The 72,089-nt window shown below is 43.8% G+C and overlaps 1 protein-coding gene across 1 annotated transcript; it reads right to left on the bottom strand.

Annotated features, from left to right (window-relative positions):
- Positions 1-16,083: 16,083 nt before the first annotated feature.
- LOC137355578 (spliceosome RNA helicase DDX39B-like) lies at positions 16,084-58,266 on the bottom strand. The gene is made up of 11 exons (XM_068020839.1): positions 58,188-58,266; positions 56,171-56,383; positions 52,403-52,530; positions 51,472-51,564; positions 45,748-45,931; positions 37,223-37,341; positions 31,197-31,328; positions 27,050-27,159; positions 26,768-26,912; positions 25,973-26,120; positions 16,084-16,384 (listed from the first exon to the last, which is right to left on the bottom strand). Exons 2-11 carry the CDS (start codon positions 56,376-56,378, stop codon positions 16,368-16,370), a joined length of 1,284 nt encoding a protein of 427 aa, XP_067876940.1. The 5' UTR covers positions 56,379-56,383; positions 58,188-58,266; the 3' UTR covers positions 16,084-16,367.
- Between the last annotated feature and the right edge of the window lie 13,823 nt (positions 58,267-72,089).

The raw sequence follows: 72,089 nt of genomic DNA, 5'->3' as shown, positions 1-72,089 counted from the left end.
TACCCTGCTCTGTGTATTACAGTGTGAGTAAACCTACTCTGTATATTAGTCAGAGTAACCCTGCTCTGTGCATTAGTGAGAGTATCCCTGCTCTGTGTATTACAGTGTGAGTAAACCTACTCTGTATATTAGTCAGAGTAACCCTGCTCTGTGCATTAGTGAGAGTATCCCTGCTCTGTGTATTACAGTGTGAGTAACCCTACTCTGCATATTAGTGAGAGTAACCCTGCTCTGTGTATTACAGTGTGAGTAACCCTGCTCTGTGTATTAGTAAGAGATTAACCCTGCTCTGTGTATTAGTGTGAGAGTAACCCTGCTCTCTATATTACCGTGTGAGAGTCACCCTGCTCTGTGTATGAGTGTGAGTGTAACCCTGCTCTGTGTATTACAGTGAGAGTAACAATACTCTGTATATTAGTGTGAGTAACCCTACTCTGTATGTTCGTAAGATAGTAATCCTGCTCTGTGTATTAGTGTGAGTAACGCTACTCTGTATATTAGTGAGAGTAACCCTGCTCTGAGTATTACAGTGAGAGTCACCCTGCTCTGTGTATTGGTAAGAGAGTAACCCTGCTCTGTGTATTGCAGTGTGAGTAACCCTACTCTGTATATTAGTGAGAGTAACCCTGCTCTGAGTATTAGTGAGAGTAACCCTGCTCTGTGTATTACAGTGTGAATAACCCTACTCTGCATATTAGTGAGAGTAACCCTGCTCTGTGTATTACAGTGTGAGTAACCCTGCTCTGTGCATTAGTGAGAGTAACCCTACTCTGTGTATTACAGTGTGAGTAAACCTACTCTGTATATTAGTCAGAGTAACCCTGCTCTGTGCATTAGTGAGAGTTACCCTGCTCTGTGTATTACAGTGTGAGTAAACCTACTCTGTATATTAGTCAGAGTAACCCTGCTCTGTGTATTCCAGTGTGAGTAAACCTACTCTGTATATTAGTCAGAGTAACCCTGCTCTGTGCATTAGTGAGAGTATCCCTGCTCTGTGTATTACAGTGTCAGGAACCCTACTCTGCATATTAGTGAGAGTAACCCTGCTCTGAGTATTACAGTGTGAGTAACCCTGCTCTGTGTGTTGGTAAGAGATTAACCCTGCTCTGTGTATTAGTGTGAGAGTAACCCTGCTCTGTATATTACCGTGTGAGAGTAACCCTGCTCTGTGTATTACAGTGAGAGTAACAATACTCTGTATATTCGTGTGAGTAACCCTACTCTGTATGTTCGTAAGATAGTAATCCTGCTCTGCGTATTACAGTGTGAGTAACGCTACTCTGTATATTAGTGAGAGTAACCCTGCTCTGAGTATTACAGTGAGAGTAACCCTGCTCTGTGTATTGGTAAGAGAGTAACCCTGCTCTGTGTATTGCAGTGTGAGTAACCCTACTCTGTATATTAGTGAGAGTAACCCTGCTCTGAGTATTACAATGAGAGTAACCCTGCTCTGTGTATTACAGTGTGAATAACCCTACTCTGCATATTAGTGAGAGTAACCCTGCTCTGTGTATTAGTGTGAGTAACCCTGCTCTGTGTATTAGTAAGAGATTAACCCTGCTGTGTATTAGTGTGAGAGTAACCCTGCTCTGTGTATTTCCGTGTGAGAGTAACCCTGCTCAGTGTATTACAGTGTGAGTAACCATCCTCTGTGTATTAGTGAGAGTAACCCTGCTCTGTGTATTACAGTGTGAGTAATCCGGCTCCGTGTATTCGTAAGAGAGTAACCCTGCTCTGAGTATTACAGTGAGAGTAACCCTGCTCTGTGTATGAGTGTGAATGTAACCCTACTCTGTGCATTAGTGTGAGAGTAACCCTGCTCTGTGCATTAGTGAGAGTAACCCTGCTCTGTGTATTACAGTGTGAGTAACCCTACTCTGTATATTAGTGAGAGTAACCCTGCTCTGAGTATTACAGTGAAAGTAGCCCTGCTCCGGGTATTCGTCAGAGAGTAACCCTGCTCTGTGTATTGGTAAGAGAGTAACCCTGCTCTGTGTATTGCAGTGAGAGTAACCCTGCTCTGTGTATGAGTGTGAGTATAACCTTGCTCTGTGTATTGGTAAGAGAGCAACCTGCTCTGTGTATTACAGTGTGAGAGTAACCCTGCTCCGGGTATTACTCAGAGAGGAACCCTGCTCTGTGTATTGGTAAGAGAGTAACCTGTTCTGTGTATTACAGTGAGAGTAACCCTGCTCTGTGTATGAGTGTGAGTGTAACCCCGCTCTGTGTATTAGTGAGAGAGTAATCCTGCTCTGTGCATTAGTGTGAGAGTAACCCTGCTATGTGCATTAAAGAGAGTAACCCTGCTCTGAGTATTACAGTGAGAGTACCCCTGCTCCGTGTATTAGTAAGAGAGTAACCCTGCTCTTTGTATTACAGTGTGAGTAACCCAACTCTGTGTATTAGTAAGAGAGTAACCCTGCTCTGTGTATTACAGTGAGAGTACCCCTGCTCCGTGTATTAGTCAGAGAGTAACCCTGCTCTGTGTATTGGTAAGAGAGTAACCTGCTCTGTGTATTACAGTGTGAGTAACCCTACTCTGTGTATTAGTAAGAGAGTAACCCTGCTCTGTGTATTACAGTGTGAGTAACCCTACTCTGTGTATTAGTCAGAGAGTAACCCTGCTCTGTGTATTACATTGAGAGTACCCCTGCTCCGTGTATTAGTCAGAGAGTAACCCTGCTCTGTGTATTGGTAAGAGAGTAACCTGCTCTGTGTATTACAGTGTGAGTAGCCCTACTCTGTGTATTAGTAAGAGAGTAACCCTGCTCTGTGTATTAGTAAGAGAGTAACCCTGCTCTGTGTATTACAGTGTGAGTAACCCTGCTCTGTATATTAGGAACAGAGTAACTGTGCTCTCTGTATTAGTGTGAGTGTAACCCCGCTCTGTGTATTAGTAAGAGAGTAACCCTGCTCTGTGTATTACAGTGAGAGTAACCCTGCTCTGTGTATTAGTGTGAGAGTAACCCTGCTCTGTGCATTAGTGAGAGTAACCCTGCTCTGTGTATTACAGTGTGAGTAAACCTGCTCTGTATATTAGTCAGAGTAACCCTGCTCTATGCATTAGTGAGAGTATCCCTGCTCTGTGTATTACAGTGTGAGTAAACCTACTCTGTATATTAGTCAGAGTAACCCTGCTCTGTGCATTAGTGAGAGTATCCCTGCTCTGTGTATTACAGTGTGAGTAAACCTACTCTGTATATTAGTCAGAGTAACCCTGCTCTGTGCATTAGTGAGAGTAACCCTGCTCTGTGTATTACAGTGTGAGTAAACCTACTCTGTATATTAGTCAGAGTAACCCTGCTCTGTGCATTAGTGAGAGTTACCCTGCTCTGTGTATTACAGTGTGAGTAAACCTACTCTGTATATTAGTCAGAGTAACCCTGCTCTGTGCATTAGTGAGAGTATCCCTGCTCTGTGTATTACAGTGTGAGTAAACCTACTCTGTATATTAGTCAGAGTAACCCTGCTCTGTGCATTAGTGAGAGTATCCCTGCTCTGTGTATTACAGTGTGAGTAACCCTACTCTGCATATTAGTGAGAGTAACCCTGCTCTGTGTATTACAGTGTGAGTAACCCTGCTCTGTGTATTAGTAAGAGATTAACCCTGCTCTGTGTATTAGTGTGAGAGTAACCCTGCTCTGTATATTACCGTGTGAGAGTCACCCTGCTCTGTGTATGAGTGTGAGTGTAACCCTGCTCTGTGTATTACAGTGAGAGTAACAATACTCTGTATATTAGTGTGAGTAACCCTACTCTGTATGTTCGTAAGATAGTAATCCTGCTCTGTGTATTAGTGTGAGTAACGCTACTCTGTATATTAGTGAGAGTAACCCTGCTCTGAGTATTACAGTGAGAGTCACCCTGCTCTGTGTATTGGTAAGAGAGTAACCCTGCTCTGTGTATTGCAGTGTGAGTAACCCTACTCTGTATATTAGTGAGAGTAACCCTGCTCTGAGTATTAGTGAGAGTAACCCTGCTCTGTGTATTACAGTGTGAATAACCCTACTCTGCATATTAGTGAGAGTAACCCTGCTCTGTGTATTACAGTGTGAGTAACCCTGCTCTGTGCATTAGTGAGAGTAACCCTACTCTGTGTATTACAGTGTGAGTAAACCTACTCTGTATATTAGTCAGAGTAACCCTGCTCTGTGCATTAGTGAGAGTTACCCTGCTCTGTGTATTACAGTGTGAGTAAACCTACTCTGTATATTAGTCAGAGTAACCCTGCTCTGTGTATTCCAGTGTGAGTAAACCTACTCTGTATATTAGTCAGAGTAACCCTGCTCTGTGCATTAGTGAGAGTATCCCTGCTCTGTGTATTACAGTGTCAGGAACCCTACTCTGCATATTAGTGAGAGTAACCCTGCTCTGAGTATTACAGTGTGAGTAACCCTGCTCTGTGTGTTGGTAAGAGATTAACCCTGCTCTGTGTATTAGTGTGAGAGTAACCCTGCTCTGTATATTACCGTGTGAGAGTAACCCTGCTCTGTGTATGAGTGTGAGTGTAACCCTGCTCTGTGTATTACAGTGAGAGTAACAATACTCTGTATATTCGTGTGAGTAACCCTACTCTGTATGTTCGTAAGATAGTAATCCTGCTCTGCGTATTACAGTGTGAGTAACGCTACTCTGTATATTAGTGAGAGTAACCCTGCTCTGAGTATTACAGTGAGAGTAACCCTGCTCTGTGTATTGGTAAGAGAGTAACCCTGCTCTGTGTATTGCAGTGTGAGTAACCCTACACTGTATATTAGTGAGAGTAACCCTGCTCTGAGTATTACAATGAGAGTAACCCTGCTCTGTGTATTACAGTGTGAATAACCCTACTCTGCATATTAGTGAGAGTAACCCTGCTCTGTGTATTAGTGTGAGTAACCCTGCTCTGTGTATTAGTAAGAGATTAACCCTGCTGTGTATTAGTGTGAGAGTAACCCTGCTCTGTGTATTTCCGTGTGAGTGTAACCCTGCTCAGTGTATTACAGTGTGAGTAACCATCCTCTGTGTATTAGTGAGAGTAACCCTGCTCTGTGTATTACAGTGTGAGTAATCCGGCTCCGTGTATTCGTAAGAGAGTAACCCTGCTCTGAGTATTACAGTGAGAGTAACCCTGCTCTGTGTATGAGTGTGAATGTAACCCTACTCTGTGCATTAGTGTGAGAGTAACCCTGCTCTGTGCATTAGTGAGAGTAACCCTGCTCTGTGTATTACAGTGTGAGTAACCCTACTCTGTATATTAGTGAGAGTAACCCTGCTCTGAGTATTACAGTGAAAGTAGCCCTGCTCCGGGTATTCGTCAGAGAGTAACCCTGCTCTGTGTATTGGTAAGAGAGTAACCCTGCTCTGTGTATTGCAGTGAGAGTAACCCTGCTCTGTGTATGAGTGTGAGTATAACCTTGCTCTGTGTATTGGTAAGAGAGCAACCTGCTCTGTGTATTACAGTGTGAGAGTAACCCTGCTCCGGGTATTACTCAGAGAGGAACCCTGCTCTGTGTATTGGTAAGAGAGTAACCTGTTCTGTGTATTACAGTGAGAGTAACCCTGCTCTGTGTATGAGTGTGAGTGTAACCCCGCTCTGTGTATTAGTGAGAGAGTAATCCTGCTCTGTGCATTAGTGTGAGAGTAACCCTGCTATGTGCATTAAAGAGAGTAACCCTGCTCTGAGTATTACAGTGAGAGTACCCCTGCTCCGTGTATTAGTAAGAGAGTAACCCTGCTCTTTGTATTACAGTGTGAGTAACCCAACTCTGTGTATTAGTAAGAGAGTAACCCTGCTCTGTGTATTACAGTGAGAGTACCCCTGCTCCGTGTATTAGTCAGAGAGTAACCCTGCTCTGTGTATTGGTAAGAGAGTAACCTGCTCTGTGTATTACAGTGTGAGTAACCCTACTCTGTGTATTAGTAAGAGAGTAACCCTGCTCTGTGTATTACAGTGTGAGTAACCCTACTCTGTGTATTAGTCAGAGAGTAACCCTGCTCTGTGTATTACATTGAGAGTACCCCTGCTCCGTGTATTAGTCAGAGAGTAACCCTGCTCTGTGTATTGGTAAGAGAGTAACCTGCTCTGTGTATTACAGTGTGAGTAGCCCTACTCTGTGTATTAGTAAGAGAGTAACCCTGCTCTGTGTATTAGTAAGAGAGTAACCCTGCTCTGTGTATTACAGTGTGAGTAACCCTGCTCTGTATATTAGGAACAGAGTAACTGTGCTCTCTGTATTAGTGTGAGTGTAACCCCGCTCTGTGTATTAGTAAGAGAGTAACCCTGCTCTGTGTATTACAGTGAGAGTAACCCTGCTCTGTGTATTAGTGTGAGAGTAACCCTGCTCTGTGCATTAGTGAGAGTAACCCTGCTCTGTGTATTACAGTGTGAGTAAACCTGCTCTGTATATTAGTCAGAGTAACCCTGCTCTATGCATTAGTGAGAGTAACCCTGCTCTGTGTATTACAGTGTGAGTAAACCTACTCTGTATATTAGTCAGAGTAACCCTGCTCTGTGCATTAGTGAGAGTATCCCTGCTCTGTGTATTACAGTGTGAGTAAACCTACTCTGTATATTAGTCAGAGTAACCCTGCTCTGTGCATTAGTGAGCGTAACCCTGCTCTGTGTATTACAGTGTGAGTAAACCTACTCTGTATATTAGTCAGAGTAACCCTGCTCTGTGCATTAGTGAGAGTTACCCTGCTCTGTGTATTACAGTGTGAGTAAACCTACTCTGTATATTAGTCAGAGTAACCCTGCTCTGTGCATTAGTGAGAGTATCCCTGCTCTGTGTATTACAGTGTGAGTAAACCTACTCTGTATATTAGTCAGAGTAACCCTGCTCTGTGCATTAGTGAGAGTATCCCTGCTCTGTGTATTACAGTGCGAGGAACCCTACTCTGCATATTAGTGAGAGTAACCCTGCTCTGTGTATTACAGTGTGAGTAACCCTGCTCTGTGTATTAGTAAGAGATTAACCCTGCTCTGTGTATTAGTGTGAGAGTAACCCTGCTCTGTATATTACCGTGTGAGAGTCACCCTGCTCTGTGTATGAGTGTGAGTGTAACCCTGCTCTGTGTATTACAGTGAGAGTAACAATACTCTGTATATTAGTGTGAGTAACCCTACTCTGTATGTTCGTAAGATAGTAATCCTGCTCTGTGTATTAGTGTGAGTAACGCTACTCTGTATATTAGTGAGAGTAACCCTGCTCTGAGTATTACAGTGAGAGTCACCCTGCTCTGTGTATTGGTAAGAGAGTAACCCTGCTCTGTGTATTGCAGTGTGAGTAACCCTACTCTGTATATTAGTGAGAGTAACCCTGCTCTGAGTATTAGTGAGAGTAACCCTGCTCTGTGTATTACAGTGTGAATAACCCTACTCTGCATATTAGTGAGAGTAACCCTGCTCTGTGTATTACAGTGTGAGTAACCCTGCTCTGTGTATTAGTAAGAGATTAACCCTGCTGTGTATTAGTGTGAGAGTAACCCTGCTCTGTGTATTTCCGTGTGAGAGTCACCCTGCTCTGTGTATTACAGTGTGAGTAATCCGGCTCTGTGTATTAGTAAGAGATTAACCCTGCTGTGTATTAGTGTGAGAGTAACCCTGCTCTGTGTATTTCCGTGTGAGAGTAACCCTGCTCTGTGTATTACAGTGAGAGTAACCCTGCTCTGTGTATTGGTAAGAGAGTAACCCTGCTCTGTGTATTGCAGTGTGAGTAACCCTACTCTGTATATTAGTGAGAGTAACCCTGCTCTGAGTATTACAATGAGAGTAACCCTGCTCTGTGTATTACAGTGTGAATAACCCTACTCTGCATATTAGTGAGAGTAACCCTGCTCTGTGTATTAGTGTGAGTAACCCTGCTCTGTGTATTAGTAAGAGATTAACCCTGCTGTGTATTAGTGTGAGAGTAACCCTGCTCTGTGTATTTCCGTGTGAGAGTAACCCTGCTCAGTGTATTACAGTGTGAGTAACCATCCTCTGTGTATTAGTGAGAGTAACCCTGCTCTGTGTATTACAGTGTGAGTAATCCGGCTCCGTGTATTCGTAAGAGAGTAACCCTGCTCTGAGTATTACAGTGAGAGTAACCCTGCTCTGTGTATGAGTGTGAATGTAACCCTACTCTGTGCATTAGTGTGAGAGTAACCCTGCTCTGTGCATTAGTGAGAGTAACCCTGCTCTGTGTATTACAGTGTGAGTAACCCTACTCTGTATATTAGTGAGAGTAACCCTGCTCTGAGTATTACAGTGAAAGTAGCCCTGCTCCGGGTATTCGTCAGAGAGTAACCCTGCTCTGTGTATTGGTAAGAGAGTAACCCTGCTCTGTGTATTGCAGTGAGAGTAACCCTGCTCTGTGTATGAGTGTGAGTATAACCTTGCTCTGTGTATTGGTAAGAGAGCAACCTGCTCTGTGTATTACAGTGTGAGAGTAACCCTGCTCCGGGTATTACTCAGAGAGGAACCCTGCTCTGTGTATTGGTAAGAGAGTAACCTGTTCTGTGTATTACAGTGAGAGTAACCCTGCTCTGTGTATGAGTGTGAGTGTAACCCCGCTCTGTGTATTAGTGAGAGAGTAATCCTGCTCTGTGCATTAGTGTGAGAGTAACCCTGCTATGTGCATTAAAGAGAGTAACCCTGCTCTGAGTATTACAGTGAGAGTACCCCTGCTCCGTGTATTAGTAAGAGAGTAACCCTGCTCTTTGTATTACAGTGTGAGTAACCCAACTCTGTGTATTAGTAAGAGAGTAACCCTGCTCTGTGTATTACAGTGAGAGTACCCCTGCTCCGTGTATTAGTCAGAGAGTAACCCTGCTCTGTGTATTGGTAAGAGAGTAACCTGCTCTGTGTATTACAGTGTGAGTAACCCTACTCTGTGTATTAGTAAGAGAGTAACCCTGCTCTGTGTATTACAGTGTGAGTAACCCTACTCTGTGTATTAGTCAGAGAGTAACCCTGCTCTGTGTATTACATTGAGAGTACCCCTGCTCCGTGTATTAGTCAGAGAGTAACCCTGCACTGTGTATTGGTAAGAGAGTAACCTGCTCTGTGTATTACAGTGTGAGTAGCCCTACTCTGTGTATTAGTAAGAGAGTAACCCTGCTCTGTGTATTACAGTGTGAGTAACCCTGCTCTGTATATTAGGAACAGAGTAACTGTGCTCTCTGTATTAGTGTGAGTGTAACCCCGCTCTGTGTATTAGTAAGAGAGTAACCCTGCTCTGTGTATTACAGTGAGAGTAACCCTGCTCTGTGTATTAGTGTGAGAGTAACCCTGCTCTGTGCATTAGTGAGAGTAACCCTGCTCTGTGTATTACAGTGTGAGTAAACCTACTCTGTATATTAGTCAGAGTAACCCTGCTCTGTGCATTAGTGAGAGTATCCCTGCTCTGTGTATTACAGTGTGAGTAAACCTACTCTGTATATTAGTCAGAGTAACCCTGCTCTGTGCATTAGTGAGCGTAACCCTGCTCTGTGTATTACAGTGTGAGTAAACCTACTCTGTATATTAGTCAGAGTAACCCTGCTCTGTGCATTAGTGAGAGTTACCCTGCTCTGTGTATTACAGTGTGAGTAAACCTACTCTGTATATTAGTCAGAGTAACCCTGCTCTGTGCATTAGTGAGAGTATCCCTGCTCTGTGTATTACAGTGTGAGTAAACCTACTCTGTATATTAGTCAGAGTAACCCTGCTCTGTGCATTAGTGAGAGTATCCCTGCTCTGTGTATTACAGTGCGAGGAACCCTAATCTGCATATTAGTGAGAGTAACCCTGCTCTGTGTATTACAGTGTGAGTAACCCTGCTCTGTGTATTAGTAAGAGATTAACCCTGCTCTGTGTATTAGTGTGAGAGTAACCCTGCTCTGTATATTACCGTGTGAGAGTCACCCTGCTCTGTGTATGAGTGTGAGTGTAACCCTGCTCTGTGTATTACAGTGAGAGTAACAATACTCTGTATATTAGTGTGAGTAACCCTACTCTGTATGTTCGTAAGATAGTAATCCTGCTCTGTGTATTAGTGTGAGTAACGCTACTCTGTATATTAGTGAGAGTAACCCTGCTCTGAGTATTACAGTGAGAGTCACCCTGCTCTGTGTATTGGTAAGAGAGTAACCCTGCTCTGTGTATTGCAGTGTGAGTAACCCTACTCTGTATATTAGTGAGAGTAACCCTGCTCTGAGTATTAGTGAGAGTAACCCTGCTCTGTGTATTACAGTGTGAATAACCCTACTCTGCATATTAGTGAGAGTAACCCTGCTCTGTGTATTACAGTGTGAGTAACCCTGCTCTGTGTATTAGTAAGAGATTAACCCTGCTGTGTATTAGTGTGAGAGTAACCCTGCTCTGTGTATTTCCGTGTGAGAGTAACCCTGCTCTGTGTATTACAGTGTGAGTAATCCGGCTCTGTGTATTAGTAAGAGATTAACCCTGCTGTGTATTAGTGTGAGAGTAACCCTGCTCTGTGTATTTCCGTGTGAGAGTAACCCTGCTCTGTGTATTACAGTGTGAGTAATCCGGCTCCGTGTATTCGTAAGAGAGTAACCCTGCTCTGAGTATAACAGTGAGAGTAACCCTGCTCTGTGTATGAGTGTGAATGTAACCCTACTCTGTGCATTAGTGTGAGAGTAACCCTGCTCTGTGTATTACAGTGTGAGTAACCCTACTCTGTATATTAGTGAGAGTAACCCTGCTCTGAGTATTACAGTGAAAGTAGCCCTGCTCCGGGTATTCGTCAGAGAGTAACCCTGCTCTGTGTATTGGTAAGAGAGTAACCCTGCTCTGTGTATTGCAGTGAGAGTAACCCTGCTCTGTGTATGAGTGTGAGTATAACCTTGCTCTGTGTATTGGTAAGAGAGCAACCTGCTCTGTGTATTACAGTGTGAGAGTAACCCTGCTCCGGGTATTACTCAGAGAGGAACCCTGCTCTGTGTATTGGTAAGAGAGTAACCCTGCTCTGTGTATTACAGTGAGAGTAACCCTGCTCTGTGTATGAGTGTGAGTGTAACCCCGCTCTGTGCATTAGTGTGAGAGTAACCCTGCTATGTGCATTAAAGAGAGTAACCCTGCTCTGAGTATTACAGTGAGAGTACCCCTGCTCCGTGTATTAGTAAGAGAGTAACCCTGCTCTTTGTATTACAGTGTGAGTAACCCAACTCTGTGTATTAGTAAGAGAGTAACCCTGCTCTGTGTATTACAGTGAGAGTACCCCTGCTCCGTGTATTAGTCAGAGAGTAACCCTGCTCTGTGTATTGGTAAGAGAGTAACCTGCTCTGTGTATTACAGTGTGAGTAACCCTACTCTGTGTATTAGTAAGAGAGTAACCCTGCTCTGTGTATTACAGTGTGAGTAACCCTACTCTGTGTATTAGTCAGAGAGTAACCCTGCTCTGTGTATTACATTGAGAGTACCCCTGCTCCGTGTATTAGTCAGAGAGTAACCCTGCTCTGTGTATTGGTAAGAGAGTAACCTGCTCTGTGTATTACAGTGTGAGTAGCCCTACTCTGTGTATTAGTAAGAGAGTAACCCTGCTCTGTGTATTAGTAAGAGAGTAACCCTGCTCTGTGTATTACAGTGTGAGTAACCCTGCTCTGTATATTAGGAACAGAGTAACTGTGCTCTCTGTATTAGTGTGAGTGTAACCCCGCTCTGTGTATTAGTAAGAGAGTAACCCTGCTCTGTGTATTACAGTGAGAGTAACCCTGCTCTGTGTATTAGTGTGAGAGTAACCCTGCTCTGTGCATTAGTGAGAGTAACCCTGCTCTGTGTATTACAGTGTGAGTAAAGCTGCTCTGTATATTAGTCAGAGTAACCATGCTCTATGCATTAGTGAGAGTATCCCTGCTCTGTGTATTACAGTGTGAGTAAACCTACTCTGTATATTAGTCAGAGTAACCCTGCTCTGTGCATTAGTGAGAGTAACCCTGCTCTGTGTATTACAGTGTGAGTAAACCTACTCTGTATATTAGTCAGAGTAACCCTGCTCTGTGCATTAGTGAGAGTTACCCTGCTCTGTGTATTAGTGTGAGTAACCCTACTCTGCATATTAGTAAGAGATTAACCCTGCTCTGTGTATTAGTGTGAGAGTAACCCTGCTCTGTATATTACCGTGAGAGTCACCCTGCTCTGTGTATGAGTGTGAGTGTAACCCTGCTCTGTGTATTAGTGAGAGTAACAATACTCTGTATATTAGTGTGAGTAACCCTACTCTATGTTCGTAAGAGAGTAACCCTGCTCTGTGTATTGCAGTGTGAGTAACCCTACTCTGTATATTAGTGAGAGTAACCCTGCTCTGTGTATTACAGTGTGAATAACCCTACTCTGCATATTAGTGAGAGTAACCCTGCTCTGTGTATTACAGTGTGAGTAACCCTGCTCTGTGTATTAGTAAGAGATTAACCCTGCTCTGTGTATTACAGTGAGAGTACCCCTGCTCCGTGTATTAGTCAGAGAGTAACCCTGCTCTGTGTATTGGTAAGAGAGTAACCTGCTCTGTGTATTACAGTGTGAGTAACCCTACTCTGTGTATTAGTAAGAGAGTAACCCTGCTCTGTGTATTACAGTGTGAGTAACCCTACTCTGTGTATTAGTCAGAGAGTAACCCTGCTCTGTGTATTGGTAAGAGAGTAACCTGCTCTGTGTATTACAGTGTGAGTAGCCCTACTCTGTGTATTAGTAAGAGAGTAACCCTGCTCTGTGTATTACAGTGTGAGTAACCCTGCTCTGTATATTAGGAACAGAGTAACTGTGCTCTCTGTATTAGTGTGAGTGTAACCCCGCTCTGTGTATTAGTAAGAGAGTAACCCTGCTCTGTGTATTACAGTGAGAGTAACCCTGCTCTGTGTATTAGTGTGAGAGTAACCCTGCTCTGTGCATTAGTGAGAGTAACCCTGCTCTGTGTATTACAGTGTGAGTAAACCTACTCTGTATATTAGTCAGAGTAACCCTGCTCTGTGCATTAGTGAGAGTATCCCTGCTCTGTGTATTACAGTGTGAGTAAACCTACTCTGTATATTAGTCAGAGTAACCCTGCTCTGTGCATTAGTGAGCGTAACCCTGCTCTGTGTATTACAGTGTGAGTAAACCTACTCTGTATATTAGTCAGAGTAACCCTGCTCTGTGCATTAGTGAGAGTTACCCTGCTCTGTGTATTACAGTGTGAGTAAACCTACTCTGTATATTAGTCAGAGTAACCCTGCTCTGTGCATTAGTGAGAGTATCCCTGCTCTGTGTATTACAGTGTGAGTAAACCTACTCTGTATATTAGTCAGAGTAACCCTGCTCTGTGCATTAGTGAGAGTATCCCTGCTCTGTGTATTACAGTGCGAGGAACCCTACTCTGCATATTAGTGAGAGTAACCCTGCTCTGTGTATTACAGTGTGAGTAACCCTGCTCTGTGTATTAGTAAGAGATTAACCCTGCTCTGTGTATTAGTGTGAGAGTAACCCTGCTCTGTGTATTACAGTGTGAGTAGCCCTACTCTGTGTATTAGTAAGAGAGTAACCCTGCTCTGTGTATTAGTAAGAGAGTAACCCTGCTCTGTGTATTACAGTGTGAGTAACCCTGCTCTGTATATTAGGAACAGAGTAACTGTGCTCTCTGTATTAGTGTGAGTGTAACCCCGCTCTGTGTATTAGTAAGAGAGTAACCCTGCTCTGTGTATTACAGTGAGAGTAACCCTGCTCTGTGTATTAGTGTGAGAGTAACCCTGCTCTGTGCATTAGTGAGAGTAACCCTGCTCTGTGTATTACAGTGTGAGTAAAGCTGCTCTGTATATTAGTCAGAGTAACCATGCTCTATGCATTAGTGAGAGTATCCCTGCTCTGTGTATTACAGTGTGAGTAAACCTACTCTGTATATTAGTCAGAGTAACCCTGCTCTGTGCATTAGTGAGAGTAACCCTGCTCTGTGTATTACAGTGTGAGTAAACCTACTCTGTATATTAGTCAGAGTAACCCTGCTCTGTGCATTAGTGAGAGTTACCCTGCTCTGTGTATTAGTGTGAGTAACCCTACTCTGCATATTAGTAAGAGATTAACCCTGCTCTGTGTATTAGTGTGAGAGTAACCCTGCTCTGTATATTACCGTGAGAGTCACCCTGCTCTGTGTATTAGTGAGAGTAACCCTACTCTGTATATTAGTGAGAGTAACCCTGCTCTGTGTATTAGTGTGAATAACCCTACTCTGCATATTAGTGAGAGTAACCCTGCTCTGTGTATTACAGTGTGAGTAACCCTGCTCTGTGTATTAGTAAGAGATTAACCCTGCTGTGTATTAGTGTGAGAGTAACCCTGCTCTGTGTATTTCCGTGTGAGAGTAACCCTGCTCTGTGTATTACAGTGAGTGTAATCCGGCTCTGTGTATTAGTAAGAGATTAACCCTGCTGTGTATTAGTGTGAGAGTAACCCTGCTCTGTGTATTTCCGTGTGAGAGTAACCCTGCTCTGTGTATTACAGTGAGAGTAATCCGGCTCCGTGTATTCGTAAGAGAGTAACCCTGCTCTGAGTATTACAGTGAGAGTAACCCTGCTCTGTGTATGAGTGTGAATGTAACCCTACTCTGTGCATTAGTGTGAGAGTAACCCTGCTCTGTGCATTAGTGAGAGTAACCCTGCTCTGTGTATTACAGTGTGAGTAACCCTACTCTGTATATTAGTGAGAGGAACCCTGCTCTGAGTATTACTGTGAAAGTAGCCCTGCTCCGGGTATTCGTCAGAGAGTAACCCTGCTCTGTGTATTGGTGTATTTTTTGGAACATGGACTCATTTTTTTTTTGATACCCCTTGCCTGTGCTTCAGCAGTGTTTTTGTCACTACCTCACAGTCTGTTTCTTTCCCTTTCTCATCTAATATTTCCTTTATTTATTTCAACAATAACTCTCCCATTATTCTCGATCCTCCTGTACTGCTCGATTTAACATCCCAAGGACAGGATAACACTGCTCTGTTAAATTGTAAGGATAACACCACTGTGCATATTAGCAGAGGGCTTTGCAATGCGTGCTTAGAAATCCTCTGTGCGGCACACAATTAAGCTTCCCATTGTGAGCTCCACATGTTGAAGATTCTGAACCCCTCAACTGAAATCTCAGCATTTCTACTCCTTGTCGCATATATATATATATAATCACGAGAGTCATTTATAGCACAGGAAGCAGCCATTTAGCCCATCGAGTTCATGCTGGCGCTCTGTCGAACAATCCAGTCAGTCCCATTCCCCTGCTCTATCTCAGTTGCCCAGAAGGTTTATCCCCTCCAAGAGTCCATCCAATCCTTTTGAAATCATTGTCTCTGCTTCCATCACCCTCGTAGACAGCGAGTTGCAGGTCATTACCACTCGCTGCATAAAAAGGTTCTTCCTCTCATCCCCTCTGCACTCTTGCCCAAAACCTCAATTTTGTGTCCCCTGGTCCTTGTACCATCAGTTAATGGGAACAGTATTTTTGTCTACGTTATCCAAACCTGTCAAATCTCCCTCAATTTCCTTTGCTCCAAGGAGAACAAACCCAGCTTCTCCAACCTAACCTTGTATCTAAAATCCTCCTTCCCTGTTACCATTCTGATAAATTTACTCTGCACCCTTTCAAGGACCCTCACATGCTTCCTAAAGTGTGGCGACCAGAACTGGATGCAATACTCAAGTTGTGGCCTAACCAGAGCTTTATACTGTTCAGCATATCTTTCTCGCTTCTGCATTCAATACCTCTATTTATGAAGCCCAAGATCCCATATGCTTTGCTGACCACTCTCTCAATATGTCCTGTTACCTTCAAAGATCAGTGCATATGCATCCCCATGTCCCTCTGTCCCTACACACTCTTTAGAACTGTGCCATTAAGTCTAAACGAACTTTCCCCTTCTGCCAAAACATCACCCCACACTTCTCTACTAAATTCCATTTGCTACATGTCTGCCCGTTCTGCTAGCCTGCCTATGTCCTATTGCAGTCAATTGGTACCATCCTCACTGTTTGCGACACCTCCAAGTTGAAATTCTAATATTCAAATCATTTATATATCAAAAAAGCAGTGGTCCTCGCACTGACTCTTGGGGAACACAACTGTCTATCGTGCACTGACCCCCTTCAAAGCAGACAAGTCTACTGGATATTTTATAACAGATTTATTAACCAACAGACCACCTTTAGGTAAAGACAGGCAGGAAAGAGCAATGTACAAACAAATTAAAACAGATCCAAGGTTGTATAAAAGCTTCATTTTGTCTACACAAAATTTTAATCCACTGAAACAGTTTTTTAAAAAAGCAGATGTCAACAAAAGGAATTTTAAAAGTAATCTTTCCATCTGTAGGTAAAAGGCATCTCTGATGCCCATCTAGTAACTGCAGCAAATCTCCAAGGAACAAGTTGGCAGCCTCACGAGGTGCTGGCTCTATCGGCTTTGTTCAACTACAAGACAAGAAAATGAACACTTTCAGCATCAAACTCTACTGAACAGAGACAAGAAAACCCAAATCATCCACTGAAAACCACAACTGAATCGAGAATCCAAACCCACCTGCACAAGCGGTTAGCCGGTTTGATCAACACTAACTTTATTTTATTTTTTATTTTATTTAGAGATACAGCACTGAGACAGGCCCTTCGGCCCACCGAGTCTGTGCCGACCAACAACCACCCATTTACACTAACCCTACAGTAATCCCATATTCCCTACCACCTACCTACACTAGGGGCAACTTACAACGGCCAATTTACCTATCACCTGCAAGTCTTTGGCTGTGGGAGCAAACCGGAGCACCCGGCGAAAACCCACGTGGTCACAGGGAGAACTTGCAAACTCCACACAGGCAGTACCCAGAATCGAACCCGGGCCCCTGGAGCCTGCAGTGCTAACCACTGCGCCACCCCTTAGTAATGAGAATTTAGAAAAGAGCAAAATGTATTTCAATAATTGCAAGTATCTCTACAAGTGAATCTCCTGTCCCAGCCTCAACCAACATGAAAAGTAATCCCCAAACTAACCAGCAATCTCACTAAACCCCAGTCTAACCAGTAATATTGCTAAACTCCAGCTTAACCAGCACTAACAGTAAAACCCCCAACTTAACCAACACTATCTCTAAACCCCTGCTTAGGTTTCGTAAAACTTTAAAGTTGGTCAATGCTCAGGGACAGGAGGGTGTGACTGCAAACCAGGCCGGTAAAGGAATCCAGGATATAGAGATGGAGGAGCCTCAGCCCTAGGCTTTGACCAACAGCCATGGGGTACTTGCTACCTGTGTGGATGAGAACAAGGACTGCAGGGTGGATGTGCAAACTGACCATGGTACCATGGTGCAGAATGCCATTCAAATAGGGGGAGTGAAAAGGAACGTGACAGTGATAGGGAAGAGTATAGTCGAGGGATAAATAATATTCCCTGCAGCCAAGACCAGGAGTTCCGATGGTTGTGTTGCCTGCCTGGTGCCAGAGTTAAAGATATTTCTTTATGGTTGGAGACGAACCTGCAGTTGAAGGGGGAGGGTTCAGTTGTCATGGTCCACGTAGGAGCCAATGACATAGGTACAACCAGGAATGATGTCCTGCTGAGAGTTTGAGGAGTTAGGATCCAAATTAAAACATGGAACTGCAAAGGTAATAATCATTGGACTGCGACCTGAGCAACGTGCCAATTGACAAAGGGTCAGCAGATTAGTGAATTAAACATATGGCTCAAAGAGCGGTGCTGGAAGAAGCGCTTTCGATTCATGGGGTACTGGCACCAGCACTCAGGAAAGAGGGAGCAATTCTACTGGGATAGACTGAACTTAAGGCAGGCTGGGATCAGCATCCTGGTGAATCATATAACAGAGGCGTGGATAGGGCTTTAAACTTGGCACGGGGTGGTGGGGGGGGGGGGGGTGAGGGGAGATTTAGAAATCTCAGGAGAAAAGTAGGCTATAGAGCAGTGTAGTGAATTTGGTCAAGACAAGCACAGAGGGACAGGAAGGAACAGAAATAGTGAGTGCATCAGCAAATAAGGTCCATTCAAAGAATAGTGATAAAAAAATTTAAGTCTTTATTTGTATGCACAAAGCATTCGCATTAAGATAGACGAACTACTGTCACAAATGCAGACAAATCTATTGGATATAATTGCCACTGCAGAGACATGGTTGCATGGTGACAAAGGTTGGGAAATAAATATTCCAGGGCACACAACATTTCAAAAAAACAGGCAGAATGCAAAAAGGAGTCGCAGCAGCCCTGATAATAAAAGATGACATAAGGACATTAGTAAGAAAGGATCTTGGTACAGAAGATCAGGAAATAGAATCAATATTGGTGGAGTTTAGCAATAACAAGGGTTAGGAAACGCTGGTCAGAGTAGTCTGTAGGCTCCCTAACAGCAGTTATATCGTTGGGCAGAATATTAAGCAAGAAATAATTGGAGCTTATAACAAAGCAATGTAATAATTGTGGGGGACTTTAATCTTTATATACACTAGACCAATCAAATTGGCAAAGCTGGTCTGGAAGATGAGCTTGCAGAATGCTTTCGCAGTTTCCTGGAATACACTGGGGAAACAACTAGGGATAAAGCTATTTTAGATCTAGTATAAAGATCCTTTGGGGAAATAGTGATCACAATACAATTGAATTCCATATTAAGTTTGAAAGCGACATATTCCAGTCCCAAACAAGAATCTTAAACAAAGCCAATTACACAGGTATGAGAACAGCTGACTACAGTTGATTGGGTAAATGGACTAATAGGTATGGCAGCAAATAAACAATGGGAAACTTTGAAAGAAACTCAACATGTTCAACAAAAATAAATTCCATTAAAAAACAAAATCTCAGCGAGAAAGATGCATCCATGGCTTACTAGGGAAATAGTAATAGTAATAAGTCTGAGGATTGGGAGTTTTACAAATCAGAAAAGGGTGACCAAAAAGTAAAAAAGGGAAAGTTGGGATGAGAGTAAACTAGTCACGAATATAAAAACAGATTCTAAGAGGTTTTACAAATGTAGAAAAAGGAGTAGCAGCTAAAGTAAACATCAGTGCCTTAGAAGCAGAGGCAGGAGAAAATATGAGGAATGAGGAAATGACATACACTGAATAAATATTTTGCGCCTGTCATCATAGAAGACACAAATCACATCCCAGAAATAGAGGGTAACCAAGGGGCTAATAAGAGTGAGGAACCGAAGGCGATTATCAGGAGAGAAGTAGTACGGGAGAAACTTAAGGGACTAAAATCTGACAAATCCCCAGGACCTGATCGTCTACATCCTAGGGTTCCTAAAAAGGAAGCTGCAGAGATAGTGGACAGAATATAAAAAACAGAAAAGAATGACTAAAAGAATAATGAGAGAAAGCTGGCTAGAAATATAAAAATGGATAGCAAGAGATTCTACAGGTGTGTAAAAGGGCAAAGAGTAAGTAAAGTGAGTGTTGGTCCTCTAGAGTGTGTGTGGGGAATTAATAATGGAAAATAAGGAAATGGTGGAGAAATTGAACAGATCTTTTGCATGCCTTCACTGTAGAGAATACAAATAACATCCTAGAAATAACTGTGAATCGAGTTAAAAGGGAGGGAGGAACTTAAAACAATTACCGTGACCAAGGAAAGGGTACTGAGAAAATTATTGGAACTAAAAGGCTGACAAGTCCCCAGGTCCTGACGGACTTCATCCTCGGGTCTTAAAAGAAGTGGCTGCTGAGATAGTGGATGCATTGGTTTAGATTTTCCAAAATTTCCTAGATTCTGGAAAGGTCCCATCAGATTGGAAGATAGCAAATGTAACTCTACTATTCAAGAAAGGAGGAAGACAGAAAGCAGGAAACTACAGGCCAGTTAGTTTATCAGTCATACAGAAAATGCTATTAAGGAGGTTATAGCAGGCCATTTAGAAAATCTCAACACAATCAGGCAGTCAACATGGCTTTGTGAAAGAGAAATCATGTTTAACTAATTTATTAGAGTTCTTTGAGGAAGTAACAAGCAACGTGGATAAAAGGTCTAGTAAGATGGGCGGAGCAGTGGCAAATTTAATCCTGAGAAGTGCGAGGTGATGCATTTTGGGAGGCTTAACAAGGCAAGGAAATATTCAATGAATGGTAGGACCCTAGGAAGTACAGAGGGTTAGAGGGATATTGGTGTACTTGTCCATAGGTCACTGAAGGCAGCAACACAAGTAGATAAGGCAGTTAGGAAGGCGTATGCGATAGTTGCCTTTATTAGCCAAGGCACAGAATATGAGAGCAGGGAGGTTATGATGGAGCTGTATAAAATGCTAGTTAGGCCACAGCTGAAGTAGTGTGTACCACAATATAGGGAGGATGTGATTGCACTGGAGAGGGTGCAGAGCAGATTCACAAGGATGTTGCCTGGACTGGAGCATTTCAGCTATGAAGAAACACTGGATAGGCTAGGGTTGTTTTCCTTAGAGCAGAGAAGGCTGATGGGGGACCTGATTGCCACTCATAATTTTGTATACCTCATTGACAGGATAGATAGGAAGAAACCTTTTCCCTTAGCAGAGGGATCAAGAACAAGGGGGCATAGATTTAAGGTAAGGGGCAGGAGGTTTAGAGAGAATTTGAGGAAAATTTTTTCCACCCAGAGAGTGGTTGGAATCTGGAACACACTGCCTGAAGGGGTGGTAAAGGCTGGAACCCTCACAACATTTAAGTAGTATTTAGATTTGCACTTGAAACGCCGTAGCATATAAGGCTACGGGCCAAGTGCTGGAAAATGGGATTAGGATAGGTGCTTGCTGGCTGGCATGGACACGATGGGCCGAATGGCCTGTTTCTGTGCTGTATAATTCTATGACTCTAAGGGAACCTGTGGATGTGGTGTACCTGGATTTCCAGAAGGCATTTGATAAAGTGCCACATCAAACATTACTAAACAAAATAAGAGCCCATGTATCGGGGGTAATGTATTAGCATGGATAGAGGATTGGTTAGCTAACAGGAAACAGAGTAGGCATAAATGGATCGTTTTCAGGTTGGCAAGTTGTAACTAGTGCAGTGCCACAGGGATCAGTGCTGGGGTCTCAACTATTTACAATCTACATCAATGACGGATGAAGGGAACACATGCATGGTTGCTAACTTTGCTGATGACACAAAGATAGGTAGGAGAAAAAGTTGTGAAGAGGACATGAAGAGTCTGCAAAAGGATACAGACAGGTTAAGTGAGTTGACAAAGATTTGACAGATGGAGTATAATGTGGGGAAGTGTGAACTTGTCCGCTTTGGCTGGAAAATAGAAAAGCAACATATTATTTAAATGGAGAGAGACTGCACTCAGATGCTGAGGGATCTGGGTGTCTCAGTACACGAAACAGAAAAACTTGGTATGCAGGTACATCAAGTGATTAAGGTGGCAAATGCAATGTTGTCGTTTATTACAAGGGGAACGGAATATAAAAGTAGAGATGTTTTGCTACAGTTGTACAGGGCATTGGCGAGACCACATCTAGAGCATGGTGTACAGTTTTGGTCTCCTTATTTAAGAAAGGATATAACTGCACTGAAAACAGTTCAGAGAAGGTTCATTCGACTCATTGCAGGGATGAGAGGGTTATCTTATGAGGAAAGGTTGGAGAGGTTGGGTCTGTATTCATTGGAGTTTAGAAGAATGAGAGGTAATCTTATTGAAACACGACCGGGTGGATGTGGAAAGGATGTTTCCCCTTGTGGGAGAGACTAAAACTAGGGTGCACAGTTTAAAAATAATTTAAGACAGAGATAAGGAGATTTTCTTTTCTCTCAGGGTCGTGAGTCTGTGGAACTCTCTTCTCTGGAGAGCGGTGGAGGCAGGGTCATTGAACATTTTTAAGGCAGAAGTAGACAGATTCTTGACAAACAAGGGAGTTGAAGGGTATCGGGAGCAGGCAGGAAAGTGGAGTTGTGTCCACAAACAGATCAGCCATGATCTTATAGAATGGTAGAGTAGGCTAAAGGAGCCAAATAGCTTACTCCTGCTCCTGGTTTGTATGTTCGTATGTATGTATGCATGCATGCAAGGCCATGAAGGGATTTGAAAACAAGGATGAAATTTTTAAAATCAAGACATTGCTGGACTGGTAGCCAATATAGGTCAGCAAGCGCAGGAGTGATAAGAGAACAGGACTTGGTACAAGTTAAGACACGGGCAACAGAGTTTTGGATGACCTCAAGTTTTCAGAGGGTGGAACGTGGGAGACTAGCCAGGAACGGGCTGGAATAGTCAAGTCTCGAAATAATGAAGGTTTCCGCAACAGAGAACCTGAGACAGGGGTGAAGCAGGGCGATGTTACGGAGGTGGGTGGAAATAGGTGGTCTTAGTGATGGCACAAATACAAGGTCGGAAGCTCATCTCGGGGTCAAATGTGACACCAAGGTTGCGAACAGGCAGGTTTAATCTCAGGCTGTTGCCAGGGAGAGGACTGGAATTGGTAACTTGGGAATGCAGTTTGGAACAGGGCCAAAAACAATGGCTTCAGTCTTGCCAATATTTAATTGAAGTTTCTGCTCATCAGTACTGGATATCAGATAAGCAGTCTGATAATTGAGCAACAGTAAAGGAGTCTCCTTTACTAAGGAAGGATATACTTGTCTTGGAGTGGATACAGCAAAGTCTCACTAGTTTGGCTCCTGGGAGGAGGGTTGTCCTATGATGAGAGTAAATTGGGCCTATACTCTCTTTTAGAAGAGTTCAGAAGAATGAGAGGTGATCGCATTGAAACATAAAAGATTTTTAAGGGGCTTGACAGGGTAGACATAGAGGTTGTTTCTCCTAGGTGGGGAATCTAGAACACGGGGGCACAGTCTCAGGATAAAGGATCGATCATTTAGGACTGAGACAAGGAGAAACCTCCATCAGGGTTGCGAATCTTAGGAATTTTTTTTTCACTTAAGAGGACTGTGGATGCTCCATCATTGAGTATATTCAAGGCTGGGATAGACAGATTTTTTGATCACTCAGGGATTGAAGGGTTATGGAGAACGGGTAGGAAAGTGGAACCGACGTCAAGATCAACCATGATCGCACGGAATGGTGGAGGAGGGTCGAGGGGCCATATGGTCTATTCCTGCTCCTATTTCTTGTGTTCTAAACTCCCAGCCTGAGCAGCAACTTTAAACATCCAGGCTAAAGGAAACTCGTATCCCGAGTGGATTCTGCAGCTGCACCGAAACTCAGAGGCTTTCACTTAATGCTATGTAACCTGAGTGGTGAGTCAGAAGGTGATGGATTCAATTCTCACTCCTAAAACCTGAACACCAACTGTCGGTTGACATTCCCAATGCAGTAATAACAGCGTTGTACTGTCTGAAGTGCTGTCTTTCAGATGAGATGTTAAACCAAGGTACCATCTGCCCCTCAGGTGGACATAAAGATCCTATAACCAATATCGATCCCTCAAGCCAACATCACAGGAAAATAATCTGGTTGTTACCTTATTGTCATTTGTGGAATCTTGTTATCCACATATCAGCTGCTGCCTTTCCTATATTGCAAGTGACTACACTTCAAAAGTACTCAAATACCTGTAGCGTTTTGGTTTGCCCCGAGGTCATAAAACAGGTAGAATCAGAATGGTTACAGCGCAATGGAGGCCATTCAGCCCGCCATATCTAAGCTGGCTCTCTGCCAAAGTCCCACTTCCCAGAGCTTTCTCCGTAGCCTTGCAAATTCTCTTTTGAAAGCCACTGTTGAATCTGCCTCCACCACACTCTCAGGCAGTGCATTCCAGATCTGAACCACTCACTGTGTAAAAAAAATTTGTAAGCTTTGTACTGCAGCACTGCTGGTTGGCAAGTCACTGGGAAGGAAGAAGCTCCCAACAAACTCTGCCCAGCTTTTCACCATATCAAATTAACACTGCTAAACCTGGAAATGGAATCAATTTCTGATAACATACTAACAACAGTATGATTCCACATTCTCAAGACTCCTGACTTTGCTCTCACTCTCCCTCCATGAAAGCATGGGAAACCCATCGTTTCAGCCTGTTCCTGTCCCATTGAGCTTAACTCTTCCTATCTTGACTATCTTTTCTCCCCGGTCCAGTCTCTTCCCACCTACATCTGTGACTTTTCTAACGCCCTATGTCATTTTGACAATTTCCAGTTTCCTGGCCCTCCCTGCCGCATCTTCGCTCTAGACATCCAATCTCTCTATACCTCTATTCCCTAGCAGGACGGTTTGAGGGCTCTCCACTTCTTCCTTGAACAGAGACACAACCAGTCACCATCCACCACTACCCTCCTCCACCTAGCTGAACTTGTTCTCATATTGAACAACTTTTCCTTCAACTCCACGCACTTTTTTCAAACAAAAGGTGTTGCTATGGATACCCACATGGGTGCTAGCTATGCCGGTCTTTTTCCGCGATATGTTGAACATTCCTTGTTCCTGTCCTACTCAGGCCCCCTTCTCCAACTCTTTTTCCGATACATTGATGATTGTATCATCAATGATACAATGCTTCCTGCTCTTGCCCAGAACTGGAAAATGTTATCAACTTTGCTTCCCAGTTCCACCCTTCTCTCACCTTCACATGGTCCATCTCTGACACTTCCTTTCCTCAATTTCTCTGCCTCCATCTCTGGAGATAGACTGTCCACTAATATTGTTTATAAGCCCACTGACTCCCATAGTTACCCTGACTACACTGCCTCACATCCTGCTTCCTGTAAGGACTCCATTGCATTCTCCCTATTTCTCAGTCTCTGATGCATCTATTCTGATGATGCAACCTTCCACAACAGCATTTCTATTATGTCTTTCTTTTTCCTCAACTGAGGATTCCACCCCCCCCCCCCCCACTCTGGCTGACAGAGCCCTCAACTGTGTCCGACCCATTTCCTGCACTTCTGCCCTTAGCCCTTCCCCTCTCTTCCAGAACCACAACAGGGTTCCCTGTGGCCTCACTTTCCACCCCACCAGCCTACACATCCAAAGGATCACCCTCCATCATTTCTGCCACCTCCGAACGCATCTTCCCCTCCCATTAGCATTCAGAAGGGATCATTCCCTCCAAGACATCCTGGTCCACTCCTCCATCACCCCCAACACTTCATCCCCTTCCCATGCAATCGCAGGAGATATAATACCTGCCCGTTTACCTCCTCTCTCCTCACCGTCTAAAATCCCAACACTCCTTTCAGTTGAAGCAGCGATTTACTTGTACTTCTTTCAATTTAGTATACTGCATTCGCTTCTCACAATGCAGTTGCCTTTTCATTGGGGAGACCAAACGCGGATTGGGTGACTGCTTTGCGACAGCTCAGTCTGAAAGCATGACCCCGAGCTTCTGGTTCCTTGGTATTTCAACGCACCCCCCTGTTTTCATGCCCACATTTCTGTCCTTGACCTGCTGTCGTGTTCCAGTGAACATCAACGCAAGCTCGAGGAACAATACCTCATTTTCCGATTAGGCACTGTAAAGCCTTCAGGACTGAACATTGAGTTCAAGAATTGCAAAGGCCCTTTTTAAAAATTATTTATCAATTTTTTTTAACCATGTACCTACCTTAAACATGTTTGTGCTTTTGGCTAGGGCTGTTCAATATTCTGTCATTAATACTCTTTCTGCACTAATGCTTTGTCTTTCATCATACCATTAGCACACTCCCCCTACTTTTGCCCCATGACCTCCTAGTGAGTTAATCTCTCCCGCCCTCTGCCCTATCACACACATTCCCTTTTATTCTTTGTCCCCCGCCCCTGCTTCACTTGCTTAAAATCTATTACAATTCTAACCTTTGCCAGTTCTAATGAAAGGTCACAGAACTGAAATGTTAACTCTGCTTCTCTCTCCACAGATGCTGTCAGACCTGCTGAGTATTTCCATGAAAGCCTGGCTACCTATTCCCCACTTCACTGTCAGTTACTGTACCCTTGCCTGCTGGAATTTTTTCCAAAACCATTTTGTCTCACTGCCTCCCTCCACATCCTTAAAGCCCTGGCCATTAGTCCTCCCCTCACAGCGATTTTCTGTGATTATGTAAATGCAACTCATCACAAGAAAACCCGAAGCTTGGTACGTACTGTATGTGGAAATGTCAATTTCATCCGGCAGTTCAGCAACATTGACTTCAAATCGATCCTGTACGTCATTCAGAACTTTAGCATCTGTTTCATCAGACACAAAAGTAATGGCCAAACCCTTGGTACCAAACCTACCAGCACGAGCAACCTACAGGCAGAAGAGTTATAGAAGTGTTATGTACCATTTATGTCAGGTTTAATATCTCAATAGGTTTGTAACACAGATCATAAACTGAGACACAAGGATCTAAACAGCACTCCCTTGTACACTTAAGATAGCCCCCCGCCCCCCCAATAATACTAAGACACTCCATGGACCCTCATAACTCTCCCCAGACTCCTCATAATATTAACACACTCCCAGGGGAGTGGTCAATGCTCTCACTTGGCTTGAAGGGCTGCTGGAAGGTGAGGCTGTCAGGTGAGGACGATCCAGGTTTGACTGGCCTTCGTCACACATGTGAGGATACAATGAATGCCAACTACTTGGGCAAAACCTCCTACATGAAGCATCACCCATCTCTTGTTCTGTCAAACACTGATCGACCCATTTCTGATTGTATTTCAGTTTTCCAGCATTTGTGTTTTCTCATTTTGCATTTATGAAGAATAGTCACAAGGTGGGAGAAAGCTGTAGAAAGAGGCAGCAGCCACATGGAGTGGAGCAACAGGAGGTACAGATTTGAGGTGCAGGCATCAGATTTTATACACCCTGTAAAAGTTCCAACAAACTAACAGGTTTCAACACAGTAATTTGTGATCAACCAAAGTGTTTTATAGAAGTATCATGCTCACCCTGTGCAGGTACGTGTCAGAATCCTCAGGCATGTCATAGTTGAAAACGATATTCACTCGTTCAATGTCCATACCTCGACCGAACAGGTTAGTTGCTACCAAGATACGTCTCTGAAAATCTTTAAACTGCTGATAACGGGACAACCTAGCGGAGAGGTGGCAGGAATAGAAAAATAAAAGTCTCTTTAAAGCAGGTTGGTCTGACAAATATCAAATAAAAACATCAGCAGAACCTTGTGCTGGGAGCAGGTAGTTTTGAAACTCAGCTCCAGTGATACGCACCTCTCTTCCTGCGCCATTCCTCGATGGATGGCAATCGCTGGGAAGTTCTGCTCCACAAGCAGCTGTGCCAGTGCCACACAGCGCTGCACTGACTTCACAAAGATCACCACCTGCAAGGGGCAGGGACACAGCTTAAATGTGCATACAAACTTTAGGGTCTGGTTTTCTTCCATTGTTGGGGAATGCTTAATTCTCAGGCACAAAGTCGGGCAAAAGGGCAGAGAGACCCCAAAGCCAAGTCCCTGCTCCCTTTGCACTTCCAGAGATTTCCACAGGATTGTTGCAGAGAGGTGCAGTGGGTGCTGGTATGTGGGCTACCAGGGACTGAAATCCACTGGTGAGACACTCCACCCACCATCTCCATTCTGCTCTGACTACTCCAAGGCATGCCCAGAACTTGGGGTTCTGCCTTGTGCCCAGACCCACATAGACTTTAGGATCCAAGAGACAGGCAGCAGGCATAGGGAGAGCCCATGAAGCTAAATGTTGCTGCCTTGTTTGTGCTAAGCAGCAAAGGTATTTGATAAGGTGCCATATGGTAGGCTGGTGGTCAAGGTTAGTACAATATGGAGTCAAGGGACAAATAGCTGGATGGATAGTAAATTAGTTAAAATAAAAATAGAAAGCAGAGAGTAAAGTCAAGGCAGCTATTCAAATTTGGGGAAGGGGGGGGGGGGGGGTGGAGTAGAAACGTGCTGCACGAGGATCAGTGCTGGGACCACTGCTATTCCATAGTTACTTGTTCTTAATTCCAAATCATTAATGTAAATATCAAAATTCTTGGATATCACCAAACTGGGTGGTATGGCTAACACTGAGGAAGAATGCAACTTTGTACAAGACATTAGAAAACATGCAGACTAGGCAGTGAAGTGGTAAATGAACTTTAACATAGATAAATCTGGAACAGGAACGATGATGGTCCTGTTCGGAACAAATATGCACCTCAAGTGCCGAAATCTGCAGGGCTACGGAACAAATGCTGGAAGCTGGGATTAGAATGGGTGGAGAGTCTTTTAGCTGGCACAGACATGATGAGCCAAGTGGCCACTTTCTGTGCTGTAAACTCTCTATCATTCTATGATTCTATCACCTACAGCTTAGAAAACAGAAGAGCAAAGGGATCTAGGGATACAGATGAACAAATCATTCAGAGCAGAACTGCAGGTCAGCAAAGCAATTAAAAATGCTAAAGCACTGGGATTTATTTCCCAGAGTATAAAATTCTGAAGTAGTGAAGTTATGTTAAATTTGTTTAGGACTCTAGTCAGGCTGCACTTAGAGCACTCGACAGAGTTCTGGAATCCATACTATTAAAAGGGCATAGAAGCACTGGAGAAACTGCAAAAAGGATTTACAAGGATGACACTAGAATTTGGAGATTACAGCTATCACGAAGGATTGAACAGGTTGGGGCTTTTTCTCCCCCCCCTAAGAGAGACCTATAGAATCATAGAATGGTTACAGTATCCGTGTTAGCTCTCTGCAAGAGCAACTCAATTAGTCCCACTCCTGCATTTTCCCTGTAGCCCTGCAAATTTTTCCTCTTCAGATAAGGGCGGCACAGTGGTGCAGTGGTTAGCACCGCAGCCTCACAGCTCCAGCGACCTGGGTTCAATCCTGGGTACTGCCTGTGTGGAGTTTGCAAGTTCTCCCTGTGTCTGCGTGGGTTTTCGCCGGGCGCTCCGGTTTCCTCCCACAGCCAAAGACTTGCAGGTTGATAGGTAAATTGGCTATTATAAATTGCCCCTAGTATAGGTAGGTGGTAGGGGAATATAGGGACAGGTGGGGATGTGGTAGGAATGTGGGATTAGTATAAAGGGGTGGTTGGTGGTCGGCACAGACTCGGTGGGCCGAAGGGCCTGTTTCAGTGCTGTATCTCTAAATAAATAAATAATTATCTTGTGAAAGCTATGATTGAAGCTGCCTCTACCACTCTTTTGGCCATTGGTTGGGCTGTGCATTCTAGATGCTAATCACTTGCCGTGTAAAAAAGCTTTTCCTCATGCCACCTTTGGTTCTTTTGCCATTCACCTTTAATTGGAGTCCTCTGGTTCTCGACTCTTTGCCAATGGGTACAGTTTCTCCCCCGACCATACTCCTCATGATTTTGAGCACCTCTATCAAATCTCATCTCAACCAGCTCCTCTCTAAGGTCAACAGCCCTAGCTTCTCCAATCTGTTCTAACTGAAATCCCTCATTCCAGGAACCATTCTCCTAAATCTTTTCTGCACCCTTTCTAATGCATTCACATCCTTCCTAAAGTGTGGTGCCCAGAATTTGACAATACTCCATTTGAGGCCAAACCAGTGTTTTATAAAGATTTGCCATAACTGCCTTGCTTTTGTAGTCTATGCCTCTATTTATTAAGCTCAGGATCCTGTATGCCTTATTAACCACTTTCTCAACCTGCACTACCACCTTCAACGATTTGTGTACATATACCCCAGGTCTCTCTTCCTGTGCCCCCTTTAGAACTGTAACCTTTATTTTATATTGCCTCTCCTCATTCTTCCTACCAAAATGGATCACTTCGCACTTCTCTGCATTAAATTTCACCTGCTACGTGTCCACCCTGTCCATCAGCCTATGTCCTCTTGAAGTCTATCACTATCCTCCTCACAGTTCACAATACTTCCAAGTTTTGCATCATCTGCAAATTTTGTAATTGTGCCCTGCACACCCAAGTCTACATCATTAATACGGATCAAGAAACGCAGTGGTCCCAGTACTGATCCCTGGGAACTCCACTATATAATTTCTGCTAGAACCAGTTGAGAGTCTCAAATTAAGGGGGAGGCCATTTAGGACTGAGATGAGGAGGAACTTCTTCACTCAGAGGGTGGTGAACCTGTGGAATTCTCTACCGCAGAAGGCAGTGGAGGCCAACTCATTAAATATATTCAAGAGATAGACATATTTCTTAACGCCTAAGGGATCAAGGGATATGGGGAGAAAGCAGGAACAGGGTACTGAATTAGACCATCGGCCATGATCTTTTTTGAATGGTGGAGCAGGCCCGAATAGCCTACTCCTGCTCCTATTTTCTATGTTTACCCCCGAGGGCGGTGTCGGCTCATTGAGTATGTTCGAGATAGAGATTGATAGATTTTTAGATATTAAAGGCATCAAGTGATATGGGGATAGTGCAGGAAAATGGCATTGAGGTAGATCAGCCATAATTTGTTGAATGGCAGAGCAGGCTCAAAGGGCTGAATGGCCTACTCATGCTCTTATTTCCTATGTTCCTTAAGATATTATAATAGGGTGGAGGATAGAAAGGAATATTTAGTCTGGTCCCAGAACAAACAGGCATAACCTTAAAATTAAAGCTAGTGATGTCAGGAAGCATTTCTTCACAGAAAGGGTAGTGGAAATCAAGAACTCACTATCCTCCAAAAAGATGTTGAGGCAATTGAAAATTTGGGTGGCGCAGTGGTTAGCACCGCAGCCTCACAACTCCAGGGACCCGGGTTCAATTCTGGGTACTGCCTGTGCAGAGTTTTCAGGTTCTCCCTGTGACCACGTGTGTTTTCGCCGGGTGCTCCGGTTTCCTCCCACTGCCAAAGACTTGCAGGTGATAGGTAAATTGGCCATAAGTTGCCCCTAGTGTAGGTAGGTGGTAGGGAATATGGGATTACTGTAGGGTTAGGATAAATGGATGGTTCTTGGTCAGCACAGACTTGGTGGGCCGAAGGGCCTGTTTCAGTGCTGTATCTCTAAAATAAAAATTAAAAAAATGGAGATGATAGTTTTTCTTATGCAAGGGTATTAAAAGGTTACGGAACCAAAGTGGGTAGATAGAGGCAAGATGCTGAATAGCCATGATCCAGCTGACTGGTGGAACAGGCTCGAGGGGTCAAATGGACTACTACTTTTCCCATATTGGGTCTGGCCATGATAACAGCTGTGCTGTGCCTACACCTACTGCTCCCTCAGAAGCACGACTCTTCTTCCTAGCAGCCACCTCATGAATTCAGAGTTCATACACTGCCCTTGGCTATCCAGAGATACAAGCCACTGCCTTTATTAGAACAGAATAGAACACAAAACCTGGTTATTAAGAAAGAGGGAAATGGTTGAGTATTACCTGCACCTCTGCAAAGCAAACTCCAGTCGATTCTCATTCAATGCACTGTGGCTCACCTGATTAAACTCCAGGACGTCAAGTAAATCAAACAGCTTGCGGTTCTTCTCATTGTCCTTTAGTTTAACATAATATTGCTGCAATCCATGGAGTGTCAGCTTAGTTTCATCGTCAACAAACACCTCCATGGGCTAAACAAGAGAGAAAAACCAGAAACATGTAACATTTCATGAACTGTTTGCACTGCTCCTCGGGGCCATTTACCATTATGGAATTCTACAGCAACCCCAAACTAGCTAAATTCATCAACACACCTCAATCTAAGATCCTGAGTTAGGCATTCCAGCATCATTTAGTAAGAGACCAGCCCTCAACCTTAAAAGCCAGAAGTTTTGACCAACTTTTCCAATAGATGGTCAATATTCTACCAGCAAACTGAACCAGCATGAAAACTATCCATACCAACTCAGACAGACTGCAAACTATCTCCAAAAACAGACTCAAACTAAATTATTGGGACTGACAAGTCACAACAGACAGTGCAAAGCAGGTTTACATTACCCAGTTTGCAGAAGTTACTATATAACGACTTCACTTGGTTGACAAAAAGACACAGTCAGCTGCATTTCTTACTTTTCTGCAAATCTAACCTATTCAGTTGACTAACCAGCTCCTCAATGAAGGTGCCAAAGAGGAGCGGCACTTCCAAATCCAACGCTTAAATGACCTGAAAATAACTGGCATAACTTAGCAAGAGTCTGGGCTACCCGCTACAACTGAACTACGATTCCCACTTTTAAGGACTTTATCTACAGCTAAACCTGCAGTAAGCCGCCTAAAACAGACACTAAGCACAACTGTCCTTGCATATCCAAAACTAAAAGTAGGCAATATACCAGCCAGTAGGGGCTTTCAGTATCCATGCAACCAACAGACCACTTGCAAGTTAGACTCCCAAGTGCTGAAGGGCCTGAAAACATTAACTTATAAGTTATGGTTGTAAGTGGAAAGTTTTTTTGAAGTAGTTTTTACTATACAAACATTCCTTTAAGAATAACCCAAAATTTTAATACCATAGTATCTGCAGAAGCCCTCAAATTAAATACAGAAATGCTGAAACTTTCCAATGACTAAATGCATCCTAAAGTATTCCAACATGCCCCACAAGTGCAACAGGTTTCAAACTGGCAGTACAGGTCCCACATCGCAGGATCATGAAATTTAACCTCACTGATCTTCCTTCGCCAGATTGAGAGAAACCATTGTTGTTGAGCACTCAATTTCTCAGATCGCCAGCAGCTACAGAGCTGGATCTCTGCACCCTTCCAATTACTGAACTCCATTCCCAGCCAGGCCACTCATATCCGGGCTCCCCTGCACTACGAGTTTGCTGGCCTCAGATGGTCCAGGTACCCCAACCTCCGTCACAAGTAAACTTCCATGAGCTGTTTTCCAATCCCCCGTCCCCAGCTTTTAAAGTCAGATCCAATGAACTCCTGCACAAAATAAATACAGCATTGTTTGGTACTTGTGGTAACAGCTGTGAAGTTTTTGCACACAGGCTTGCCCTAACCATACCTTATCAATGGACTTCAACTAACTATATACATGCACTCGACAAAGCATCTCTCCTTGGTTACATACATTGGAGTCACAAAGGAACACAGCCAATTTAAATTAAAGCAATACACTAAGAGTTGAACAGCAAAACTGTCAATGGCCGAGTGTAACATTAAGCTATACAAACCAAAAAGGATTTTATGCAATTCACAGTCTGTATTCAGTTGCTGTACTGTCAGATAAGGAGACAGAAAACAACACTGCTGAAAGGTTTACATTGAGTGAGGATAGTAAGATTCCTCTATTACACAAACAGTGGTCAAACAGCCCAGTGGTAATGTTCAGGCTCACTCAAAGAATGAGCTAAGTGAATGAGGTTCAAGGGCAGCTATGCCATGGAACCGGGCCCCAACAGCAAGAGTCAGCACACTCAGGTAAGGAGAGTGCGGGAAATACTGAAAGATCAGCCAGTGACTGTCCAAAGTGTGCAGATGACACAAAACACAGAAATGTTGTAAACAGTGAAAATAGCAGCAAACTCCATAAGGACAGAGACAGACTGGCAAAATGGGCAAACGCATGGCAGATGAAATTTAATGCAGAGCAGCGTGAAGTGATGTATTTGATAGGAAGAATGAGGAGAGGTAATATGAACTAAATGGTACAATTCTAAAGAGGGTGCAGGGAGAGAGACTTGGAGGTGCATGTATACAAATCTTGGAAGGCTGTTAATTAAGCATATTGTACCTTTGGTTTTATTAATAGAGGCAGTGAGTACAAAACCAAGGAAATTCTGTTAAACCTCTATAAAGTACTGGTTGGGCCATAGATGGAGTACTGCTTCAATTCTGGGCACCACATTTTAGGAAGGATGCCAAGGAGCTGCAGATATCTACTCGAAGGGTACCAGGGATGAGGGACTTCACTCATGTAGAGACTGGAGAAGCTGGGGTTGCTCTCCTTAGAGCAGAAAAGTTTAGGAGTTTTGACAAGTAATCAAAAGCATGAATAGCTTTGATAGGGTAAAGAAAACAGTTCCCAGTGGCAGAAGGATCAGTAACCAAAGGACGTGGATTTACTGCAATTGACAAAATAACCAGCGGTGCCCTGAGGAAAAAAAATTTCAATGCGAGTTGTTGTGATCTAGAATGCACTACCTGGAAGGATGCTGCAAGCAGACTTTCAGGAGGGATTCGAGATTTCAGATTACAGGGCTAGGGGGAAACAGAAGCGATGTGGAACTCGTCCGTATTTACCGTGGAGGTGGTCATGGAAGCTAGTGTTCAAGGGAGGGAACACCGATATCCTGGAGCATATCAACATTACAAAGGAGGTGGTGTTGGAGGTTTTGAAGCGCATTAAGGTTGATAAATCCCCAGGGCTTGACCAGGTGTATCATAGGATGCTAATGGAAGCAAGGAAGGAGGTTGCTGAGGCCCTCGCTTTGTGTGTGGGAAATCATGTCTCACAAATTTGATTTGAGTTTTTCGAGGACGTGACCAAGATTGACGAGGGCAGGGCGATGGACGTTGTCTACATGGACAGTAGCAAAGCCTTTGACAAGGTCCCACATAGTAGGCTGGTCCAGAAGGTTCGAACACATGGGATCCAGGGTGAGCTCGCAAATTGGATACAATTGGCTTGCTGATAGGAGGCAGAGGGTGGTAGTGGAGGGTTGTTTTTCAGATTGGAGGCCGGTGACCAGTGGCGTGCCGCAGGGATCGGTGCTGGGCCCTCTGTTGTTTGTCATATATGCTAATGACTTGGATGTGAATGTAAGGGGCATGATTAGTAAGTTTGCAGATGACACCAAAATTGGTGGTATAGTGGACAGTGAAGAAGGCTGTCTAAGGTTACAACAGGATATACACCAACTGGGAAAGTGGGCAAGGCAGTGGCAAATGGAATTTAACGCAGACAAGTGCGAAGTGATGCATTTTGGGAAGCTAAACCAGGGCAGAACATATACAGTGAATGGCAGGGTCCTGGGAGCGTTGTTGAGCAGAGACACCTTGGGGTGCTAGTACACAGTTTGCTGAAAGTGGCAACACAGGTAGACAGGGTGGTGAAGAAGGCGTATGGCATGCTTGCCTTCATTGGCCGAGGCATTGAATACAAGAGTTGGGACGTCATGTTACAGTTGTACATAACGTTGGTTAGGCCGCATTAGGAATACTGTGTGCAGTTCTGGTTGCCGCACTACAGGAAAGATGTGATTAAGCTAGAGAGGGTGCAGAAAAGATTCACAAGGATGTTGCCTAGCTTGGAGGGCTTGAGTTATAAACAGAGATTGGATAGGCTGGGTCTGTTTTCCCTGGAACGAAGGAGGCTGAGAGGGGACATGATAGAGGTATATAAAATTATGAGAGGCATAGATAGGGTAGATAGCCAGAGTCTGTTTCCCATGGTAGGGGTGACTAAAGCTAGAGGGCATAAATTTAAGGTGAGAGGGAGGAGGTTTAAAGGGGATCAAAGGGGTAAATTTTTCGCACAAAGAATAGTGGGTATCTGGAATGAGCTGCCAGAGGAGGTGGTGGAGGCAGGAACAGTAGCGACATTTAAGGGGCATCTGGACAGGTACTTGAATGAGCAAGGCATAGAGGGATATGGAATTAATGCAGGCAGGTAGGATTAGTATAGATAAGCATTATGGTTAGCATGGACATGGTGGGCCGAAGGGCCTGCTTCTGTGCTGGACGACTCTATGACTAACTAATTGGATGGCTCTACCAACAATGGACTGAATGAACTCCTCCTGTGCTGCATCATTGTGTGATTGGACCTCGTGCATCAACACACCCTTTGAACATTCTCTCAAACCTGCTGAGATTACAAGACTAATGAAAGCATATTTCAACACAGTCACGAGCAAGGTAAGGAAAGATGGCCAATACCTGGGTATAGTAACGGTTATGCTACTGACTGGTAATCCAGAGGCCTAGACTTCACAGAATGCGTGTTGAAATCCCACCATAGCAGTTTTAGAAATTGAACTCAGTCTTTCAAACATTTGGAATTATTTTTAAAAACATCAATCAGTAGAAGTCACAACAAAGCTGTTAGATTGTTGTAAAACCTCAACTGGTGAACTAATATCCTGCATATACCAAGTTTGGTCTATGTGGGGCTGTTGTATCATGCAAAGTGGTTGACTTATAACTTCAGAGGGTAGTTAAACCTTAGTTACACCAAACATTCTTTTGCAACCTGAGATGGGCAATAAATGTTAGCCTTGCCACACAGTAATGAGTTAATAAACATCTCCATCCCTGATTCACTGATCCACAAGTACCAAACAAACTGAATACAGCACATGGAAAACCATCTACACTAAAAGTTCAAACTCCCATTCCATAAATACCATGCGCGTTCACAAAAACCACAACTTCAATGCAATGCCCACTGGGCAATCTGCCAACCAGCCATTCCTGGCTCTCAGCAACACTGAGTTGCACTGTGGTTTTAAAATGTTTGCCATTGGTTGCAGGAGTCTGCCAATAGCCAGTCACCTCATTACAGTCTGCTGCATACAAACCATTCCACATTAAGAAATGGAACTTTGTAAAGCTGGGTTGAAGATGGAGTCCTCTCGCAGCCATCCTTGACCGTTGCAGGTCTCAAGGTCAGCAGCACAATGTGTGAGCCAGTCCATTGGATAGATAACATGATTAACCATAAGTGGCTACTGCTTGCGTTGGCCACCGCTCGCACCCTAGCGATAAAGGGATATCTTCTTCCGTTCGACGACAGCAGGGATCACCTCTGAAGATACTAAAACTACATCTCTCTTCAGAATATATATAAAAACCAGGACTTTGACAAACTTTTTAACTGCTTCACCCTAAACACGCTGGTCTTCTGGAGATTGCAGATAATTGGACACTGTGCTAGGGCACTAAACTAGATAATCCTTCGCGATCATGAACGCAATCTTCAGGGCAACGTAGCTAATATCTGACTGAATACTGTGGGAGGGGCTGTGTTAGAACACTCCTCACAATCCTGAGCTGGACTAACTTTCACGGAATGCAACAATGAGTGGAATGAGTGGATCTTTATCAGGAGAAGTGAGCTAACATGATGGCCTCAACTGTCTATGCCCGAAACCGTTGATCTTCCGGAAAACGCAACTAACTTAAGAAAGTTGTGGGAAGCCTGGTTTTACCATAACTCTGCCGACTGTTTCTGAATACAACTGCTAGCTATTAATATCGACCCGAATATGACCGAGTCTACCACAAGGATACGCTTATGATCTCTCCCATCTTAAGTATTTCTAGAGTTGGGATTGGATAAAGGTTGCCACTACCTATGGCTCTTTAGTCTAAACTGCACTATCTACAGCTAGCTGGTGAAAACCGAATCTTGCAAAGGTTACAACTGTGCGATGATGAGCTTCAGGAGGAGCAGCGTGCCGTTCCATTCCATTCCAGACTGGGGTTTGCTTGACTCTTAGGAATGCAAGCACCCTTGGTGGTGGCTCATCAAAAACTTGTGGGTAGTGGTAAGAAAGATGAATAATTACATCCTGCATAAACTTGCGGCAGACGGGACGGATCTCCTTGCTTAGGGTGGCGCTGAACATCATAACCTGCTTTTCATGAGGAGTCAAACGGAAAATATCCTGGACATCTCTGCGCATGTCTGAAAATGAACAAAAACAGAAGTGTCAGTACCTACTACTAGGTGATCCAATACCTGAGTCAGGTATGCGGTGCCCCAAGACAATGCCAGTGATTGATCAGGTAGACCAGCTATTAAAGGAATTTGCAGAGACAGACTAGGGGCCGGCATGCTTCACACTTTACTCCGTATAACTTTGCAAGCTAATGCATGATTGGGTTGAACAAGGTCCAGGAAATGTCCCAGTGTTGTGAAGCTCCAGTTTCAGCTGGTCAAATCCCAGCAGAACTTGTGCACATGGCCTCTCAGTTCGATGCATAGGCAGGCGAAGAGTGTTGTGGGGGGGGGGGGGGGGGGGTAAAGGAGGGAATGCAAAGAGAGGATGATGGGGCATACCCATAAATTCTACACAAAACAATATTGCACATATTGAGAGTCAAACAACTGAAAATGCTGCTTCATCAATGACCTTCCTTTAATCATAAGGTCAGCAGTGGGGAAGTTCGCTGATGATTGCAAAATGTTCAGAACCATTCGTGACTCCTCAGATACTGAAGCAGTCCGTGTAGAAATGCAGCAAGACCTGGACAATATCCAGGCTTGGGTTGATAAGTGGCAAGTAACATTCACGCCACACGAGTGCCAGGCAATGACCATCTCCAACAAGAGAGAATTTAACCATCTCCCCTTGACATTCAATGACATTACCATCGCTGAATCCCCCACTATCAACATCCTAGGGGCTACCATTGACCAGAAACTGAACTGGAGTAGCCATATAAATACCGTGGCTACAAGAGCAGGTCAGAGGCTAGGAATCCCGAGGCGATTAACTCACCTCATGACTCCCCAAAGCCTGTCCACCATCTACAAGCCACAAGTCAGGAGTGTGATGGAATACTCTCCACTTGCCTGGATGGGTGCAGCTCCAACAACACTCAAGAGGCTCGACACCATCCAGGACAAAGCAGCCCGCTTGATTGGCACCCCATCTACAAACATTCACTCCCTTCACCACTGACGCACAGTGGCAGCAGTTTGTACCATCGGCAAGATGCACTGCAGCAATGCACCAAGGCTCTTTAGACAGCACCTTCCAAACCCACGACCTCTACCAACTAGAAGGACAAGAGCAGCAAATACATGGGAACACCACCACCTGCAAGTTCCCCTCCAAGTCACGCACCATCCTGACTTGGAACTATATCGCTGGGTCAAAATCCTGGAACTCCCTTCCTAACAGCTGTTGGTATACCGAACCCAAATGGACTGCAGTGGTTCAAGAAGGCAGCTCACCACCACCTTCTCAAGGGCAATAAATGCTGGCCTGGCCAGTGACGCCCACATCCCATGAATGAATAAAAAAGAAACTGAGGATAATGTTTTGGTCTTGGAACTTTCATTCAAACAATCCAGTGTTAAAACAAAAAGGTCCCCATTGAAAATGCCAACTTCTCTGCCACAGATGCTGCCTGGTCTGCTGAGCGTTTTCAGTATTTCTTGTGAATTCAGTGATGAATGGAATAACTCCACCTCATGTGGATTTAGGAGGTTGGTTTTGATACACAACTAGGCTGTTACGTTTTCAATTGCAATAAGCCACCTGCCAGTTTGGGGCTGCATGCAATTGGGAACAGAACAAAATATTTGTTGCCATTCTGTCAGAGTCTTTTCTGCCATTTAATTCAATCATGACTGATCTGTGTCTTAACTCCATCGCCTTCGTTCTGTACTCCTTAATAGCCTTGCTTAAGAAAAGTCTATGTACCTCAGTATTGAAAGCTACAATCGACCTTCAGCATCAACAACCTTTTTTGGATGTCGGGATGGGGGTGCAGTTCCACATTTCCACTACCTTGGTGTGAAGAGGTGCTTGCTGACATCACCCTGATGCTCTAATCTTAAGGTTACGCCCCTTGGCTCTGGACTCGCCACCAGAGGAAATAGTTTCTCTTTATCTAACCTATTAAAGGATTTAATGATAAAAATTTCAATTGGATCATCCACTAATCTTCTATAGGCAGGAGAATACAAGCCCAATTTATGCAAAGTGTTCTCATAATTTAATGCTATCAGCCTCGATATCATTGTGAATATACGCCGAACCCTTTACAAGGCCAGTATATCCTTCCTGAGGTGAGACGCCCAGACTGAACAAGGTACTCTAAATAGGGTCTAACCAGAGCTCTGTACAACTGGAACACAACTTCCATCCCTTTGTATTCCATTCCCTTCAAGAGAAAGGCCAACATTCCATTCGCCTTTTTGATTATTCTTTGTACCTGTTCGCTAGCTTTAAGTAAACTCTGTACTTAGACCCTAAATCTTGCAGCTCTTCTAGTTTCTAGCTTCTTGGCATTTAAAAAATGCTCAGATCTATCTTCCTTGTGTCCAAACCAGTGATCTCACACTGGCAAAAGAAACAGGTGACACAAATTTTCCACAGCAAGTTATGATCTGGAATATAGTTCCTGAAAGGGCATTGGAAGCAAATACAATAGTAATTTTCAAGAGAGAATTCAATATATACATCCGCATGGGGAGAAATGCGCAGGGCTATGGGGAAAGAACAGGAGAGAGGGATGAATACATAGAGCGGGAGGATGGTAGCATAGTGGTAATGTTACTGGACAAGTAATCCAGAGGCCTGGACGAATGCTCCAGACACAAGCAGACATGATGGGCCAAGTGGCCTCTTTCTGTGTCATAAACTTTCTATGATTCTAAGCTCAAATCCCACCACAGCAGCTAGGGGAATTTACATTCAATTAATTAATAAATCTGGAATAAAAAGCTAATCTCATTAATAATGATCATGAAATTACTGGATTGTCATAAAAACCCCTCTGGTTCACGAATATCCTACAGGGAGAAAAACTTCCACCCTTATTCGGTATGGCCTACATGTGACTGCAGACGATCAGCAAAGAGGCCGGACTCTCAACTCCCCTCTGAAATTGCCTAGCAAGTCACTTGTTGAAGGCAGCTCACCACCACCTGCTCAAGGGTAATTAGGGACAGGCAACAAATGCTCCAGTGATGCTCACATCCAGAGAACAAATAAAAAGATAGCTCTTTCAAAACTGCAGGCTTAACAGGCCAAATGGTTTCCCTTCGCCTTGTATTTTTCTGTGGTTCCCAGATTGAACTCTTATCAGCCAGTTTTGCCCACTCACAACCTATCAATGTCCTTTTGCAACTTTGTGTTTCTATTTATACTATTTCCTGTGAAATCTAACAGTGTCACCATAAAGCTTGAACATACCCACAATTTCTTCATTCAAGTCATTTACAAACAGTGTAAAAGTTGTGGTCTCCGTACAAATCCGAGGACACCACTCGCCACATCTTGCCACTGTCAGTACATGCTTACAATCCCTACTCTGCCTCTTATCACCTAATCAAATCCCTACCCATAATCAATCGTTTTCCTCCAATTCCGTGTGCTCTCATTTTTGTTGTGAAAGCTTTCGCTTATTCTCTTATGTGGAAGCTTATCAAATGCTTTCTGGAAGTCCACATAAGTTACATCCATAGGCACTCCCTTATCAACCACCACTTCAGTTACCTCTTCAACTAATAAAATACAACTAATTTCGTTAGACACGACTTGTGCTTCTCAAATCCATTCTGACTCTCTCTCATCAGGCTCTGATCAGTTTGTATTTGTCCAAATGAGAAAGTAAGAAATAGGAGGCTGCTGCACAATCCCTTGAGCCTGCTCCGCCATTCAATAAGATCATGGCTGTACTTCCATATCAACTCGACTTTCCCACCCTATTCCCAATATATTGATTCAGAGAGCCCAAAAACCTACCAAGCTGTCTCAACTGTTGGAACAGGATCACCTGCCATTCTTCTAAACTCCAAAGAATACAGACCCACTGTACACAATCTCTCCACCTAGGACAGCTCTCTAACCCCAGGAATCAGTCCAGTGAACATTCATTGCACTCCCTCCAACACAAGTATATCCATTCCTTATGTAGACCCGAAAACTGTGCCAAGTATTCCAGGTGTGGTCTCACCGAAGCCCTATTTAAATACAAGATTTCCTTACTGATATACTCCAATCCCCTTAATAAAGGCTAATATACCACTGGTCTTCCTAATTGCTTGCTGCACCTTGTTAACTTTGCAATTTATGTACAATTCCCAAATCTCTGCATACCAATTCCTATCAATGTGGATAATTTTACACTTCCCCAAAACATACTCCAGCTGCTACCTGCTTACTTAACTGTCTACATCCATTTGCAGCTTTTTTGCATCATCCTCAAAGCTTACTTTCCCACCAAGCTTAGTATCATGAGCAAACTTGTATATATTACACTTGTCCTGTCAAAGTCATTGATATAAATTGTAAATAGTTAAGTCTTGAGCACTAATCTTTGCAGCACTTCACTAGTTATACCCTGCCATCCTGAAAATGATCCATTTTTTCAGACTGTTTTCTGTCTGTTAACCAATCCTCAATTCATGCTAGTGTTTTTTCATTTGTTCATGGGATGTGGGCATCACTGGCTAGGCCAGTATTTATAGCGCATCACTAATTGCCCTTAATATAGTAGTCCCAATCCCATGAGCCCTAATCTTGTGTAATCTTTTGTGTGGCACCCTAATTGAATGCCTTCTGAAAATCCAAATTTGCTACATTCACTGGTGCTCCTTTATCTACTAGTTACCACCTCAAAAAATACAATAAATTTGCCAAACACAATTTCCTTTTCATAAAACTATTTTGACTTTGCCTAATCATTCTGAGATTTTCCAAGTTCCCTGTTATCACGTCCCTAATAACAGATCCCAGCATTTATTGAAGTCAAGCTAACTGGTTGATAGTTCTATTTTCTCACTGTCCTTCCTTAAATGGCGGCACTACATTTGCTACCTTCCAATTCACGGGCATCATTCTGGAATCTGGGGAATTCTAGAAGATCAAAACCAATGCATCAACCATCTCTGCAGACACTTCTTTTAAACCTAGGATGCAGGCCAAAGGGCCCAGTGAATGTCAGCTTTTAGTACCATTAATTTTCCAGTACATTTACTTTACTATTACTTTTAATTCCTCACTCTCATTAGACCCTTGGTTCCATAATTTCCTGTATGTATGTGTCTTCGATTGTGAAGACAGATACAACATATTTGTTCAATGGCTCTGCCATTTCCTTACTACCCATTATAATTTCTCCTGTCTCAGCCTCTAAGGGACCTACACTTACTTTTGCCACTCTCTTCCTTTATGTATTCATAAAAGCTTTTACCATCTGTTTTTATGTTTCTTGCTAGTTTACTCCCATACTCTATTTTGTCCCTTTATCAATTTCTTGGTCATTCCTTAATGATTTTTAAAATCCTCCCAATCCTCAGACTTACTACTCTTTTTGGCAACATTGTAAGCTTCTTTTAATGTAATACTATCCTAAAGTTCTTGAGTTAGCCATGGCTGTACAGTGGAGCTTTTATTTCTCAAAGGAATGTACATTCATTGAGAATTATAAAACATTTCTTCAAATGTTTGCTACTGTTTATCTACTGTCATATCTTTTAATCTAATTGCCCAATCTTCCTCACTGTCCTTAAAATAGATTCTAGTAACTTTCCCACAACAAACATTAGACTAAAAGGCCTATAATTCCCTGGTTCATCTCTCACCCTTCATAAAATGATGGAGTAACAATGGCAATTTTCCAATCCAGGGGCACAATTGCTCAATTAAGTGTGCTAAAAGATAATGACTACAGCATCTACAATTTCCTCACCAACTTAATGCCCTGGAGCAGAAACTATCAGGCCCTGTAAACTCATTTTCTCCTTTACCTTTTTATACTTCGCCACTCACTTTTGCTTAATATACTTGTTAAAAAGCTTTAGCATTGTCCTTGAAATTCTTCGCAAGTTCTTCTCTAATTTCTTTTTTATTGCTCTTACTGCTTCCTTTGTATCCCTTTGCTGTTCTTCATATCTCCCCCAATTTGCAGCATCTTCTGTATTCTTTGCCGTCGTTTAAGCCCTTTCTTTCGTGGATACAGGTTGTTTAATTGCATAACTGCGGATGTACATGGCTTTTATTCTACCTCCTTCTCTTAACCCCTCCTATTTTGCATCTGAAGACTCCCATCTCCACTCTCAAGTCCCCAACCAGGACATTCTGTCCAGCTGCATCTAGCTGCAGCCAGCATGATCGCAGAATGGTTACAGCACAGGAGGAAGCCATTCAGCCCATTGTGTCCATGCCGGCTCTCTGCAAGACCAATCGCCCCACCTTTTCCTCATAGCCCTGCAAATCTTTTCTCTTCAGATAATTATCCAATTTCCTTTTGGAAACCACAGTTGAATCTGCCTCCACCACACACTCAGGCAGTGCGTTCCAGATCCTAACCATTTGCTGTATAAACGGGTTTTTCCTCTGTCGCCTATGGTTCTTTTGCCTTTCACCTTGAATAGATGTTCCCTGGTTCTCGACCCTTCCACCAATGGGAACAATGCCTCCCTATCTACTGCCCAGATCCCTTATGATTTTGATGTGGAGACTGCCAGCGATCATTGAATCTGCTCTCCAGTATCTTCTCCAAATGGCTATTCTTCATCTGAGGGCTGAAGGCACTGGATACTGAAAAGGCTCAGGCTATGGGCCTTGACAACATTCCGGCAAAGTACTGAAAGTTTGTGCTCCAGAACTGGCCATGCCCATAGCCAAGCTGTTCCAGTATAACTACAACACTGGCACCTACCCGACAATGTGGAAAATTGCCCAGTAATGTTATGTACACAAAAAGGACAAATCCAACCCGGCCAATTACAGCCTATCAGTCTACTCTTATTCATCAGCAAAGTGATGGAAGGTGTCGTCGACAGTGCTATCAAGCAGCACAAACTCAGCAATAATCTGCTCACTGACGTTCACTTTGGGTTCTGTCAAGGCCACTCAGCTCCTGTCCTCATTACAGCCTTGGTTCAAACATGGACAAAAGAGATGAGCTCCAGAGGTGAGGGGAGAGTGACTGTCCTTGACATCAAGGCACTATTTGACTGAGTATGACATCTAAGAGCCCTAACAAAACTGGAGTCAATGGGAATCGGGGGAAAACTTTCCGCTGGTTGGAGTCATACCTAGCACAAAGGAAGATGGCTGTGGTTGTTGGAGGTCAATCAGCCCCAGGACATCACTGCAGGAGTTCCTCAAGATAGTGTCCCAGGCTTAACCATCTTCAGCTGCTTCATCAATGGCCTTCCCGCCATCATAAGGTCAGAAGTGTGGATGTTCACTGATGATTGCACAATGTTTAGTACCATTCGCACCACAAGTGCCAGGCAATGATCATCTCCAACAAGAGAGAATTTAACCATCTCCCCTTGACAATCAATGGCATTACGATCACTGAATCCCCCACTAACAACATCCTGGGAATTACCAATGACCAGAAACTGAACTGGACCAGCCACATAGGTATTGTGTCTATAACAGCAGGTCAGAGGCTGGGAATTCTGCAAAGTGTAACTCATCTCCTGACTCCCCAAAGCCTGTCCATCATCTACACGGCACAAGTTAGGAGTGTGATGGAATACTCTCCACTTGCCTGGATGAGTGCAACTGCAACAACACTCGAGAAACTCAACACCATCCAGGGCAAAGCAGCCCACTTGATTGACACCTCATCCACCACCTCCAACATTCAGCCCCTCCACCACCGACGCAGTGGCAGCAATCTGTACCATCTACAAGATGCACTGCAGCAACTCACCCAAGGCTCCTTTGACAGCACCTTCCAAAGCTGCGACCAGTACCACTTAGAAGGATAAGAGCAGCACATGCATAGGAACACCACCACCTGCAAGTTCCCCTCCAAGCCACACACTATCCTGACTTGGAACTACATCGCCATCTCTTCACTGTTGCTGGGTCAAAACCCTGGAACTCCCTTCCTAACAGCACTGTGGGTGTACCTACACCACATGGATTGCAGCAGTTCAAGGAGCTTCTCAAGGGCAATTAGGGATGGGCAATAAACCAACGACGCCTATTTCCCGTGAAAGAATTAAAAAAAGATGTGACCCAGACAGTTGCCAATTCCACCATAGGGTGGGGGTGAGGTGAGAACAAAAGTAGCGACTGAATAGTGAAGAGGGGCAGAAACCTGCCTGATGTTCCACCTTTGGGGCCCAGGACGCTGAAGCCAACGGTAGCTGAAGAAAACTGGTGATTCACTCTACCCAGTCAAGGAATGAAATCAGATGATCAGAATGGCATAACACATCTGCAAAACTATAATGCTTCATTCTGCCCTTTGATATGATTTTCTACCACACACATTAAACAGCAGAACCAGGTATTGAATTGGAACCTACAGAAAGTCTCAAAGGTTGGGTCTGACAGATGGTAGTTAATAAAAAATGCTCTATTCACAAAAGTACTTCACTAACCAAGCTGTTCCAGCATCTTGTCGCATTCATCCAATACAAAGTGTTTGACGTATTTCAGATTGAGTGACTTGTTACGTGTGAGGGCCAGGATCCGCCCCGGTGTCCCCACTACAATATGAGGACAATTCTTCTTCAGGATGTCTTCGTCTTTTTTGATTGACAACCCTCCAAAGAATACAGCTGCCTGTTTAAAACAAAAAAAAAATGCAGTTACAATTAGAGGGATAGCTGCAAAAGCACAGAACTTGGTGAGGACACAGTTTGATGAATCTGCTTAAGGGATTGAATTGCAAACAGAGTTAGGACTTTAAAAATGGGAACTTGGTGAGAGTGTGACTTACTTGAAGAGGGGGAAAGGAGGTGCCAAGTAATTGAAACCAAGCAGCAACAGCAAATATATAAATGATCAGTAATTAGATCTATGAGGATAAAATTAAAATTAAGTAGAGGATAGCAACATATAAAAATCTGCTATACATAATTAATAACTAGGAGTTATGGGGGTCCTCACACCAAGCCATAACAAAAGGATGGGGCCGATTACGGGCCAAAAACGAGATCCTCTTGGATGTAATGGGCGTGACTGAAGTACTGAGTACCTTCTGTCTAGATTAGAGGATTCTGCCAACGTCATGGTAAAGGAGAAGCAATAGTAGGGAAATTGGATAGGATAAAAATAGATTTTAAAAAGTACTCAAAAGGTTGACAGCGCTCAAACTAGAAGCCACCTGGTCTGGACGGGATGCATCCTAGTTTGCTGCGGGAACTAAGGGTGGAAATAGCAGAGGCTCAGGTCATAATCTTCTAATCCTCCTTAGACCTGAGTGTGTGCCAGAGGACTGGAGGATAGTAAATGTTACAACACTGTTGTAAAAAAGGGATAAACCCACATTCTACAGGCCAGTCTGCCTAATTTTGGTGGTGGGACAAACTTTCAGACAATAATCTGAGATCAAAGTAATTGGCACATGAAAAAATATGGCTTAATAAATGGAAGCCAACATGGATTTGTTAAAAGGTAAATGTTTGACTAATTTGAGTGAGTTCGTTTATCGGGTTGATTGGTATCTGGACTTCCAAAGTGTATTTGGCAAAGTACCACATAAATAAACTGGTTAGAGGGAGTGCAACGAAGGTTCACCAAATTAATTCCTCGGATGGAGGGATTGTCCTATGAGGAAAGATTAAATAGACTAGGCCTTTATTCTCTGGAATTAAGAATGAGAGGTGATCTCATTCAAGCATACCAAAATTCTTACAGGGTTCGACAGGGTAGATGCAGGGAGGATGGTTCCCCTGGCTGGGGAGTCCAGAACCAGAGGACACAGTCTCAGAATAAGGGGCAGGCCATTTATGACTGAGCTGAGGAGTGACGGAGGTGGAGGGGGCGACATGATAGAGGTTTACAAAGTTATGAGTGGCGTGGACAGAGTGGATAGTCAGAAGCCTTTTTCCCAAGATGGAAGAGTCAGTTACTAGGGGACATAGGTTTAAGGTGCGAGGCAAGTTCTTTACACAGAGGGTGGTGAGTGCCTGGAACTTGCTGCCGGGGGAGGTGGTGGAAGCAGGTACAATAGCAACGTTTAAGAGGCATCTTGACAAACACATGAATAGGAAGGGAATAGAGGGATACGGCCCCCAGAAGTACAGAAGGTTTTAGTTTAGACAGGCATCAAGATCGGCGCAGGCTTGGAGGGCCAAATGGCCTGTCCCTGTGCTGTTCTTTGTTTGTTCGTTGAATTTCTTGACTCAGAGGGTGGTGAATCTGTGGAATTCTGTGCCCCAGAGGGCTATGGAGGCTCAGTCGTTGAGTATGTTCAAAACTGAGATCGACAGATTTCTACATATTAAAAACATCAAGGGATTCAGGGATAGTGCAGGAAAATGGTGAAGTAGATGATCAGCCATGATCTCTCTGAATGGAAGAGCGGGCTCGAAGGTCTGAATGGCCTACTCCTATTTATGTTCTTAGGGTTCTGAAGGAGCAGTGATGAGCAGCTGTTTTTCCAGACTGCAAGGACAGAGATAGTGGTGCCCCCCAGGGGTCAGTGTTCGGACCACGGCTCTTTCTGATACATATATTCATGACCTGGACTTGAGTAGACAGGGCAAAATTTCAATGTTTGCACAGGACACAAAATTTAAATGTAATGAACAGTGAGGAGAAAAACAGAAGGAGGACATGGGCAAAAATTTAGTGTGAAGTGATTCATTTTAGCAGCAAGAATAAGGAGAGGCAATATAAATCAAATGGTAAAGTTTTAAAGGGAGTGCAAAAGAAACACCTGGGGTGCAGGACAGTTAGAAGGCTGCTGAAAAGCATGTGGGATTCTTGGCTTTATAAATAGAAGCGTAGAGCACAAAGCAAGGAAGTTATAGTAAACGTTATAAATCGCTGGTAAGGCCCCAGATGAACTATTGTGTCCAGTTACGGGCACCTTACTTTAGCAGGTCAAGGTCTTAGACAGGGTGTAGAATTTACTAGAATGGTACCCAGAGATGAAAGACGTCAAAGACTACAGAAACTAGGCTGGCTGCCGTTCTTAGAATAGAGAAGATTAAGAGGGGATTTCATTGAGGTGACAAAAATTATGTAGGGTTTAGATAGGGGTAAATGAGCAGAAATTATTTCCAGTGACAGAAAGGTCAAGATTCAGAGGTCACAGATTCAAGATAATTTGAAAAAGAACCAGAGGTGACATGAGGAAAAGAAATTTATGCAGCGAGATGTTACAATTTGGAATGCACTGCCTGAATGCATGGTGGAAGACTCAATAGTAAATTCCAAGAAACAATTGGATAAATACTTAAGGGGGAAATTTGAAGCTCTGTGGAAAAGGTGCGAGACACACAAACTGGAATGCTCTTTAAAAGAGCCAGCAAAGGCACAATGGGTCAAACAGCCCCCTCCATCCTACAGCATTCTATGAACAGTGTGCATAGGAACAGGAGATGACTATTTAGCCCCTTGAGCCGAAGAACAGAAGGAGACTATTTAGCCCCTTAAGCCTGTTCCTCTATTTAATGAACTAATGGCTGATCTGTAACCTAACTCCATGTACCTGCCTTGCCACATGTCCCTTAATACCTTCAGTTAACAAAAATCTATCCAACTTAGATTTAAAATTTACAATTGATCTAGCATAAACTGCTGTTCCTAGAGAGAGTTTCAAACTTCTATCACCCTTTGTGCACAGAAGTGTTTACAACCTTCACTCCTGAAAGGCTTGGCTCTAATTTTTGGCTATGTCCCCCAGCATTAGATTCTCCAACCAGCAGAAATAGGTAGAGGATAAAAACTATTAGTTCCCCTTAATATCTTGAAACCTTTGATCAAATCACCCCATAATAATCTAAATTTCAGGGAATACAACCCCAGTGTGTATAATCTCTCCTTGTAATTTAATGCTTGGAGTCCAGATATCATTCTGGTAAATCTATGTTCACTCCCTCCAAGGACAATTATATCCTTCCTAAGGTGTGGTGCCCAGAACTGCTCACAGTAACTCCAGGTGTGGTCTAACCAGGGCTTCATAAAGCTGAAGTAAGACAGCTACCCCCCTTGTATTCTCATTCTCTAGATATGAAGGTCAACGTTCCATCAGCCCATTTATTTTCTGTACCTGTTGGTAAAACTTTAATGATCTATGTACCCGGACCCCCAAATCTCTTTGAACCTTCATTGTTTTCTCGCTCATCACAATTTCGAAAGTAACCTGTTCTATCTTTTTAGGTCCAAAATGGATGAACGTACAAATTAGGAGGAGTAGGCCACGCGGCCTGTGAGCCTGCTCTGCCATTCAACGAGATCATGGCTGATCGGACTGTAACCTCAACTCCATATTCCTGTCGACCCTCGCCTACACTGAAATCCATTCATTTAATTTAACAGTCAGAGTCATATACAGCACAGAAGGCAGCCATTCGGCCCATCGAGTCCATACTGGCTCTCCACAGAGCTATACTGTCAATTCCAATCCCTGACTCATCCCTTTCTAATTTTATGCTTCCATCTCCACTACTTACAATGCTGCCCTTGCGTCATCAGCATCTTGGATGTATGGTTGTCTATCCCATCATCCAATTCATTAATAGTAAATTGTTGAGGCCCAAACATAGATCCCTTTGGTACACCACTGGTCACATCCGGCCAATTAGAGCAATTGTCCATTATCCCTACAGTCATGAGTTTCAACATCAGTTTTATTGAAAGCCTTTTGGAAGTTCATACAGATAATATTTATAGACATTCCCCTCTCTACTACAAGTCACCTGTTCAAAAACTGGACGTTTTTTCAGTTTAAAAAAATACAATTTGCATACAGGAAATGTTGGGAAATTGAGCAGAAAAAAAAAACAGCCTTTTCTGGCGGATCCCAAATAAAATTCCAGCAATAGAATTCAGTTTACAGGGTTTTGGTTAGATTTGAAGTAACAGTATTCACAATATTGACTGGCTGGACAATAATCCTTAGTCTCCATTTTTTAATGTTCAATAACTTGCAATTATAATATCTTCAATATCTAAAAAAAGTCCCGTGTCACTTCAGCAGTATTATCATGCAAAAATGGATGCTGTTCAAAGGAAGTCAAGTGGGTCTGAAAGGAGAAAGCAGATGGAGAATCAGGGAGGGAATTTCACAGCATGAGGTCGAAACAGGTGAAGGCGCAGCCTGCAATGGTAAGCAATTCTGGGGGTGGGTTTTAAGGCTGGTGGAAGTAGAAAAGGGAAAGGCTATGTTGAGATTTGAACATGAAAATGAGTGCTTTAAGTTGGAAGCATTGGGGAATCAAGAACCAATATAGGTCAGCAAGTTAAGGGTGGTGATGGGGGAGGGGGAAAGCGCATGAGCAAGTATGCAGAATAGTTTTGGATGAACTGAAGGTTAAAAATATGGAGGATGAAATGCTAGTCAGGAGAGCATGGGAATAGTCCAGTCTGAAGGTGATAAAAGCATAGTTGAGTATTGATGAGATCAGCTGAGGTAGGGGCAGAGGTAGCTGATGCTAAAGGTGGGAGTAGGAGGTCTTAGCGATGGAGAAGACATGGAATCAGAAACTCAGCTCAGGGTCAAATACAATGGTAAGGCCACAAACAGTCTGGTTCAGCCTGAGACAGTGACCAAGGAAGCAAGAATGGCTGAAGACTAAAATTTCATTCTTCATGTTTACCCTATTCCATCTGTATGTTCGATATAGTAACTGGAACTCAGCCATCATTTACAATAATGTGGGCATCTCATCTATAGAATGTTAATAATCCACTCACCCAGTCTATAGGATGCTTACAACTCATAAGCACTCCATCTACAGGGTAGTTACAGTAATCCACACTCAGCCCACCCACAGAATATTTAGTAATCCACTCACCCCATCTATAGGACATGCATAGTAATACAGATGTTAGATGCTTCAAAGTAATAAACCTGCAAAACTAGAGAGAGCAAAATTAATGTGTAGCCAGCCTGGATGCCCACTGCAAATTCCAGTGGCAAAAGCAGGTTACTCTAAACAGCCCAGTGTTTTCCCAGCAGTGCAGTTACCAGACACCTCTGGAAGCTACCGATACCACTACAAAATGGAAATCGGTACAGCAGCTTCCAATTGAGAGCCTCTAATGACTGAAGCCTCCCAAATGGCTTGATTTCCCTAACCATGTAGACATTAGGCAAGGTGACACAGCTGGCACACATACAAGGCACTCTACTCTGCATGGGCACTTACCTTGATATTTGGCATGTACTTGGAGAATCTCTCATACTCTTTGCTGATTTGGAAAGCCAGCTCTCTTGTATGGCACATGACAAGAACAGACACCTGTTTTGGAGACAAGAGAGAGGAATACTGCGTAAAAATGAAACGTGCAGCTACTCTGAACGTGGTTAGCAAAACTTTACATGTACTGGCTGACATCTAGTCTGCTTCTGAACTCAACCAAAACAATACAAACTTCTAATATGGGTGCACACTCAGTGCAACTTGAAACACTTTACAAACGTGTACGACTTCAAATTTTAGTTTCTCTTTTCTGGGCACCAGCAGCCATTTGGCAGCTCATCAGGCCACTGTGCACAGTAAAGGGGATGGGCATCCCAGCTGACCCAATGCTGCTCTTCCCGAAGATCCACACACATACCCTTCAATGAAAATCACTTAAAGCAGGAACACCAACTGAACATTGACCACACTAGCACTGAAGCTGGAAGCTTTATGATCTTCCACAATGAAAGGGGCCATTCCTCCAGGATAATCAAGAAATCTCAACTTTTGCTCTTGGATTTAGCAATAGTCTGGACACAAAACCAAAGAGAAGCGCACACAAATAAATTGAACCCTATGCCTGTTGCTTTTATGTCAAGTAAGAGCAGACTAGCATCAACAGGCTGCGCAACAAGTGTTATCTTGCACAGAATAGATCCAGTAAAGTATCCAGAGATAGGCAGCAATGGGATCAGGGCTGATGAAGCTTTACACTGTGTTTAGGATGTATTTATGTCATGTCAGTTTCAATTTCGAACTAAACAGATTAACAAATCAGGATTTCCAGCATCTGCAGTTATTTGGTTTTGTTAGGTGAGATATGAGTTTGTTAAAGTCCAATACAGTATTCATTATGTTACCATTTCTACCCCAGCAGTCTCATCTGGCAACTTACCTGTCCGTCAACAGCCTCCAATTGCTGCAGAGTAGCAAGGACAAAAACAGCGGTCTTCCCCATTCCAGATTTGGCCTGACAGAGGATGTCCATCCCGAGAATGGCCTGAGGAATACACTCATGTTGAACTGCAGAGAGAGTAGATGCACTAGTTATGCACCATTCTAGATATATTTTGGGGTAAATCCAGCTCACCATGTCATTCTACGCAGCCCTGGCCAGGTAGCTCTTCCCTTATCGGCCACATAACACTGGAAAACAAACTCATTCAGTCCTACTTGTGCCCCAATCATTTACACTGGCAATTGTCTGTGAGGAATGTACAGCACAGAAATAGACCACTCAGCCCAACTGGTCCATGTCAGTGTTTATGTTTCACACAGTCTCCTCCAAACACTCTTCATCTAACGCCTATCAGCATAACCGTATTCCTTTCTCCCTCATATTATCTAACCTCCCCTGAAATGATTTATACTAGTCGCCTCAACTACTCCATGGCAATGTGTTCCACATTCTTAACACACACTAGATAAAAAGGTTTCTCCTGAATTCCTTACTGGATTTATTAGTGGCTATTTTGTATTTACGATCTAAAAACAAGAAATGCTGGAAATACTCAGCAGCTCTGGCAGCATCTGTGGAGAGAGAAGCAGAGTTCACGTTTCAGGTCAGTGACCCTTCATCAGAAGTTGTATTTATGATCACTAGTTTTGGACCCCCACACAAATGGAAACATCTTCTAAGACTATCCTATCAAACCCTTTCATAATCTTAAAGGCCTCTCAGGTCCTCATCCCTCAGCTTTTTCTTTCCTAAAGAGCCCCACTCTGTTCAATCTTCGCTGAAGATTTGTAAGCGGTCAGTTCTGTTATCCTAGCAAATATGGAAAGCAAAACTTTTTATATGCTTTCATGGGATGTGGACATCACTGGCAAGGTCAGCATTTGTTGCCCATCCCTAATTGCCCTTGACAACTGAGTGGCTTGATGGGCCATTTCAGACAGCAGTAAAGAGTCAACCACATTGCTGTGGGTCCAGGCCAGACCGGATAAGGACGGCAGATTTCCTTCCCAGAAGGACATTAGTGAACCAGTTGGGTTTTTTCAATCGACGATAGTTTCATGGCACCATTACTGAGATTAACTTTCAATTCATATTGATTCTTATTAAATAATTAAATTTAAATTCCACCAGTTGCCGTGGTGCGATTTGAACTCGTGTCCCCGGGGTATTAGCCTGGGCCTGTGAATTACTAGTCCAGTGACATTACAACTACGCCAGTGTCTCCCAGCACTCTAAATGTCGTCCAACCAAGGTTTGATACAAGTTTAACAATTCTACCCCTCTCAAAATGAATCCCAGTGATTTGTCTTTTTGTCTTATTAACTTGTGTTGCTACTTTTAGTGATGTGTATCTGTATCCCTAGTTCCCTTTGTTTACCAGACTTATTTTCCAAAGAGTATGGGGCCATGTTATCTTTCTACTAAAATGCACCCATATTGTGCATGTAAATTGCAAATGAATTTCATTCTGCACGTTTAGAGTCAGAGTGTTATACAACATAGAAACAGGCCCTTCGGCCATCGTGTCCGTGTCGGCCATCAAGCACCTATCTATTCTAATCCCATTTTCCAGCACTTGACCCATAGCCTTGTATGCTATGGCGTTTCAAGTGCTCATCTACATACTTCTTAAATGTTGAGGGTTCCTGCCTCTACCACCCCTTCATGCAGTGTGTTCCAGATTCCAAACACCCTCTGGGTGAAAACATTTTTCCTCAAATCCCCTCTAAACCTCCTGCCCCTTACCTAAAATCTATGCCCCCTGGTTATTGACACCTCTGCTAAGGGAAAAAGTTTCTTCCTATCTACGCCCTCATAATTTTGTGTACCTCTATCAGGTCTCCCCTCAGCCTTCTCTGCTCTAAGGAAAACAACCCTAGCCTATCCAGTCTCTCTTCATAGTTGAAATGCTCCAGCCCAGGCAACATCCTGGTGAATCTCCTCTGCACCCTCTCCAGCACAATCACATCCTTCCTATAGTGTGGCAACCAGAACTGTATGCAGTATTCCAGCTGTGGCCTAACTAGTGTTTAATACAGCTCCATCATAACCTCCCTGTTCTTATATTCTATGCCTCGGCTAATAAAGGCAGATATCTCATATGCCTTCCTAACCACCTTTACTAACTACCTGTGCTGCTGCCTTCAGTGATCTATGGACAAGAACACCAAGGTCCCTCTGTATTTCCTCGAGCCCTACCACCCATTGTATATTCCCTTGTCTTATTTTGTATTTTGTCATCATCCTCCTCAGTATTGATGATATCTGCCAATTGGGGGTTATCTGGAAATTTTGAAATTGTACTTCTGATTCGAGTCCAAATTGTTCATGTAAATCGTGAACACCACTGTCCCAGAACTAATTCCTGTGGAACACCATTTCCCACCTTGGGCCAGTGAGTACCTGTAATCCCGACTCATTCTTGTTTGTAGCCAGTTTGTTACATCAGATGTTCTGACCTCAGTCATGAGTCTACTTTGCAGAGCCTTATCAAAGGCCTCTTGAAAATTCAAATACTGCTACTGAATTACTCTTTCAGTCTGTTACTTCTTCAAAGAATTCAATAATGTTGATCAAGCATCACTTTCCCCATTGAAATTGTTATTTTTTTGATTTCAATGTTATTCCATTATGCTTTTCTGCAAAGATTCCACCATCTTCTCTACCAACATTAAGCTAACTGGTCTATAGTCCCCTGGACTTGTTCCATATCCCTTATTAGGTATAAGAACATTAGCTGTACTATTCCCTTTTATGCAATAGTGCCTTTGCTATCTCTTGGCCAAATTCTTTCCATACGCATGTTTGCAATCCATCTGGGCCAGGGGATTTACCTTCTCTAAGTTTAAGTGGTTTATTAATTACCTCCCCCTTTATATATTTCTTGATCTCTTTTTCTGATGTCATTTCCACCTGTTCGGCAAAGTAACTATTCAATATTTCTGCCATTTTGCTGTCATTACCCAAGAGTTTATTGTGTGCATCCTTTAGTGGCAACCCCTATCCTGATTTTTATTTTGCTATTTAAGTGTCTAGAGAACACTTGACTATTTTCTCTCATTTGATTATTGATCCCAATTCTTTTTTTTTAAACTTTTTTCCTAACTTCTGTGTCATGCTCTCCTCTGTTGTCTGTGCACTTAGTGTATGCTTTTTATTTTGTTTCAATTTGACCCTTATCTCTTTATTCATCCGTGGTGTTCATTTATTGGCTAGTTTGTACCTTTTTTTTGAAAATACATTTCCCTGAACAGAAGATATATGGAATGTCCGACAGAAAGTGGCAGAAGCAGACTCCATAAGCATTTAAAATGTGACTAACCATAAAGGAACATTGACACCTCAAGTGGATATTTCTTTCAGAGAGCCAGCCCAAGCTCAATGAGCTCCTTATAAGTGGGAAAATTCTATTATTGTATAACCATGCACTCCAACCCAAAAGCAAAACTAAGTGCCTCACATGACTGACACAAACCTTGAAAGTTGTACATTGGCCATCCAATCAAACCAACAAATACCATGCTCAAGTTGTGGTGTGCGATTTAGTTTTTCTCTGCCAGGCAGTAATGGTACCACAATTAACTTCAATATTCCCAGGGTTAGAGGAACAAACCTTAGTCAGGTTTCCGATCACTATCCACTAACCTGCAGGGACTTATGATGGATATGGCCCAAATATAGCAAAGGATATGGTTGAAACATTACCTTCTGAGGGGTGCTCAAAGCCACAGTCCACAATGGCTCGCAGCAGCTCTGGCTTGAGCAAGAAATCTCTGAAGCCAGAGCTGTGAATGGAAACATAGGAACCCTTCACGTCCTTCTTAGTAGGAGCTGTTGCCGGTTCTGCTGCGGTCTGGTTTTCATCATCCTCTTCATAGTCCAACAGCTCATTTTCAACATCATTCTCTGCCATCTTGTCTGATGGAAACAAACAACTACTATCATAAAACTCAGGAAAGTTGATTCAACAAATTTTTGATCCAGCTCATCCACTAAAGTGAATTTCAGACCCCAATGCTTTTTCTGCAGTGAAAGTATGATTGTAAAGGCAAGGTCTGGGATGGAACACATCTCACTCAGGCACCCACCACTCCCACCTCAGACACACACAGGAGTACAGCTCCCCAGGGCTCGCATCTATTCTGTTTAACCCCTGCCCTGCTTGCCTCCCCCTATCTGGGTTTTCCTCTCTGCCAGCAGCCCACCCACCAACTGTCACACCCTCACCATCCTCTTTTCACCCACCTCTGGGATCTGTCTCCCCTCCACCTTCCCCAATCCCTCTTTCTCCTGCCAATTCCTGTTCTCACCTGCTCCCCACTATTCTCTCCTCTGTCAACCACCATGTTCCCCAAGCACTTCGCCCTCCACCCCCAGCACACATACTTTCCCCCCAACCATTCTATCTCTCTCTTTCACTCACCATCTATTTCTCTCCCCACCACCCCCCACCCCCTACAATCACTAACTCTCCCCTCTCCTGCTGACTCAGCCCACCCCTCTCTCCCTGGTGCTAACTCTCCCCCACAGCCGGCGCTCTCGCTCCCACACCCCCACCCCACCAGATCTCACACACTCTCTCACCCAGTATCCCCCCCCCCACCAGCCTCCCCCCCAGCGCGCACTCACTCATTCATTCTCAGCTCCCTCCCCACCCCCCCCAGGCTCTCTCACTCCTCCCCCGACAGTGGCGCAGTGGTTAGCACTGCAGCCTCACAGCTCCAGGGACCCGGGTTCGATTCTGGGTACTGCTTGTGTGGAGTTTGCAAGTTCTCCCTGTGTCTGCGTGGGTTTTCTCCGGGTGCTCCGGTTTCCTCCCACAAGCCAAAAGACTTGCAGGTTGGTAGGTAAATTGACCATTATAAAATTGTCAGTAGTATAGGTAGGTGGTAGGGAAATATAGGGACAGGTGGGGATATTTGGTAGGAATATGGGATTAGTGTAGGATTAGTATAAATGGGTGGTTGATGGTCGGCACAGACTCGGTGGGCCGAAGGGCCTGTTTCAGTGCTGTATCTCTAATCTAAAAAAAATCTAATATCTTGCTCCCCTTCACTTTGCCCTCCCGGGTCCTCTTGCTCCCCCTCCCCTCTCACAGCACCCCCACCCCCATCTCTCCCCCTCCCCCGGCTCTCCCCCTCCCCTCCCACAGCGCCCTCACCCCCGGCTCTCCCCCTCCCCTCTCACACCCACCCTCCCCCACCCCTCCCCCTCCCCTCTCACACCACCCCCCCTCCCCCAGCTCTCCCCCTCCCCTCTCACACCACCCCCCTCCCCCGGCTCTCCCCCTCCCCTCTCACACCACCCCCCTCCCCCACCCCCAGCTCTCCCCCTCCCCTCTCACACCACTCCCCCCACTGGCCCCCCCCCCCACCCCCGGCTCTCCCCCGCCCCTCTCACACCGCCCCCCCGCCCCTCTCACACCGCCCCCCCCCGGCTCTCCCCCTCCCCTCTCACACCCCCAGCTCTCCCCCTCCCCTCTCACACCACTCCCCCCACTGGCCCCCCCCACCCCCGGCTCTCCCCCGCCCCTCTCACACCGCCCCCCCCGGCTCTCCCCCTCCCCTCTCACACCGCCCCCCCCCCCCCCGGGTCTATAAACTGCCGCCCGATCCCGGATTGTGTCGCAATCGAGGAGAGGCCCCTGCCCCCAGAACACACGGCCGGGCCTGCGGACTCCCCACGGGCCTCAGGGCCCAGGCTGCCGGCCTCCCGCTCCCACCTGCTGCTGTTGTTGCCGCCGCTCCCGCTCTCGTTCCTTGGCAAATGGCCGCTCCCTCAGCACGCTCTCCGCAGGTTGACCTCCGCCGGATGTGCCGCCCTCTGCTGCAGGTCGATTGGTCAATCCGGCTGTCGGTCAGTCCACCCAGCGATCACGGCCTGTTTCGATTGGCTATGTCCCACACGTTTCAAATACGTCATGAGCGACCAGCGCATCCGATTGGCTGAAGCCGCTGTCAATTATCCTGGAGAGGCGCCGAGAGACAGATTGCAGCCAACTTCGACAGAGGCCGGAGCCTGGGGCAGAGGATAGGGGGTAATAGTGCCAGGGTGTGTGGAGAATGGGCAATGGGGGCCTCCTTCTCCCTCTTCACAGATGCTGCTAGATTTGCTGCGTGTTTCTAGCATTTTCTGTTTTTATTTCAGTTTTCCAGCATCTGTTCCAGGTAGTCAGTTTGTTTATCATTAATGTTCTTGGGCCCATTGTCCCATTTCCTACTTGAAGACTGTATCATTGCACAATGTGGTGACAAAGTTCAGTCAGTAAGTTTGAATTATTACATCATGCTCTCTTCAGCAAACAAATAAGCAGCAAAGTCTGCTAAGTTGTATATTTGATACATTCAGAACAGCTTTAGCTTGCACAGTGGCGCAGTGGTTAGCACCGCAGCCTCACAGCTCCAGAGACCCGGGTTCAATTCCGGGTACTGCCTGTGTGGAGTTTGCAAGTTCTCCCTGTGTCTGTGTGGGTTTCCTCCGGGTGCTCCGGTTTCCTCCCACATGCCAAAGACTTGCAGGTTGATAGGTAAATTGGCCATTATAAATTGCCCCTAGTATAGGTAGGTGGTAGGGAAATATAGGGACAGGTAGGAATGTGGAATTAGTGTAGGATTAGTGTCAATGGGTGGTTGATGGTCGGCACAGACTTGGTGGGCTGAAAGGCCTGTTTCAGTGCTGTATCTCTAAACTAAAGGTATTCAGCACATTATATATGCTTATTAAGCAGTCGTTTTGAAAAGGGACACTCTCCTTGTTGACTAAGCTTTTTCATCTAAACATGGTCCATAATCTGAAGCCTGAGAATGAACAACTTGACCATTTCATTATTACTAGCTACGATTCAAATCTACACGCTATATATCAGTCAAAAGAAAACAAAAACCTTAACCATATGCAGTTAACCCCCAAATCTTAATTCTATAGAGTATCTTACAGTCCCCTCTTTCAGGGTGAAGGAATCATTTCTGATTTTTCAAGGTCCAACAACCCCATCATTTATAACTGTTCGTACTAGAGTGCAACCCTTACAGCTTTTTTTTTTAAGAGATACAGCACTGAAACAGGCCCACCGAGTCTGTGCCGACCATCAACCACCCATTTATACTAATCCTACACTAATTCCATATTCCTACCACATCCCCACCTGTCCCTATATTTCCCTACCACATACCTGTACTAGGGGCAATTTATAATGGCCAATTTACCTACCAACCTGCAAGTCTTTTGGCTTGTGGGAGGAAGCCGGAGCACCCGGAGAAAACCCACGCAGACACAGGGAGAACTTGCAAACTCCACACAGGCAGTTCCCAGAATTGAACCCGGGTCGCTGGAGCTGTGAGGCTGCGGTGCTAACCACTGTGCCGCCCAATTTTGCCTTGGATATAATATTGATTTTTCTATATCGAATCGATGCCACACAGCCTCAGTAACAGATCCTCCTGCCACTCCATCCTTAATGAACCTTCTCTGATGAGTGTGTGATGAAACATTATACTCTCTTTCCAATTCCCAATATCTCCTGACAGTGTTAATATGGAACCAATCCCACTCTGGTTAAAGATCTACTTGAGCCCAATCTATATAATGATTGTCACACAGCCCCTGAGGTAAATTAAATCAATTACAACTGATACAGTTTTTAATTGCACATTCGAACACAACTTGATGTGTGACCTGAACTACCAGCCCATTATTGGGTCCTTCTGTAAAGTAGGCCCCATAGTTTCCTGGGCTGGAGTGTCCTGTTCGGAATGGGACAGAGATTGTCTCCCATGTCCATCCTGGATAACAAACATCGAGGGATATATGTAAACTGTTTCCAGCACTTTGCTGCTGCCACACACTCATACTTGCCCTCATGTCTTTTGTGAATGTAAGGAAATTGTGATTGCCACAGTGTCAACGGTACCTGGCGTGACGACATCAGGTATCCCGGGAAGGATGTCCTGTGTGTGATTTGTTATCCTTTCTAACCCTCAAACCGATGGTACTTATTGTTGCTACTAAAGGAAAATTGCTGTCATCTTTAGCCATTCTCCACCAATATCCTCATCCCATACTGGGACTAGGCGTAACCCTGGGCAACCGTATAATGTTAGCTGGCAGCTGTATTCTGCATTCTAGGATCAATGATGAGCCATCTTGTACAGGCAGTTTGTTTATAGCTCCGTCAGCAGAGATGCAATGCCGTGCCCTCTTAGGTGGGTGTAAAAGATCCCATGGCACTATTTTAAAGATGAGTAGGGGAGTTATACCCAGTGTTCTGGCTAATATTTACCCCTCAACATCACAAGAACAGATTATTTGGTCATTATCACGTTACTATTTGCGGGAGCTTGCCGTGTACAAATTGGCTGCTGTGTTTCCGACATGACAACAGTTTGATCTACGCTCCTGTGAAACTGAGGAGCAGCCCCCTCAGATAATGAAAGAGGGGCTGCAACCTCTCACACTCTCCGTAGACATGAAACAGGTGGTCCGAGAGTCTGTAAATGGGCTTAACAGTTGATTGTACGGGACCGCCACATGCAACACCTGCACATCAAATCCCCGCTGGACAAAGGGAGGATTCCTGCATGGAGAGCCTTCCATTCCACCTCTTTCAGACAGTAGGAAGGAACGCCAAGGCCTCATTGACCTTGCCCGCCTCCTTGTCTCCAACCTGGAGACAATTGACTAGGTTACACCGGGTGGATCCAGTACTGGACGCTACATATTTTAATACACAGGGCCCTGTTATTTTCAGACAGAAAGAATATGTACAAACATTGTGCCTGTTTCAGCTCAACAAAATAAGTGACAGCCATTCATTGGTTCATTCCTCAGGACAATGCCGTGACCAATCAGAGTCAAGCTGCCTGGTTTAAATGTTAAACAAAGCTTGGCAGTTAACTGTCAGTCACTGTATACTGGTGCATTCTCCATGGTAATGCCTCTACCAATCAGAGTTCACTTGCCATCCAATCAGTACTCTTATCTCATGCAGTATAAGTTGTTGTTTTCCCTTACATTGGTTATTCTTGCGATTGTCGTGATGAGTACAAGATGAAAAGCTTCAACAACATGTCTCTATTTTCAGCAATACTCAAGTTCTGTACTACTAAATGACAAAATGTGTTATTAATAAGATTGGGGTAGAATTTACAATTGGGAGTCAGGCTTGTGGGACTTTTAAATATATTGGTTTAAATATTAAGCAGAATAGGTCTGGAATAACTTTAAATCAACAATCCTATTTAGAGAGTGTTACTCCCATCCCAGTTAATTGAACTAGGTCATTACAGAAAAATGACATTATCTGGTACCTCAGAATAAAAAACAAGAATACACTCAGAATAAACTTTCTCCAACTATCTAACTCCCCTTTGTTTTGCCTCTCATTAGTTTATCCTCATGTTTATTGACAGCCACCAAAACGTCACGGTCATGAGGATTTTGGCTTCTGGTTCTGTTCTGAGACTGTTCTGTAGCCTTCATTTCATTGTCTAATCTATTCGAGCTACAGCCTCTACTTTCACTCTTGTGTCTCTGGACTACGACTACGAGATCTCCCTCTTACACTATCAGAGGCTCTTTCTCCAGTAGGTTTTCTCATGCAAGAGTCACTTCCGGACTTAACATCAGCACTTGCACTACGCTTTCTGACTCTCCACCCTTTCACCTCTGTCTGCCAGTCAATTGACCTCACTTCTTGGCCATCATGCTGAACATTCAACCAATATTTAAACTTGCCAGTAGCTTTTCCTTCTCATCCCATAATTGTCACATTCTGTCCATTCACAAGACCCCTCTGTAATATATGTCACCTGAGTACCCACTCTAGGCAAAAAGCCCCTAGTTGCAATAGCTTTGTCCTGTGTGTCATGATCACCCACATTGGCACTATCCAGCCCTTGATCTACTGTATTCTGTTCCTCAGGACCTTCATCACAAAATACATGAGCATTTCAGGTACCAGCTGCTCAGAGACCGAGATTTTGTAATTAATTCTGATTCATTCATGAATCTTAACAGTTTTGCCAAGTTTTCTAAGTAGTGTCTTACCATATTACCTTACCAGGGCCTTTCCATTCCCTATGACTCTCTATTTTCTCATACACCAAATCGCCTAAATTGGAGTCTGTTTCAGATGGTCTTAATGCTCTCCAAATTTTCTCTGAGACCTCAGCCATGATGAAAGCCTGCCTCTCTGCATTTAAAGCATTCAAATATGCAGAAAAAATTGAACAAATTATAGTGCCTTCTAGCGTATGAGAACTAACGCACAGAACAGAAGGCAATTTGGGATTTCACCCATAGACTAATTGATAGGCACTATATCCTCCAACCATCTGGAGTGAATTCTTTACGTGAACTGCCCATGCCAGGATGGTTGTCAACTTGCAGTCAGGTTGATCAGCTAAAGTTTTATGCAACATTTCATCAATCACCACATGATTCCTTTCACAGAGTCCATTGCTGAAAGGACTTTTAGCTGCTGTAGTCATGATCACGAGGTTCATGTTTTCACACGTCTCTGAACTCGTCATTGGTAAATACCCCTCCCATTATCAATCGGAAATTTCTCTGGTGTCCCAAGTCTGATCCCTATCCATTTCTCCACGATTTTGTCCAGAATAACTCTTTTGTCCATACTATGTATTATTATAGAAAGACTAAATATGGTTGCTAAGTCTATAAAATGTAGAATGAAAATATTTTTATTTTTGTCCCATACCTTTAGATCCAGGGCAACTAACTCGTTAAAGTCACATGCCAATGGAAGGCTTACGGTATCCTCCGATACGTTTTGCTGATTTCACACTTCTCACTAATCGCTTCTATTAGCCTCGTATATTCTTCATCAATCACTTTTGTATCCTTTAGCAGGGTTTTTAACCTTTGACAAGTAGGTGAGCAAATTGTCTATCTAATTTTAAGACACTTTGCTATTTTTCCCTCTCTGATTCTTATCATCTGATCCTATTAATACTTGTTTAATACTCTGATGAGAAAGATCAAGTTTTGTTGAGGGGATACAATAATGTCCTCATTGGGTAAACTGCAGATCCACTGACTTGCTAAAAATAATTGTCTTATCATGCTTCATTTTAAGTTTCATCTGTGAATTTTTCCACAGTAAGTTTGCTCAACAGCATAGGTATTTCACTGGTGACTACATCAGTACTTATAAAATGGCTTACTGCAGCGAATTACAACTCTCTTTACTGACCTCAATGTGTTGTCATCACCAAACCTAAAATACATAGTACCTTTATATTCCTTAACCAAGCGACGATCCTCAGTACTTAGTGAATCAAGATAACATTTTAACCAACCTGTCCCACATAATGGTAAAGTGCAAACACTGTCTAGCACTGTACAGTTAAAAGAATCTATGACTAACCCGTTCATCACAGGACTAAAACTCCTTGTGACCAGTATAATTTGTTCAGATTCATCATTATCTTCATCTTCTTCCTCGGAATTCTCTTTGCTGTTTGTAATTGCGAGGACTTTGTCTCCTCACTTTGGGTAGTTCACCACATAATGATACTTTGAGTCACAACCAAAACACCTATTAACTGTTCCTTGGGCAGTCCTGGGATTCATTCACCTATTATTTTTGTTCCAATTCTGTCTTCTGTTGTAATAGCCAAAGCTGCCAAAGGTCTTTAATCTTCACTCTGCCTGTCTTTAATCCTTCCAATGTATAGACACCTGTATTCAGTATCTGGACTATTTTGAAATCTGGCAATCATTGAATATTCTATTCTTTATGTCATCATGGACTGTCTCATTTGTTCCATGAAGGCTGAAGGAAATAGCTATAAATGACTGTTCCTTCAGGAATTTTTTCAAGGCAGCAGACATCTGATCCAACAGGGTCTCCCTCTCTAAAAAGCACACATTACTTACAACCAGTTGCTGACCCATATAAGACACCTTGGCACAATCCAGTAATTTAAACACTGGTCCAGGGATCCCCAAATAGAATTTCATCAATCTTTTATACAACCTGTTAAAGTCCATGATATATTCTTCCATGGAATGACCATCTGTTTTCCGAAATCTATCAAATTCTGACTATGCCTCATAGGCATTTAACAGATCATCTTTCATTGTAGACTTCATCCAAGAACTCTAATAGAAGGTCCAGAACTTCATCACAATCCAACTGACAGACATCCAGCTCACAAAATACTTTACTTCTGATTTTACTTCTTGAAGGAAGCAACAATGCCAAGGCCATACTTTGTTTTTTCTTTGGTAGGGGTGTATCCCGTGTCCACATATCCACTTCAATCTTCAACTGATCATACAGTTCAGACTCCGAGAACGGTGGAGGGTAATATTACCCTGACAATTTATATTTTCTTTCTACCAATGGCCGCTAGGATTATAGATTTCTGTTTGAAATTTTTTTCTTGATTTTCAACATTCACTTGTACTCAGCCTCTGCTATCATATTCTATTTCAGAAAGCCAGATGGTGGAGGATAGAACTGGAGACAAATCTTTACACACTTTTATAAGCATTTATTTACAGAGATGCACATTATGAAGATGCACATCCTCATGCAACTACCACAGTTTCAGTCTATTCCTTTTTGTAGGGGTACAAGAGAATCCCCAGTTAATGTCCTCCACCTGCATACAATTAAATACAATTAACAAACAGTACCAACTAGTTGGGCTGTATGGCCTGTTTCTATGCTAGATATTCTATGTAATTCTGTGTTTCCATATTTAGGTGGTGACCTTGAATTAAAAGGGGAAGGCACCTCAACAGCCATTTTATTCATTCTGGGATCCTTCGCAGAGCCCCATGCCAGAGAGGCAGTCTCACTAGCATTCAGGGGTATTTTTATTAATTGACACCTCTGTGACTGTATTCGTGAGCAGCTGCGGTGAAGACAGAAACATTTGTTTAAAATGGCTGTTGATCCTTGGATTGTTGGCTGGGCTCCCAGCCTGAGTAGGAACCCTAGTAGGCTGATTCAATTCATACAAATTGAACAGTCGATTTGCAAATGTGCGGGGTGCTCTGCTGGACCTTGAGTAGTCTGTGCACATTGATGTGCTATAATAACTGATCCATAACCAGTAACTGCATAATGTCTACTACAGCTTCTACCAGTGTAGTGGCTGGAAGGTGGATGCTAGGATTGAGAGGAACACAATACCTGGCTCACAAGTTGCCTTTAGCAGCTTCTTATATTCCTCATCATTCAATTCCCCAATGCACCCATTGAAAAACCACACAGTACTGTGAGACATCAACTGGGTTATCCCTATCCTTCATCATCCCTGTCTCATGTAGCAGTCCATTGAACAAGAGTTTATCATCCAAGAAGGTACAGTGACTACTCTGTTCCCATTATGTCGAGTAATGGTAACAATTTTGGACATTAATTGCGCTTCCCATGTTCCATCTGATCACACTCAGGATTACGATAAAATGTATCCTGGTTAACATCATTGTTATCATACCCAGCTTTTCTGCCTAGCGCTTGCTATAACTGACAGCAGAGACCAGATTTCCCTGTCTATTTAATAGTCCCTGTAATTCATAAACTTTTAGCTTACATTACACCTGATTCACCAAATTTGTTGACTGGGTCAGGACGAGAGCAGGAAATGACACCAATAGTCGTTAGTGTACTGGGAAAAGAGGTGAGGGAGGTGGCCTGAGTAGGACTGGAACCCGTACAGGCTCCATAGCAACACCTTTTATTTGGAGGAAGTGAGAAGAGCCAAAGGAGTAATTGTTCAATGTAAGAACATGTTCAGCCAGACTGAGGTGGTGGATGGGGACTGGTTGGGCCTTTGTTCAAAGAAGAAACGGAAAGCCTTCAGGCTGTCCTGATAGCAGATAGAAGATTAGATGTCCCAATTTGGTGTCCTCCACAAATTTAAAAATAGGGTATTTGATTCCAAAGCCGAAAGCACAATATAAATTGTGAACAACAGTGGATCCAGCATTGATCCTTGTTGGACCTCACTTCCCACCTTCTCCCACTTGGAATAGCGACTCTCTGCATTCTGCATTGACTGGATTGATTCAGGTTCCCTCCCCCTGGAGCTGGAGTGGTTCTGGCTCCTGTTCTTTTGGGTTTGGTTGAATCTGGTCTTTGTTTAGCTTTGATTCCCACTCACTGAGTTGGATTTTTTCTGGTTTATTCACTGGGTTTGGATTGTTTTCGGCTTATTCACAGGGTTTGGATTGTTTCTGGTTTATTCACTGGGTTTGGATTGTTTCTGGTTTATTCACTGGGTTTGGATTGTTTCCGGTTTATTCACTGGGTTTGGATTGTTTCTGGTTTATTCACTGGGTTTGGATTGTTTCTGACCCACTCACTGGGTTTGGATTGTTTCTGACCCACTCACTGGGTTTGGATTGTTTCTGACCCACTCACTGGCTTTGGATTGTTTCTGACCCACTCACTGGGCTTGGATTGTTTCTGACCCACTCACTGGGTTTGGATTGTTTCTGACCCATTCACTGGGTTTGGATTGTTTCTGACCTACTCACTGGGTTTGGATTGTTTTGGATCCATTCACTGGGTTTGTATTGTTTCTGACCGACTCACTGGGTTTGAATTGTTTCTAGTTTATTCACTGGGTTTGGATTGTTTCTGACCCACCCACTGGGTTTGGATTGTTTTTGACCCACTCACTGGGTTTGGATTGTTTCTGACCCACTCACTGGGTTTGGATAGTTTCTGACCCACTCACTGGGTTTGGATTGTTTTTGACCCACTCACTGGGTTTGGATTGTATTTGACACACTCACTGGGTTTGGATTGTTTCTGACCCACTCACTGGGTTTGAATTGTTTCTTGTTTATTCACTTGGTTTGGATTGTTTCTGACCCACTCACTGGGTTTGGATTGTTTCTGACCCACTCACTGGGTTTGGATTGTTTCTCACCCACTCACTGTGTTTGGATTGTTTCTGACCCACTCACTGGGTTTGAATTGTTTCTGGTTTATTCACTGAGTTTGGATTGTTTCTGACCCACTCACTGTGTTTGGATTGTTTCAGACCCACTCACTGGGTTTGAATTGTTTCTGGTTTATTCACTGGGTTTGGATTGTTTTTGACCCACTCACTGGGTTTGGATTGTTTCTGACCCACTCACTGGGTTTGCATAGTTTCTGACCCACTCACTGGGTTTGGATTGTTTTTGACCCACTAACTGGGTTTGGATTGTTTCTGACCGACTCACTGGGTTTGAATTGTTTTGGATCCATTCACTGGGTTTGTATTGTTTCTGACCGACTCACTGGGTTTGAATTGTTTCTAGTTTATTCACTGGATTTGGATTGTTTCTGACCCACTCACTGGGTTTGGATTGTTTTTGACCCACTCACTGGGTTTGGATTGTTTCTGGTTTATTCACTGGGTTTGGATTGTTTCTGGTTTATTCACTGGGTTTGGATTGTTTCCGGTTTATTCACTGGGTTTGGATTGTTTCTGGTTTATTCACTGGGTTTGGATTGTTTCTGACCCACTCACTGGGTTTGGATTGTTTCTAACCCACTCACTGGGTTTGGATTGTTTCTGACCCACTCACTGGCTTTGGATTGTTTCTGACCCACTCACTGGGCTTGGATTGTTTCTGACCCACTCACTGGGTTTGGATTGTTTCTGACCCATTCACTGGGTTTGGATTGTTTCTGACCTACTCACTGGGTTTGGATTGTTTTGGATCCATTCACTGGGTTTGTATTGTTTCTGACCGACTCACTGGGTTTGAATTGTTTCTAGTTTATTCACTGGGTTTGGATTGTTTCTGACCCACTCACTGGGTTTGGATTGTTTTTGACCCACTCACTGGGTTTGGATTGTTTCTGACCCACTCACTGGGTTTGGATAGTTTCTGACCCACTCACTGGGTTTGGATTGTTTTTGACCCACTCACTGGGTTTGGAATGTATTTGACCCAGTCACTGGGTTTGGATTGTTTCTGACCCACTCACTGGGTTTGAATTGTTTCTGGTTTATTCACTTGGTTTGGATTGTTTCTGACCCACTCACTGGGTTTGGATTGTTTCTGACCCACTCACTGGGTTTGGATTGTTTCTGACCCACTCACTGTGTTTGGATTGTTTCTGACCCACTCACTGGGTTTGAATTGTTTCTGGTTTATTCACTGGGTTTGGATTGTTTCTGACCCACTCACTGTGTTTGGATTGTTTCTGACCCACTCACTGGGTTTGAATTGTTTCTGGTTTATTCACTGGGTTTGGATTGTTTTTGACCCACTCACTGGGTTTGGATTGTTTCTGACCCACTCACTGGGTTTGGATAGTTTCTGACCCACTCACTGGGTTTGGATTGTTTTTGACCCACTAACTGGGTTTGGATTGTTTCTGACCCACTCACTGGGTTTGAATTGTTTCTGGTTTATTCACTTGGTTTGGATTGTTTCTGACCCACTCACTGGGTTTGGATTGTTTCTGACCCACTGCACTGCGTTTGGATTCTTTCTGACCCACTCACTGGGTTTGAATTGTTTCTGGTATATTCACATGGATTTGGATTGTTTCTGATCCACTCACTGGGTTTGGACTGTTTCTGACCCACCCACAGGGTTTGGATTGTTCCTGACCCACTCACTGGGTTTGGATTGTCTCTGACCCACTCACTGGGTTTGGATTGTTCCTGACCCACTCACTGGGTTTGGATTCTTTCTGACCCACTCACTGGGTTTGAATTGTTTCTGGTATATTCACTGGGTTTGGATTGTTTCTGATCCACTCACTGGGTTTGGACTGTTTCTGACCCACCCACAGGGTTTGGATTGTTCCTGACCCACTCACTGGGTTTGGATTGTTTCTGACCCATTCATTGGGTTTGGATTGTTTCTGACCGACTCACTGGGTTTGGATTGTTTTGGATCCATTCACTGGGTTTGTATTGTTTCTGACCGACTCACTGGGTTTGAATTGTTTCTAGTTTATTCACGGGGTTTGGATTGTTTCTGACCCACTCACTGTGTTTGGATTGTTTCTGACCCACTCACTGGGTTTGAATTGTTTCTGGTTTATTCACTGGGTTTGGATTGTTTCTGGTTTATTCACTGGGTTTGGATTGTTTCCGGTTGATTCACTGGGTTTGGATTGTTTCTGGTTTATTCACTGGGTTTGGATTGTCTCTGACCCACTCACTGGGTTTGGATTGTTTCTGACCCACTCACTGTGTTTGGATTGTTTCTTACCCACTCACTGGCTTTGGATTGTTTCTGACCCACTCACTGGGCTTGGATTGTATCTGACCCACTCACTGGGTTTGGATTGTTTCTGACCCATTCACTGGGATTGGATTGTTTCTGACCTACTCACTGGGTTTGGATTGTTTTGGATCCATTCACTGGGTTTGTATTGTTTCTGACCGACTCACTGGGTTTGAATTGTTTCTAGTTTATTCACTGGGTTTGGATTGTTTCTGACCCACTCACTGGGTTTGGATTGTTTTTGACCCACTCACTGGGTTTGGATTGTTTCTGACACACTCACTGGGTTTGGATAGTTTCTGACCCACTCACTGGGTTTGGATTGTTTTTGACCCACTCACTGGGTTTGGATTGTATTTGACCCACTCACTGGGTATGGATTGTTTCTGACCCACTCACTGGGTTTGAATTGTTTCTGGTTTATTCACTTGGTTTGGATTGTTTCTGACCCAATCACTGGGTTTGGATTGTTTCTGACCCACTCACTGGGTTTGGATTGTTTCTGACCCACTCACTGTGTTTGGATTGTTTCTGACCCACTCTCTGGGTTTGAATTGTTTCTGGTTTATTCACTGGGTTTGGATTGTTTCTGACCCACTCACTGTGTTTGGATTGTTTCTGACCCACTCACTGGGTTTGAATTGTTTCTGGTTTATTCACTGGGTTTGGATTGTTTTTGACCCACTCACTGGGTCTGGATTGTTTCTGACCCACTCACTGGGTTTGGATAGTTTCTGACCCACTCACTGGGTTTGGATTGTTTTTGACCCACTAACTGGGTTTGGATTGTTTCTGACCCACTCACTGGGTTTGAATTGTTTCTGGTTTATTCACTTGTTTTGGATTGTTTCTGACCCGCTCACTGGGTTTGGATTGTTTCTGACCCACTGCACTGGGTTTGGATTGTTTTTGACGCACTCACGGGGTTTGGATGGTTTCTGACCCACTTACTGGGTTTGAATTGTTTCTGGTTTATTCACTGGGTTTGGATTGTTTCTGACCCACCCACGTGGTTTGGGTTGTTTTTGACGCACTCACGGGGTTTGGATTGTTTCAGACGCGCCCACGGAGTTTGGATTTTTTCTGACACACCCACGGGGTTTGGATTGCTTCTGACCCACTCACTGGGTTTGGATTGTTTCTGACCCACCCACTGGGTTTGGGTTGTTTTTGACCCACCCACGGAGTTTGGATTGTTTCTTACCCACTCACTGGGTTTGGATTGTTTTTCACCCACTCACTAGGTTTGGATTGTTTCTGACCCACTCACTGGGTTTGGATTGTTTCTGACCCACCCACAGGGTTTGGATTGTTTCTGAGCCACTCACTGGGTTTGGATTGTTTCTGACCCACCCACGGGGTTTGGATTGTTTTTGACGCACTCACGGGGTTTGGATGGTTTCTGACCCACTTACTGGGTTTGAATTGTTTCTGACCCACCCACGGGGTTTGGATTGCTTCTGACCCACCCACGGGGTTTGGATTGTTCCTGACCCATTCACTGGGTTTGGATTGCTTCTCACCACTCACTGGGTTTGAATTGTTTCTGGTTTATTCACTGGGTTTGGATTGCTTCTGACCCACCCACGTGGTTTGGGTTGTTTTTGACCCACTCACTGGGTTTTGATTGTTTCTGACCCACCCATGGGGTTTGGATTGTTCCTGACCCACTCACTGGGTTTGGATTGTTTCTCACCCACTCACTGGGTTTGAATTGTTTCTGGTTTATTCACTGGGTTTGGATTGTTTCTGACCCACCCACGGTATTTGGGTTGTTTTTGACCCATTCACTGGGTTTGGATTGTTTCTGACCCACCCACGGGGTTTGGATTGTCCCTGACCCACTCACTGGGTTTGGATTGTTTCTTACCCACTCACTGGGTTTGAATTGTTTCTGGTTTATTCACTGGGTTTGGATTGTTTCTGACCCACCCACGTGGTTTGCATTGTTCCTGACCCACTCACTGGATTTGGATTGTTTCTCACCCACTCACTGGGTTTGAATTGTTTCTGGTTTATTCACTGGGTTTGGATTGTTTCTGACCCACTCACTGGATTTGGATTGCTTCTGACCCACTCACTGGGTTTGGATTGTTTCTGACCCACTCACTGGGTTTGTATTGTTTCTGACCAACTCACTGGGTTTGAATTGTTTCTGACCCACCCACGGGGTTTGGATTGTTTTTGACCCACTCACTGGGTTTCGAATGTTTCTGACCCACTCACTGGGTTTGGATTGTTTCTGACCCACCCACGGGGTTTGGATTGTTTCTGACCCACTCACTGGATTTGGATTGTTTCTGACCCACTCACTGGGTTTGGATTGTTTCTGACCCACTCACTGGGTTTGGAATGTTTCTGACCCACTCACTGGGTTTGGATTGTTTCTGACCCACCCACGGGG

The sequence above is a fragment of the Heterodontus francisci genome, chromosome 43, assembly GCF_036365525.1.
Source record: "Heterodontus francisci isolate sHetFra1 chromosome 43, sHetFra1.hap1, whole genome shotgun sequence".
In the NCBI taxonomy this organism is placed as follows: Eukaryota; Metazoa; Chordata; class Chondrichthyes; order Heterodontiformes; family Heterodontidae; genus Heterodontus; species Heterodontus francisci.
The sequence above is the reverse complement of the archived record's forward strand: the minus strand, read 5'-3'. Positions and strand labels throughout refer to the sequence as shown.

Excerpts from the sequence above, each read along its gene's own strand:
- LOC137355578 (XM_068020839.1), bottom strand. The coding sequence starts at position 56,378 with ATGGCAGAGAATGATGTTGAAAATGAGCTGTTGGACTATGAAGAGGAT. Across the intron at positions 31,329-37,222 it reads GCCGCAAGTTTATGCAGGAT|CCCATGGAGGTGTTTGTTGA; the intron begins GTAATTATTCAT and ends TCTCTTGTTTAG. Across the intron at positions 27,160-31,196 it reads ACGTCCTGGAGTTTAATCAG|GTGGTGATCTTTGTGAAGTC; the intron begins GTGAGCCACAGT and ends TGCCCCTTGCAG.